Source organism: Capsicum annuum, chromosome 1 (assembly GCF_002878395.1).
Source record: "Capsicum annuum cultivar UCD-10X-F1 chromosome 1, UCD10Xv1.1, whole genome shotgun sequence".
In the NCBI taxonomy this organism is placed as follows: Eukaryota; Viridiplantae; Streptophyta; class Magnoliopsida; order Solanales; family Solanaceae; genus Capsicum; species Capsicum annuum.
In genome coordinates, this window is record NC_061111.1 from 13,557,277 (window position 1) to 13,629,365 (window position 72,089).

The 72,089-nt window shown below is 33.1% G+C and overlaps 3 protein-coding genes across 8 annotated transcripts; 2 read left to right on the plus strand and 1 right to left on the minus strand.

Annotated features, from left to right (window-relative positions):
* Positions 1 to 9,177: 9,177 nt before the first annotated feature.
* Positions 9,178 to 19,455, plus strand: LOC107868623 (NAD-capped RNA hydrolase DXO1). Of its 6 annotated transcripts, none has more exons than XR_001673766.2 (14): positions 9,179 to 9,631; positions 11,914 to 12,149; positions 12,629 to 12,694; positions 12,797 to 12,875; positions 13,000 to 13,079; positions 13,168 to 13,191; positions 13,469 to 13,593; positions 14,349 to 14,565; positions 14,652 to 14,705; positions 16,106 to 16,152; positions 16,962 to 17,046; positions 18,336 to 18,399; positions 18,537 to 18,709; positions 18,912 to 19,455. XR_001673766.2 is itself a non-coding variant. In XM_016715310.2 (13 exons), exons 1-13 carry the CDS (start codon positions 9,223 to 9,225, stop codon positions 18,638 to 18,640), a joined length of 1,590 nt encoding a protein of 529 aa, XP_016570796.1. In that variant the 5' UTR covers positions 9,179 to 9,222; the 3' UTR covers positions 18,641 to 19,396. The 6 variants fall into 6 exon arrangements, 3 of the variants coding, with proteins under 3 accessions (XP_047250135.1, XP_016570796.1, XP_016570803.1); XR_001673765.2 differs by having other exon boundaries at positions 18,999 to 19,455; XR_007043074.1 differs by lacking the exon at positions 14,652 to 14,705 and having other exon boundaries at positions 9,178 to 9,631; positions 18,999 to 19,455.
* An 832-nt stretch (positions 19,456 to 20,287) lies between these two features.
* LOC107866250 (receptor-like protein 33) lies at positions 20,288 to 27,576 on the plus strand. The gene is made up of 7 exons (XM_047409952.1): positions 20,288 to 20,392; positions 24,642 to 24,696; positions 24,882 to 25,174; positions 26,251 to 26,887; positions 26,967 to 27,130; positions 27,254 to 27,320; positions 27,452 to 27,576. The coding sequence occupies exons 1-7, from the start codon at positions 20,288 to 20,290 to the stop codon at positions 27,574 to 27,576; spliced, it is 1,446 nt and encodes a 481-aa protein (XP_047265908.1).
* Positions 27,577 to 30,719: 3,143 nt separating this feature from the next.
* On the minus strand, positions 30,720 to 34,293 carry LOC107868644 (receptor-like protein 43). Its single transcript, XM_016715323.2, has 2 exons — positions 31,077 to 34,293; positions 30,720 to 30,967 (listed from the first exon to the last, which is right to left on the minus strand). The coding sequence occupies exon 1, from the start codon at positions 34,142 to 34,144 to the stop codon at positions 31,088 to 31,090; it is 3,057 nt and encodes a 1,018-aa protein (XP_016570809.1). The 5' UTR covers positions 34,145 to 34,293; the 3' UTR covers positions 30,720 to 30,967; positions 31,077 to 31,087.
* Positions 34,294 to 72,089: the final 37,796 nt, after the last annotated feature.

A 72,089-nucleotide genomic window follows, 5' to 3' on the forward strand; every position in this document is an offset into this window, starting at 1 on the left:
TAGTCCAGTTGAGGTGTTTAAGTGAAAGATCGTGCCAAGTTTAGAGGGCTACCGATGAGTTTGGCCTTTTTACAATTATCTCATATTATGAAATGAAAGATTGTCTTATCATTATATGAAAAGGAACTTCAAGAAAATTTATGAGATATTAGTTCCATAATTTATTTACAAATCATATATATACCTTGGAATTAATAATTTCAATGTTCATTTTGTTGCATTCGGTGATATGATGAGAACCATTTCACATGACAAATCTTTGTTGAAGTTGCAAATAAAAAAAGGTTGCAATTTGTAATTATGTTTCACATCAACTACTTGAAACTTCTGGTGGTAAAATATATATGTGTTGATAGTAAAATATATATTTATATTTATATTATTACTAGGTTAGAGTACGTACATTGCATGTGAATTTTAATGGATCATCATCAAGATAATACTCTTAATATAATACAAAATAAATTCTAAATTTGAATATTTAGAAATTCTAACTAATCAAAGTGAAGCTAACACACTAAAAATATTCATAATCTAGAACGAAATAACACTATTATATATGGAGTAAAGGTGAAAAGATACTTATCTATGTTTTAAAGTGGCAAATGAAACCGAAGAAACTACTATGTTTGAAAAACCTAGGTAGGTGTATGATTTATGAAAATTTTTAGCAACAAACTATTCTTTGCTCTACGCCAAAACAACTAAAGACATAATGCTCTCAGACTCCTTTCAAATTTAAATCTACCGATAATTAAGTCAAAGTATAACTACTTACTAACCTTCTATTCTAATCCGTAGTTTAACCTTCTATATACTACAGGCATGAAACGATATTAGAATTAAGTTGCATATAAAAGTTACGGCAACAAAAACATGATTCATAAATTAAAAGGAATTTAACCTTCTACCCTAATCTGTGGCCTTCAAACCCTTCTATCAATTGCACCTATATAAAAAAATACAAATTTCTGAAAATCAATATATCACGAGCATGCAATAATCTTAAAATTAAATTACACATAAAATCTACTTTTGTACAAAATACATGATTAATAAATCAAAAAAATTAACCTTATACCCTAGCACCGAGTAGAGTCCATTCCGAAATAGTACTTTTTGTTGTGTTTTAAATTAATCATTCACGTTTTACATTATTCAAAGTTATATTCTACAACTTTTAATGAGGAAAACAAAAAGACTTAAGAAGGAGATAATGAAAAAGAAAAAAAATATTTTTTTCACAAATATTTGCAGCTGTTGAAACTACCAATTTTTTTTACGTTATGTCTTTTCTCTTAATTCTTAGAATTTATATGATTGTTTTTTTTTCTTTCTATAATTACATTGAACAGCCTGAGATAGAGCATAAACATAGATTTTTTTTTTTTCACCTGATGTTTGATATTTCGATTGAAGTTTCGACTAATTCGGATTGCGCACTGCAGGGTTCATTCTGGGGATGGCGCTCCCAATAAGATTTTCTCCATACTCAGGGCTCGACCTCGAGACCTTTGTTTAAGGGTGGAGCAGTCTCATCACTGCATTACGATCCATGTTCGTCACAAACATGGATTTAAGTAGGCGTACACTAATAATCACCGTTTAGTAGATAAAAAAATGATGGCAAAGTATGAAAGTATAAAAAAAATACATGAAAGAAATTAGGGTGGTTAAGAGACTTACCCCATTCAGTGCCGGATTCATATAGATGAGTTATTTCCTCATGAGATATAATTTTTTATAAGAAAAACTTTTCTGAAGTTGCAATAAAGATTAGCTGATAACTTTAAAAAATATAATAGGTTCAATTTTAAGATTTTTCGATCATAAAACAAAAATTTCACACATCAAAAATATAAAAAGACAAAAGAAAAATTTATATTAAGAACGATATAAAAATAAGATTACATTAATCTAGTGCATATATCAAAAGCATTAAATATCATAATTTAACTTGAAAAATTAAGCTGAGAATAAAACTCACAATTTATAGTTATAGTAAGTTATGTTCATTATTAGGTGTTTTTATAGATGTATTTTTTTCTAACCTAAATAGCTTTACTAACATAAGTACTGCTAACCAGTTAATTAAAGGAGTTACATCAATAAAAAGAATTGGTTAGCGTTACTTATTTAAAGGAGTTACTGCATTCGTTTCAAAATAGTTGACCCTTTTTGATTTGACACTCCCCTTAAGAAAACATTTATTACAAGTTTATTTTACCAAATTAGTATTATTAATTATGTTTTGAAAATATAAATTTGAGTAAATATATTTTATTTAGTCATTTAATGTTGAGGGTAGTATTGGAAGAACATAACAAAATGCTCTTGATTTCATCAAAAGGAACAACTAAATTGAAACAAATATTTTTAGAAAGAGGGCCAACTAAAACAAAACGGAAGAAATACATTAAAAAGTAGGGCTTATTTAGTTCGACAATAAAAGCAAGCATTCACACTAAAGTGCACTCGGAGGAACGAAAAGGTTATCTTTCATTACTCATTAAATAAGTTTATTAAATAAATTACTTCAATTGTGCTCAATAATCTATTTTTAAACTCTAACAAGGCTATAATGATACCAAAGATAAAGAGTCTGTTGGGATACAATTGTCAAGAAATAGTGTAAAGATTAGGAGTTTTGGACTTAACAATATAAATAAAATTAATATGAATGTGAAATAATATTAAAAAAAAAACATACCTTTAAAGTCACTTTTAAGTGATTCGAAGTCTCAATATCATGCTTCATATGAATCTTTTTTCTTCTGCGCGCTCAAAAATATTAATGAATCAATCGCTATTGACTTGTATAGATTCATTCATATATTGATTGAAGAAGACGATAACTTTACGAAAACAATAAACATATTCATATTCATATCAATAACTCAAATAGAAAAAAAATTCATAACCAATCAAAGTAAAAGCTAAAAGAAAAAAATTTAACTCCTTAACTAAAATTAATTTAACTATACTGCATCCAAGAACTCTGAATCATCAAAAACAAAATAGGAATGCAAAGAAAAAAATAAGAAAAGAAACTAAGCGGAATAAAACACAAAATTAGAAAAGAAACGTGCATGTGATTGATAAACCTAAAACAAATTATGAGCAAAAAATTAGTTAAATAAAATTGCAGGAAACTTTTATTAGAGGAAAAAATATAAGGACTTTTTATACTGTAGCTATACAAATAAAATTATACTACTATTTTTCTTTTTCCTCTTTTTATAATTTAAGTACTAAAAAAACTAAAATGCTTGAAAAACTTACGCCTAACCTACTTCAACTTGGAACCAATTTGTAGAATATGGTAAAATTTTAATTAATTATCAAATTCTAAATTTTAGGAATTGTGATATAGTCAAATAAGGAAAGATTTAATATCTTAAATCATAATAAATTTTAAATTACCAAATATAATGAAAAGGATAAAAAGATGATTTTGTCTAAAGGAAAGACTTTTAATGAAGGGCAAAAAGTTCAAATGTGATTTATAAGATTATAGAGATAGAGATAGAGTTAGAGATAGAGATATTAAAGTATGAAGAATCTTTAAAAAGAGATTTAAACATTTTACACTTTATTAAAAATCTACGTAATAAAAAAAATTATTTAATTTTAAATAATTAAATATTACACGGGCGAGGCACCTGCTGTTAAACTAGTAATTATTAAAAGTATTTAAGTAAATGGATACGTGTAAGATTACATAAATCCCTTCTCAACTTTGTTTATTACACAAAGTTAACAGTAAAAATTATAAAGTTCTATTGTGTAATTACAAAAACATTTTACTTCTTATGTACCTATTGTGTAAAATTTTGACAACTGAGTGGGTAATTATCTTTTCAAAGTTGTAGTTTACGTTTATTACTTAAAATTATAACTTTACATTCAATTATTACACAATATTTCATATTTCAAAACTAATTACAAACATTTTATTTTTATAATTTTCCTCCCTATAATTCATATACATAACTAGATCTTCTCATTTATATAATTTTTTACCTTAAAAAGTGCCTAAAATCAAGGAAATTCAATTTTTCAAATTTTAAATTTACTATTTTTCTTAAATCTCTATTTCTAATTCATAAAAACCCTACAAAACCACCTTAAACCCTACCTGAACCCCCCCTCCCCTCCCCCTTTTCCCCAATCCAATCAGACGCCATGACTGATTGGTACATATTCTAGATTATATACTATTTTAGTCAAACTATATACGAATTAATGCCAACTAGCTAGTGCCGCCATGATCGACGGGCTTTACTATCTGAATATTTGCCTTTGAAGTGTCTTCTTGTGGAGTATGTAACGTCCTACGTATTCTTGGTAATGGAAGTTGTGAAGCTATGTGTATTGATGGTACTAAACGTTTTTGTATTAGATGTAGTAAGATGCACAAGAAAGTTTGGATCGTTGCTGGCGATATCATTCTTGTTGGAAGAAAAGAAAAAAGAGGTAAAAAAAAAATATGTCTATGTATGAAATTTAACATTACCGAGAGTTTTTATGTCACACCATATACATATGTATGAAATTTGTTGTTACTTCATTGTATATGCATACCATTATTATATATATGAACCCATATACTTTAAATTTGTTATGTATATGTGGTAAAATAAACACTAGGAATTGTTTATTTCAAAACATATACATTAAAGAGCTATGCATATGTTATGCATAAATAGTGTTATACATTGTACAGTTATGTATATCAACCTATATACATTGAACTGTTGTATTTTCACAACATATATGTTATGGAGTTATGTATATGTTATGCATTAATAATATCATATATATAATACAGTTATGTATATAACTCTGTTAGACAAGTTGAGGTGTGTTTATTTCGGCCTATATATATAGCATTGTTATGTATAGAAATAATATTAAGCATTGTTTTATGTTTTCAAGTTTTAAAAAAGTTTGTTTAAGTTTTGTTGCATATTAAACTAATATTGGTTTGGAATGTATATTATTACAGGGGATGCAATTCAGAAATCAATTCGAGATTCCTCAATCTCTAATTCAGATCGTTGAAATTGTTTTGATGTTTCAAATTTTTGAAATTGGAAATCTATTACTGAATCAATTAGTTATATTGAGATTAATTATTTTGAAATAAGTTAATTTGATATATTTTTTTTTTTTAGTAATTGTTGATTTATGTTACTAAAAATGATAGGCATTGCATCTTTTTTAAGAATAGATAATTTGTTTACAAAAATACCCTTTACCTTATTTAGCTTAATATTTCATGTTCAATTACTTATTGTCATAAATTTTATAAAATGTTGATAATCCCATTTTTTTAAAAAAAGATTCATCATAAAAAAATGTGAAAAAGAATTACTTTCATCTTACATTAGTTAGTATCATTAATATTTGGAAAGCTGAATTGTATTTTTTAAAAAAATTAAAATTTTAAAACATGATTAGCTATATATAAAAAATATTTTTTTATTTAATAATTTAGCATGTACTAAGTTAGAAATAAAATATCAAGATACTTTAATTACTTGTCCAAGATAAATTTGTTAGGAAAAATAAAAATTTGAAGTAAGATTAATAACTACTAAATACAAAGACAATAAATCATTGAATCAATTTTGAATTTAATTGTATAAATAGTTAAGCCCATATAATTGTTCAAATTTATCAAAATGAACGAAAATTCATAAAGTAATTAAAATTTAAATTAGGGATATAATTATCAAAAAAATTTAATGTAAGGACTATCAAAATCTCAAATAGGACTATCAAAATCTCATATTCTCTCTTATATATAGTAAAAACGTAATATATAATAAATATAAAAAGGAATAATATTGTATTTTTACAAAGTTATCTTTTATCCCACCTTTTAAAAATATTAAAGAGGTCCATGACCCCACAATCCTACTCCATTTTTTTTCAAATTCTAACCCTAAAAAATAAACGAAAAAGGGCCTAAAATGTCCCCCACTTATTGAAAATGGCGCAAAAATGCTCTTCATTCACCTTTTGACTCTATATTGCCCTTCGCATCTATCTTTAGACTCCAAAATGCCCTTTCACATCTACATCCAGGCTCCAAAATACCCTTCACATCTACCTTTGACTCCAAAATGCTCTTTATTTAGCATTCTCAATATTAAATAAATATAGAATATGTCATTAATAAAGTGACACATTTTCATTGATCTCCATTTTATTATTTTAAGAAATTTAAAAGTTCTAACCCATCATTATAACCATGAGTATGTTGATGACATCTTCACCATGATAACCTTTTTCTATTCTCAGTTTAGAACCATACCAAATGGTAAGTACATAAGTAGATAAAAGAATGAGTGAGAATGTGCCAAGTCCAACTCCTGAAACAAAGCCTTGTTGGACAGTAAAAGCATAGGTGATTTTTAATGTGTTCTCATGCTTATTTATCGCCAGCTTCTCTCCATTGAATGGTGCAACCTAAAGTTAATTATGATATGGATTACAGTTAAAAAGTCTAATACAAAATTATCTAAAAGATTTGGCTGTGCTAATTAAGGCTTTACTATTCTGATTGCTCCTACAATTTGCTTAACTATATTTTCAACTTGTGCATAGGCAATTTGTGGGCGACTTGACCATTTGCACATGATCAATCCCATGGCTCCCCTTGAAATGAGAAGAACTGTCCGGTATGCAAGAAATCAAGACTAGTGAGAGAAGCCATCCTTTTGTGAAGGCGACTATGAAGCCTCCGACAAATGTTGTGAAAAGCTGAACGAACTTCACTATCTGCAATCATTCAGTATAAGATTATTTTCTGTTGGGTTCCTTTAAAAAAATAGACAAAGTTAAAAACATTAAAGATTAGGTTATCCAAACAATCTAGGTATAAGAAATATCCAAACATTGTAAGTTAGGATTTTTAAATTATTCTAATTAGAAAAATGCAGACCAATGAAAATATGCCACTTCATTCATGAAATGTTTTTTTATTTATTTAATATTGGAAATGTTAAATAAAGGGTATTTTAGAGGTCAAAGGTAGATGTGAAGGACATTTTGGAGTCCGAAGGTGGATGTGAAGGGCATTATAGAGCCAAAAGATGAATGAGGGATATTTTTGCACTATTTTCAATAGATGAAGAACATTTTAGGACCTTTTCCAAAAAATAAATGAAAAATAAATTTAATGGGTATATCTCAAATTAAATTTTCAAAAGGGGCTGTCATTGCAAATATTCTTGATTAAGTTACCCACAGTCCACACCGACTATAGGAGAGTCAAGTCCGAAATTGTTTTATCAAATGGGGCCTACGAAAAACATTATTCCTAATTACACTAACGTCCCAGTGGAAAAGTACCTTCATGCAGTAGTATGGTACAATATTATTAAAGCGATGAAACTTTTTAATACCAAAAATAGCCCTCCCAGCCTTCACCAATTAGGAATATAAAATTATTCTAAATCAACACTACTGGATAAAATTGGATATATTGACCTAATATACACTACTGGATAAAATTGGATATATTGACCTAATATACACTACTGGATAAAATTGGATATATTGACCTAATATATTTAACTATATTTATACTCTTTCCTCACTAAGCTTCGAGGAAAGATCGCGTACGTGATCTTAAAATGACTGTCTATAAATAAAATTAAAATGACACAACCAGCATACTATACCCAACCATATAATTTTAGGAAAAGATTCAACAGAATATAATATGGAGTTTGATCTAAGATACTTCATCTTAATTTTGGCTAACATGCTCAAATCAATATTATCCATTTCTAATAACTGGGATCCTTTCCATATAATTGGTAACCCCATTCCAAGTTTCATGACATTTATGAATAGGCTCTTCTTTCTTTTCATATTTTCCTTCATTTTCTCCATCACTCGTATGACACTTCATCATCCAATTATACGAATACGTGTAAGTATTACTTTCTCCAAGTCGTTTAATATCTTGTGCCTAGCTTCTCTTCTACTCCCACAAATGTTGTTCTGGTACTTTTTCTTCATTATCATTACACTTTCCTTATGTTCTTCTTGGATTGGCAATACATGGGCTAGTTTTCGACAACGGATTCTGCATATTTTCTCAACAATAATATTTCCAGCAGTTAGCATTTTCATCAATGTGGAGTTTGATAGAAATAATGTCATCAGCCAGCAGCATGAAACTCAAACAAATCACCTGCTCTCTCTCGTCTAGAATCTAGATGAATTCATCGATCAAGTATTTTATGTTCATCCAACGTCTTACATTTCATATATGTGTTTGTTTCCCTATGAAAATCTTGAAAATAAGGTACGTTTACGAACTATAACTGGTAAAAGATGTCATGATAGTGTGAAATTTATGGGTGTCTATTACTACTGTTTTATACTAATATATAGCTGTTTAGCGATGTGTATGCATAAATGGATACATCAGCTTTGTCACGTTGATAGATATTCATCATCTGCAGAAGCATTTTCCAAGTTAACTATTGTGCTGAATGCTGCTGATGCTGTTTAATTAGTCGGCACTTGTATGTCGAGTAAAGTTTTTCAATAATATTCTTGTTGTTATATAGTATTCTAAGTTTGAACTAATTTCATTTCTCTTTTCTTCTTCTTCCTTGTTTATTTTTAAAAGGATATGTGAATTCAGTCAGTACTTGTTACCGTTCAACAGTAAAAGGTTAAGTTGTTAGGACTCTACAAATATGTCACTGGGTATGTGACCCCCCCCCCCAAATAGTGTATTTTTGAAGGATCTGACACGAGTGCGACAATATTTGTGGAGAGTCTGAGCAACTTAGGTAAAAAATACTCCTATAAGCAACATAATTGGGTTCATTTGCACTTTGGAGCGTATATCTCATAAGTTATGTCCCGCGCACTTGAAGAAGTTACACCATGCTAAACATAAATTCATAAAGACTGATCCATCTGAAGAACCTATATAAACATACCACTAAGTGAAATAATTGAAATACGCAAGCAAAAATATCATACATCGCTAGTGAAACCCATCATATATTTCTAATTGGGCCCAGAAAACACAATTGGACTTGACACCTTAACGTTTTCAAAGCCCATCATAGTTATAACCGGGTCAAACTTTTCCACTATTTACACTATACCCCCAATACATTCAATAAATACCAAAAACTTTCACACAAAATTGAAATCGAAAACCCACTCACCCACACACCAACAATGGAGGCACACAATGGAGAGAATATGATGAACACTTTATTCGGAGAAGACGATGACGAAGAGCAAAGACAATCGTCACCATCATCATCGGCATCTGCGTCGTCATCTAATTCTTCCGGTGGCGGCGGCGCCGCAGCATCATCGTCGTCATCGGCGGCGTCATCATCGGGTTCATCTTCGCGTTCTTCATCAAGTAGAAGTAGTAGTGGCGGAGGCGGAAGTGGAAGTGAGAGGGAAGCTGATGAGGATGATACTGGAGAAGTGATTTCACATAGTAATAATAATAATTATAATTATCATAATGAAGAAGAAGAATATGGTTATAATGATGATGATGATAAGGACCTGTTTGGTGATGATAATGAAGATTATGTTAATACGCTTTCGAAAAGCCGTTTCCCTGTTCCTGGTAATTTGTTGATATTGTTGATTATGTGAGCTTTTTTGCCGTGATTTTATATTGGTTTGATTGATAATTTTGTATGCAATTGAGCTGAGGTTTTTTCGGAAACGGACTCTCTACCTCCATGAGGTAGTCGTAAGGTCTGCTTACACTCTATCCTCTGGTACCTTACTTTGTGGGGATTATACTGGGGTTTGTTGTTTTGTTGTTGTTGTCGTAGATGATTTTGTTTTTGGAAGTGTTTGAAGGGTTAAAAGTTTGGAAATTTGTAGGTTTTCTGATTACCGTGGTTTCCGGTTAGCTTGTCCTTGTCCGCACCTAAACTAATTCCACTGGATACCTTACCAGTAACAGGCACTAGTTAACTCTATTTAATAAGGCTAGGATACGTGGGAAGAGATCACCTAGTGTCTTTTGTTTTAGGATATTGGTTTTAGTTGTTTTTTTTCCTTTTTTTATAACCGTGGTGTCCGTCCAGCTTGCGTCCTCCTCGGCTAATTCTATGAGATACTTCCCACCAGCAACAAATACTAGTTAACTCTATCCACCAAGGTTAGGATAGATGGGAAGAAATCACCTAGTGTTTTTTGTCTCCGGTTGGGATGGGATTTGAATGTGAGATCTCATGGTTCTCACCGCTAGGCCACAACTTTAGGTGCCATTTGTTTTAGTTAGTTTTACAAATGAGTTTTTTTTTTAAGTGTTTTGAGGGTTAAAGTTTGGAACTTTATAGGTTCTTGACTCAGTTGGTCTTATTTCAATACTTTTTTTCCCTTCTCAAAAAAAGCCTCTTGCAGAAATGCACGGTTAGGAAGCGTACAATAGACCCTGGTAGTCTGTCCCTTCCCCGGATTCTCTGGCCCTTCCCCGGATTCTGCGTAAAACGGGAGCTTTAGTGCACGAGGCTGCTCTTTTGGAGAGATGAGTGTAATTTTGAAATGTTTGTGAGGGTTAAAGCTGGGAATTTTTCCTGTTTGATTTATTTGAACACTTCGCTTCTAGGATTACTACTGATTTTTGGACTAGTCAAACTTAGCTTGTATTTGCTCAGATTGATGGTTATATATTTTAGATGTTTCTAATGGTTTGATTTTTTGGAACTTTTGAGGATTTTGAATCTGCTAGTTTGATTTCTTCGACTTGTAGAATATATACAATGTTCTTTTCTTTTTCCCCCAAAATGCTATTCTCTTTCATTGTGTGATTTGGAGAATTTGTCTCGTTGTAGTTTTCCATTAAGTATGGGTTGGTGGTTGCTGAATAGCACCTGAATTGTTCTCTTTGCTTCCTGAACTTCCATAAAGAAACAGATAGTGGATCATGGAATTTGTTTCCTAAAATCTTTAAGCCTCCATTTTTCATTGAGGAGCAGAAAAATGAAGTTTTATCAGCCCATGCTTATCAATCCAAGAATAGATACTGTAGAAGAGAGAAGCCATAAGCTGATTCATTTGCATTTGGTATAATTTCGTTTTTGTTGATGTACCTGATTGTTCTTATTGCATAATGCTAATTGTCGAGCATAATAAATTCCCGCAGAATGTAGTTCATTGTGCTGCCGAGCATCTTTTGTTGCTGTTCTTCTGATTGTGATGTGGTAGTGAAGTAGCTTGGTAATGGTATTATTCTAGTGATAAGTATCATCTAGTGAGTTTTTTGGATTTGGTGACGTGCAGTTCATTGTCTAAGCATTGTCTTTAAATCTTCAGTTTGGTATGTCATAGAGAATGCAATCTTCTGTTTAAGAGAATTCGCATAGTGAAAAGTTATCAAAGATAGTAGATATTCATGATTCTAAGCTGAAACTGTCTTCTCATGTTCAAAACCCTAAATTACTCAAACTGCGACATGAGTCATGTGTGCTGGTTTTATGAGAGATCTAAAGCAGAAATATACGGGAATTTAAATGGCGTCTAGATAGCCTTGACTTTGCTGCTTCATGAAAAGCTTACTTGATGTCCATATATAAGTTAATGCTCATGGAGATATGACTATATTGGCACTCTGTTGTGTAAGCTAAGAACATCTGAATAATTAGTGATTGGTTTGCAACTGTGAAACAAGAGTGCCGAGCTTAACTCTGTTATGAGAGACGGTGTTGCAGCTTAATGAGAAGCTTCAAAGGAAAGGCCTAAGGTTTCATACTCATAGGAACTTTTATCTGCACAAAAGAAATTGCTCATGCATAATTAACATTAACATTAGTTTCAATTTCCACAATTTAGGTTAATATTCCATTAATCCGGTCAATTGTTGTTTAAGCTTTTCTTTCTCATTCTCTTTTGCAGTTTTGCCTCCTATACGTAACACTAACCACCCAACAAGAGGAGGCTTTGGCCGGGGTCGCTGGCAAAACGATAGAGGTGCTGGTATCCTTCCGCGACCAGGAACTTATCCCCCAAGGCAGAACTATGGTTATGGTTCCAAGTTTTTCAATGGCCCTCGTGATGAACGCTTTGTCTCTGAATTGAAGTTTGCAAAGAGTGAAGAAACGTTAGCAAGAAAATGTATAGCTTTTCAAGAGGTAGATTCTTTCCCTGGTTTTCTCCTTTGTGTTGCCAAACTACCCCCGCTGAGCTCATATACTTCTGCCTAGCCGTTTTTAAAGCTACCTGGACTGATAGAATGCATGTCTTTAACTTTAAATTTACGCCTTTACCTATTCCCGCTCCATTTGGACTCCATTCTGGTACTAAGTAGTTTGCCATTTAAGCAAATTAGGGCTTCTCTGTATACTATATCCTTTTCTTCAAATTATATGTATCTTTTATAATTTAATAATTCTCTGCTAATGGGGCTCAACTCGCCCTTTGCTGTCGAACACTACATTCTACTGAGTTGGACTGCTCCTGATTGGAGCAGAAAAGTTCCTTGACACTTTTAACACCCACTGTGAGAGACTGGTATTCTATTTTATTACTTTTGGGGACGGGGAGATATTGTGCCTCTTTTCTGCTTGCATATTTTCTTTTATTTATGGTAATTAATTTATGGGATAAATAGCCATGTGAACTCGCATGCTTCAGTCGCGTTGAAGGTGGAGATGTCTACTTCGATGACCGCAGTTTGGTAAGCCATTATGCCTTCTCTTTTATTTTTTCAAAATGACATTTCAATATTACAAACCCCAAAATGACCAATCATGATAGCACATTCCCTTTGTCTGGTCAGAGACTATTCAAGCGTCTAATTACTGAAGATGTTGGGGCAGACCTGAATGAAGGTTTTGACACTTTCACTGAGAAGAAAGGTACATGCTAGAAGGATGAAGTAGAGAATATGAAACATTTAGATGCTTGATGGTTAGGCTCAGAGTTCTTCTCTTTTCTATCTGCACCTGTGTGTATAATCTGACAGATATGTCTCTTTGGAAGATTTGGGTTCTCAAGGTTTTGGTGACTTATTGGCCAGTATCAGGAATAAAAATATACCACTTGATAGAATGCATTTTGTGGTAAGATTTTTTTTTTTCTTTTTGATTTGTTATCAGAACTCCATGTGTTTGGCAATAGATTTAACCTTGGTTTGCTTTTTTGTGCCAGACTTACCGCAACAACCTCAATAAGGTAACTTTGAATCTTCTCTGGCTGGTGCTTCCATATCTCAGCATGACCAATTTCAGAGTATCAAATATTGATTATGAAGAAGATCATTGATTTCTGAATTGATATATTAAAATAGTTTATTCTTCTCCCATAACTGTTTTCTTAACCGGCACAAATTAATATGCAATTATATACCTCGTCATCTGGTGTCCTTGATGGGCAGATCCGGATATAGTTTTCAGTTGACATGATACTTTAGTCTGATAACGCTCATCTTGGGTGTCCTGTTTTTCTGCAGATAATGGCTACTGCTTATCTTAGGAATGAACCTTGGGAAATGGGAGTTCACAAAAGAAAGGGGGTTGTGTATCTTGACGTACATAAACTGCCAGAAAGACCAAAGAGTGTGATGGACCGGAAAAGGTTCTTTAATGTTTCCCGAATCTTGCGTTTAAGAAAAATTGTGAATACTTTTTGTGGACAATGTGAACCGTCTCCGAAGGTTTATAACTTTTGGTTGGCTGAGTTTAGATTCTACAGTAACTCTCTAGCTAAAAACTTTGAGGGTTACTATAATAAAGAGTTACTGATTTCCATTTTCCTGGGTTAACGATGAGTTGGGATGTGATTTCTCTCCTTTTCTCCACCTTTCCATTTTGTTTTATCTTTTCCTGTATTAACAATGGAGTTGGGATCTCATGTGCATAAACTGTACATGTTTCACTTGCCTCTGTTATAATTAATATTTGTCTGGCATAGATTATTAATTATAAAGTTCTTTAGTGTATTCAGCACTATGGGTAATTTATAAAACATCTTCATAATTTTCACCGCAAAGATGTCTATTAGAATAAATTATTCTCTTTTTATTTGTTTAAAGAAATTTAGTACTTAGGGGAAATGAAAAGATGTCAAATAATTCTGTTTGGTCACAGACTATATTATGATCAAAATATCCGCACATAATTTAGAACTTTTTACAATATGCAAATGTAATCTGCCTTTTTAGTAAAATTCTTTTTTTATTAGAAAGTTTGTTCAAAAAGTATCTGTTATTATGTATTAGAAGTATTAATTTTCATACTAATGACAAAGTTGATTAGTGTAAATTCGTTACTCATTAGAGTTGATGCTTTTCTTGTTTGAGAAAGTCTTCTTTTAATGCCCCTTTAATCTAGGTGTTACTGGGGATATTGTTTCGAGAGTCTTGCCACTGAAGATCCTAGGCGATCTGATGGAGAAGGGATACATCATGTTGATGCCAATGTTGAATATTGTGCTGTAGTAAAGACAAAATTAGGAGCACATCGTATTTTAATGGGGGCTGAAATGGACTGCTGTGATTCAACTGATGAGGGGAGGAGGTTTTATGTGGAATTGAAAACTAGTCGCGAGGTATGCCACTGCCTGCTGGCATTTCTTTCCCCTCTTCATTCTTTTCTGATTTTTCAACTTTTACACCTTATTTCTGTTATCTACAGCTGGAATATCATACAGAGGAAAAATACGAGAGGGAGAAATTGCTTAAGTTTTGGGTATTGACGACAGCAACACATCTTTCATGCTCTTTAGCAGATTCGTGCATGCATCTTATGTGTATTTATTTGTACTTTAAATGCCATATCAATAACACATTAACACAAGGAATAGTTTTTCTATGTTGCAAACTATTTCAGAAAAACTAAATTATGTTTGAGATGTATGAGATAGGAGACAAATATCGCGCCCAGAACAAGAGATAGGAGTCAAACAAATAATTGAACAGGAAAGAAAGGGGGAAGTGAATGTATTGATAATATTATAGTAGTCACGAATTCTTTTGTTGACTGGGCTTTTCTTTTTGGATGAACTGGAGTCAAACCATCAGCACTATGAATTCTTTTTTTTTTTTTTTTTTTTAAATTATGAAAGTTAAAAAAAGAAGAAAAGGATATATAAGTTTGTGCTAGCAACTGAAACTATGGATAAATATGGTAAATATAGGCCTCCTTTGAGTTGTTGGCATCTCCAATTTTAAGTTTATGTGTATGGATTTAGGGAAGTTCTGTCTAGAAGGAAATATGTTGAACCTTTGCTTTCTGCCATCATGTAGTGGATTTCCATTTTATCCTGTTTCGTTGTGGATGTTATGAATCTCACTTTGTAGATTACTCACCTCTTTCCGTAAGAAATGCTTCCTCTGTCCCATTTTAACTATCGGTTTAGCGCTTTTCACGCCTATTAAGAAAATTATAACTAAAGGTATAATTTACCAAGTTACCCCTATTTATTACTCCCTGCGTTCATTTTTGCTTGTCACATTTCTTTTTTCAAAAGTCGAACTATATGGACTTTGACTAACATTTTAAGATATATTTTTTCGTCATATTAATATGAGCAGGATGGTAACTTATAATGTTTTTCATGTAGTTTTTGATTATTCAAATATTATGTTTAAAATATTGAGTTAATCTAATTCAATTTGGCTTTGAAAGAGAGTCAACTTGACTCACGTAAAGCGAAACGTGACAACTAGAAGTGAATGGAGGGAGTAGATGCCTTTTGAGAATTAAGCAGTATTAAAACAATAAAAAGAACTACTGGCTATTGTCTCTGTAGTTGAAATTGGGAAAGAGTAGAAATTAATTTTTTTTTCCCTAATTGCTAATGTCTTTACCTATGGAAAGGAGGATCTCCTATTATGGTTAATGTTTTTTGTGCGCCTCATATATTCCTAGCATTTCAGCCCTCAGGGCTTAGGACAAGTGGCAAAGTTTGAGGGACTTGTGATTTTGATTGCTGGTTCAAGCCCTGCGCCAAGCGTACTAAACCTAGTATTTCTTAAATTTCTATTTTTCCTTTTGACTTTGTTTATAAACTGTTTGTAGATTATTGTTTGTTTGAAGCATTTTAGCAGTCTGTTTACTTTGGCTTATATGTATTTTCTTTGTTGCAGATCCAGTCATTTCTTGCTGGTGTACCTTATATTGTTGTTGGTTTTAGGTAAATTTACGTGCTGTGATCTTCCATCTTTTCTTTTCCTTTTCCTTTGTAAAGGCTCGAGGGACAGATCTTGCTCTTTTCCTTTATCTGTTATGCAACTCAGGAGTAAGGTTTGCTTACATCCTACCCTCCCAAGACCCCCATTGTGGGATTACACTGGGCGCAGGCGTTTTTTTTTGTTGTTGTTTTTAGAATTGATGGTCAAAAGCACACTTACAGTTTCCACTTTCTTCGAGTTTCATACCTGAGGTGTGAGTTTTCTATCTGAACTATCACAAACTATTTATCAAAACACACCTCAACTATCAATTGTTTACGTTCCGACGTGAAATATCACCATCGTTCAAGCATGAAACTCGAAAAACCAAGATACTTTAGATGTGTTTTTGACCCTTCACTCTTGTTGTTATGCAACTTAGTGTCATGAGTTTCTTCTCCAGTGTCTCTGCATTAATATTCAACAATAATGAGAATGTTCCTTTTCTCAACAAAAAAATGAAATATTGTCGAGCACATTGAAAGATCTTTCGTTGTGTTTTTGGTATAACAAGAGAGTACAGTGGAAAATTTGACATATGCCAATATATGACTAGTTCGAGTCATATAGACATCTTGTTCTACCTTTGGCTCCGTCTTGGTAAAATTTTACTTATCAAATAAGATATGCTCAGTAATTTTTTTCACGATCTTCTATTGCTAGTGTATTCTTGTGGTGACTAGTTACAGCCCAAGATAAATTTGTTTTCAGTTATTTTTCGATCAGCGACACACGGTAACTTTATTAATCTGTTATTTGTGTTATACTGTAGGGATGATAATGGTCGTCTTGTTCGCACGGAAAGATTGAGGACTAAAGATATTACACACAGAGTAAAAATGAAAAATTACTGGCAGGTAATTACTCACTTTCTTTGGAGATGCATAAATGCCTATACTTCTGTTGTCTGAGTAATTTGGTCTGTTAGAGGGAGGGTGCTTGATCTTCTGGAGCTCCCGTATATCCCCTACTGTTAGCCACTTATTGGGCTTTTCTTTCTTGTTCTTAAGATTTATTTGAGTCTTTTTTCTGTGGGATAGTTTCTTTTCCCTTTCTTTTGGGGGTTGGGGGGGAGGGGGTGTTTGAACATCCAACTGAAAATCTTAAGTAATGGACACAGTAGGACATGACAAGGAAACCCTTGCACAAGTGAATGTGGGACAAATAAATATCACTGAAGTACTGGACTGCCTCCTGCACGTATAACATGATTTTGCTGATCATACTTCACTTTTTATGTGGATTTACAAGTGCGGGAATAAGCTTACCAAAGAGAATGAGTGGAGCAGCCTAGATCTTTATAAACTTCTTTGAAAGCTCCTACATAATCAACATGAGAAGCGGTATAACTCGATAGTGCAATTTAACAATGATTTTGTGCATAACATTACGCTTCAGTTGAGGATGTTGATCATCTTCTACTAAATTGCGACCTGACTTCGAGACTCTGGTGGGATATGTTTAGCTGGTTTGGTATGTCTTGGGTGATGCCTAGATCTGTGAAGGATAGGTTGTCTTGCTGGAATCTGGAAGAAGCAGGAGAAGGTGCAGAGCTTGGAATGTTGTCCCTTTAGCTTTGATGTGGATCGTTTGGGGAGAGAGAAATAGGAGGGCGTATGACGGGGTAGAAATGACTTTTGGGCAGTTGAGGAGTAGCATCCGGTTCCTTATTTATTTTTGGAGCACCCATGTAGTGCCGGGTTGTATAGAGGATTGGGTGTCTTTTATAGAGAACCATGTCGTGTTGTAGGTTCTTTACTTTTTGGTATACTACTTGTATACGGCCGATTTTGGCCCTGCAATTAATGAAACTTGTTTACCTGATCAAAAAAATAAATAAATTAAGCTTCAGTTAGTTGACAGTAGCTAATTATTGATATTGCATACTGTTGATTGAAAAAGAGATAAAGAGTTGTTAACAGTTCATACTTCTGTTATCAATTTGTGTTGGCTGGAATAGTGACAGTTCATACTTCTATTATCAATTTGCGTTGGGTGGAAGTGTGTCTCTTTGTCGATCATGAGGCTTGCACATGAAAGACGTGTGGGAATTCATATACTGCCGAGTTTTTTCTTAATTTATCTAGTGTTGACAAGTTGGTAATTAAGCTCCAGTTCTCATGTCTCTTGGATATTGCCGTGGTAGGGTGGAGTGTGCTTAGCATTCGCAGATGAAGTCTTGTGCTGGCTCTACGGGACAGTAAAAGAAAGTAAGAATACTAGTAGAACTTTTCAAGTGTCTCGTTATTCTCATCCCTTTTTCATGTTCGGGATGTGTGTATTTGAAAAGTTTCAGAACTCTGATGCCGGTTTGCTTTATTTGTGAACAATATTATAAAAAATTCAGATGAAGACTACATATTGCAGTTTGCACATCCTTTTATGCGTTTGGAGCTTCTTCAAGCTCAGTCCTGTCCCGATGCAATAACAGACCATGTTCAACAGTTATAATACCTATTTGGATGATCAAATTCTTAATAAAGGGTAGCAATTCCATAGCGTAGCGCTGTTCAATGAAGAGTAAGAATATTCCCCTTTTTCTTTTGCGGATTTTTTGTATTAACTGTAATCAGCTGTATATTTATTGATGATGCAAGAAACTACACCCCGTTACATCGAGTCTTATCAAAGTTAAGTTGTAAGGGGCAGTGTAAAAGTTTAACCGAAATGGTTGCAACAATTGGAATTCTCAATTTTGTTCTTTAAAACTGTGTTCTTGAAGGAAGTTGTCGTCCTTTCTGGGGGCCTATTGGGAACGCCTCTTGCACGGTCTTCCAAATCGACTGAAAGAGTTGGTTTTTTTTCCCAGGACTGATGCTAGCAGTTGGATTCAATATTAAAAAATCCTTGTACGCTAATCGGCTATTATACGTACTGAAAGTTTCAAGTACAATATCGGGTGTAACCATCTCATATGATTTGTAACTAGATCGTCATACTCTTCCGTGCTATATCTGGGGGATTCACAAGGACAAAAGTTGTTAGTATTACAGTTTCACAGACATCTGAAGGTCTCTACTCCTTCATGAGGAAGAATGTCTTTGAAATTCTATTATTTGTTCCTCCAATGGGACTTTAATGGTGAATTAGATCATTGTCAATTTTGCAGCTTTAGTATTCTCTAGGAGATTAGTTTTTATGTACCCTACAATATGATGAAATTATGATTATCAACTTTTATGTAGGCAACATATTCAGTGTGCCAAATATTGGTGGGTCCTCACTTTGTGCGACTACATATAAACAACTCTTTTTTTTGGGGTAAATACATATTTATTTTATCATAACAAAATGTTTACAGGAGAGAAGGCTGTGACAGCCACAATATTACAAACGTCCGATTAGTTGCCATCTTAGCGAGCCTATTTGCTGCTACTACTTCATTTTGCTCCCCTTAGACATGTCGAATTGAAAGGCTGCTCAGCAATTTGGTCATGTACCTGCAATAAGCAACAATAGGGCTTCAAATCGTTACAACCCAAGTTATTTTTACTAAAAATTACACAAATACACAACTTATGTTTTCATAATTATAAAAAATCTCAACTCCCCAAACATATTACAAAAATCTCATTTTTTATGTTTCTCTCTCCAAAAGCACATATACATAAGGAGTTGGGTTTCTTTCACAATTTTTTTTTTCCTAAAAACAAGGTTTCAATCAAACACCAGTTAATCTCCATTATTCCAACTGATAGAATTCAATTTTTTACTTAATCTCCTTTTATCATTCTGATTTTTAAGATTTGAGGTTATTGATTTTTCTTCATCATTAACTTAATCGAAATTTAGGAATTTTCGAATGAACAAATTGTTACATATTCTTGTTAAGTTTTTTGGGGGGTTTCTACGTTACCAAAATTTTGTTGTTATATCATTATTGTCACTTTTTTGTTTCAAAATCGTATATTTGAAGTACTAAATTAACATTTTAGTACTTAGTAAATCGATGATTCTCCATATTTTAGTTTAGGATTAATTCAATTAGAGCATAATGAACCAACGAATTCGGTTGTTGGGTTCGTTCCCGAAATTTTTAATTATGAAGAATCTAACTTTGATGAAAACAGATCTAAATATCGTAACAACTCCAACAAGATGAAGAAGATTAAAAAAATTGCTGCGGAAAAGTCGAAAAAAGCAATTGGAGAATCACCAAAAAAAGTCAAAAAAGATGATACTGCACGTCCACGTCTTCCTAAGGTATATATAATTTTTTTATTTTTGATTTTTTTAAAAAATTTGTTCATGTATCTTTTTTTTTTTTTTTTCAATAATCTAAGGTTTTAAAACTATAAACTAATATGGGATGGTTGTTAGTTGTTCGATAGATTATGAATTTTTTCATTAGTTTTAATTTCTATCGCAATTTGTTTGTGGATGAATAAACAAATCTTTGAATATGTTGGGTATATACATTTGTGGTGACATTTTTGTTTGAACTGCAATGATCTATATAGTTCATATACATAACTGACTAAAGGGTGTTTGTACATTAGTAAGTATGTATGTGTTGCACATACATTATTCAGCACATATACATAAGTTAGGTTTGCTATTGTCTTTTGTTATGTTAGTTTGATGCACTGAACATGTCATGTGTATATGAATAACATATACATAACTTCAATATGTTGTTAAACTGCTAGTGAGATGTCTACTTCATATACATCATTTTTTACTTTGTATATGTTTTAACTTTTTATATGGATATTTGAGGCAATGGACATCATCTATGTATATGTTAACATATACATCACCTGTGATATGTTGTTAGCTGTGTTATTGAATCAATAGTTCACACACTTCAATTTTTGTGTATCTGTTGTTAATATACATAAGTTTTATATATGTATTGACAACATATGCTCACATATGATGTGTTGTTTCATTTTTCAATAGGGTATGAAATACAGGATAAAAAAAGTTCCTGAACATCCGTTGCATTTCGGTAGTTATATGTCTACATGTTCTTATTTGTTTCTTTGCTTGTAAGTACTATGGAATAACATGTAAGATTTTATATGCGTGTCAGGGATTGTGGCGTCGTTGTTGCAACGAATTGAACATACCTTCTATTGATTTTGAAGTAGAATATCATCGAATGCGTTACGCATCACTCCTTTAGAAATATGGTATTCAAAAAGCAAAGAAAGATTATGTTAGTGAAAATGATGACCCTCCAAGATCAAGGACAAGAACTATACCAATTCCTGATGAAAGTGGAATAGTTAGCATTGAGTAGTCGTAGTGAAGAATATTGTGAAGACTTTTTTTTGTATTGTTGAAATTTGTTTGGAATATTCAACGTTAAAGTACTTTAAATTTTTTGTATGGCAGAATATGATTTTATTTGATGAATATGGTGAAGATTTTTTTTCCTATGTATTTGTTAGAAATGATGAATGTTGAATTTGATGCCTCAAACAAATGCATGTTTGAATGACGAGGATGAAAAATTATCTTCATTATTGTGTTGTACATTACCTATTGAATTTTGCGTATGACAATATATACACAGTATGTACTTTTCAAGTGTATATGGAAAACAACTAACCTGTATTATTTTTATGTGTGTATATGTTTACACATACATAGCACATTCTAAAACTTAATAATATATGTTGAAAAATATACTTAAATGAGTCAAAGTTTATATCCACAGGTTATGTATGTTAGTTAATATACATAGCTAAAGTTTACATCGATATAGATATAAAATTTTTAAGTGTATAGGAAAAACGAATAAACTGAATTTTTTTAATAGTGTATATATGTTTACATATACATAGCACATCATAACGTAATAATATACGTTGGAGAATATACATGAATGTACATGTAATCTTAACTAATAAACACAGGTGAGTCAAAGTTTACATATACAGGTTATGTATATTAGCTAATATACATAGCAAAATTTTGTAAACAAATAAAAAAAATAAAATAAATCAACCTGGAGTTTTAAACTGAAGTAAACTCAAACTTATTTCAACGCATTAATAAGAAACTATAAGATATCAAGAAAGTAATTTATAAATAATTAATAACACAAAATCAATTATTAATATTCAAGAGTATAGAAAAACAATAAGTTAGTTCAAGAGTATATGGAAAATCAATAACATGCGTTTTTTTTTATTTTACTATGACAATATGTTTACATATACAAATCACAGATTATATTGTAGCTATGTATGTTAAATGATATATATTAATGTATATTTAATTTACATAATACATATAATTGATTTGAAGGCTATATAACAGGTTATGTATGTTAGCTAACATACATAACTGTGTGACATACTAATTACAAGCATTACTCAAAATGACCCATCGTTCACATAAACAACACAAACAAAAAAAAAGTTACACTGAAATTTCAAAACGGAAGTAAACTAAAATTTATTTCAACGAAAAAATATGAAACTGAAACATATCAATCAAGTAATTCTTAAAAAAAAATGACAATAAAAATCAGTGATTACTCTTCACGAGTACAGCAAAACAAAAAATTAGTTCTTCTTTGAGAAAAAATTACATGAACGCCTATTGTGCCCTTCAGGTCCATATCGTCCACAACGGTTTGTGCTTGAGGAAAGTGTTTCGTTGGATTTCTTCTTCCGCGCCTTCTTCGGTCTTCCTGAAAGTCTTTTGTATATCGGTGGCAATACTTCTTCCTCATCTACACTTTTTGGGATATCCCAATCTTTCTTATCTGGCATCGGAATGATTGGAACTTCGTATGTCTTCACCAATGTGTTTGGCTTGTAGTAGTCCGAACAATATGGTCTAAAATCTTTTACATGTTTAGACTTCAACACAAATATTGCGTGAGCACAAGGTATTTGGTCTATTTGAAACCTCGCACAGTTGCATGAGCCACTTTCAAAATCAACAATATATCTTCTCCCAGATTCATACCATATATATATATATATATGTTGAAGAAGCCTTCACCTGAACAATTAAATACAAAATTCAACCACAGATTTTTTTCTGAAAAAATAAATTTAATTCGTACATCAATAAAGAAGCCTTTTGGCAAGTTGCTAGACATAACGTACATCAATATTTTTCTGCACTTCATCAATCTTTAATTTTTTAGCGATTGAAGAAATCAACCTCAAGTAACTTATCGATTCAGCAGCAACGATCCCTTCACTTTTATAATTTACATATTCTGTATCGGTTCTTCATTGACCAGAGTGCTTCAAAAGAATAGCAATATTCATCTTACAAAATTTCAATTGAAGTTTTTTTCTTCAGAGTTATAATGAAATCAGTACTTTGATTTGTTTTTGGGTGTTTAATTTTCGTATGTTTTGATTTTAATGTATTTGATTAATTCAAAATTTGAAATTCAGAAGTTGTTACACAAATTAAGGAAGCATTAATCCACTTAATTAATTAGTTGACTTAACAACATTCTTAAATCAAGGGAATACGTTAATTCCTTTTTAACTGCATTAAAACTTTCAAATATACATAACAAGCTATGTATATGTATTTTTTTTTATGTATGTTAAAAGGGAGAGAGAATAAATTAATTAATAAAAGTGGGGTAGGGTGTAATTAATTCTAAAAGATTGAAATTTGTGTTATTTACACTAATTTTTAAGCGCATCAAAGATTCGTTCATTTATTAACTCATTCCATTGTACCATCCTCAAAATCAGCCCAACCCACCCGATAGACACGTCTTACGATGAATTGGTCATGACATTGGAATATTGTGATTTGTGAGCCCCCACCCTCCACCCACCCACCCACACACACACGACACACGCAATGAGGTTCCATAACAGGTTCAAAGTCATGAAAAATATTTCACATTTATGTGTTGAAGGATACATTTCAACCAAAAAATTTAAAATTTTTTTAAAGGAAATTCCATGTCTTGCAAAGTATATATGTGCAATTTTTTTTTCTCAAAATTAATTTCACCACCTGCATTCATTTCTGAATTCGGAAAAAAATTGAGTTGCACTCACCCTATAGTCTTAACAACGATGTTTTTTTTTTTACAACATGGCGACTATGGTAGGTAAACTTGTGTCATGGATACATGCAATTAATTATTCGCGTTAACACATACACTTAAACTATGGTAGCAATAGCACCCATAGTTTAAGTATTAAACTAACAAAATGTGGATAATTTAGGTAAGTTTTGTAGTAGTATTGACTCGATTAAATATAGAAGCTGTGAGAGAATAGATTTAGTGAAAAATTGACTCAGTCAGTGATATTTCACTGGTACGTAAGTAAGGTTCTGTGACTTTTGTTTTGTGGAAATTGGCTTGGGTCAACAATCGATAATGCATTGATCACAGTTTATAGATAAACTAAAAAATAACTAGTTGGTTAGATATCTCCAAGATATGGGGTGCCAACAATTGCTAATAGCTTTCTGCTTCTATTCACTTATTATACTTTTTGTTCAGCAGTCTCAGCTTACTTGCTTTTCATTTGCTGGGCAACATCTTTGTGCCTGCGATGAAGGTTTGTATTTGCTTCAATTTAAGCAAGGACTCACAGTTGATCGAAATATTCATGACTGTGATGCCCGAGCCAAGACTTTATCCTGGAATGTCACAGGAGACTGTTGTGAATGGGATGGCATTACTTGTGTGATGGATTTACGGGTCGTGTGATAGGCCTTGATCTTTCTTGGAGCTGTATTACAGGAACCATCAATGCTAACAGCAGCCTCACAAAGCTTGGTCATCTCCAAAGACTCAACCTTGCCTTCAACTACTTGGATTACTTTCCACTTGGGAATAATATTGGTGAACACAGTAGTTTGACACATCTGAATCTTTCGCATTTGGGATTTAATGTAGGGGAGATGATCCCTCCAGGATTACTCAAAGTTGTCTATAAGTTGATTTCACTTGACATCTCCAATAATTACTATACTCTCCAAGTTAGCAAAACAAACTTCAGAAGTTTGGTTCAAAACTTAACCAATTACTTACAGGTACTGTTGTTTGACTCGGGGCACGTACAATTTGAGTTACCTAAGAATTTTTCTTCTTCCTTTAGGAAATTAAGTCTTCAAGACACAGGCATGTTTGGGGACATTAGTGACTCCCAGCTTTTTCACCTACCAAACTTGCAAGTGCTGAGATTGGGATGGAATCCTTTAATAATAGGCACTTTGCCAAATTTTAATTGGAGTTTCAGTGGAAGTATTTTAGAGTTGGACTTCTCCCAGACTGGTATTTTTGGGAAGGTACCTGATTCAATTGGCAATCTCCATTCTCTTTGGTACTTGAACCTCGAGAATTGCCATCTATCAGGCTTGGTTCCTTAAATCAATCGGCAACCTCACAGAGTTGAGAGTTTCACTGGTAATGTTCCCTCAACTATCAAAAAAGTTGAACAAACTTAGCTTCTTAGATCTCTCTCTCAATAATTTTGAAGGCTCGATTCCGGACATCTTTGCCAACTTTTCGGAGCTATCTTATTTAGGTTTTGACACTTAACAATTTCAGTGGCTCATTCCCCTATTCAATGACTCCCCTTGAAAGCTTAACGTTGCTAAACAATTCACTAACTGGTCAACTTCCCTCTAATATAATCGAACTTTCAGGAGCTACAATATCTTGATTTGTCCTTCAATCATTTCACTGGCGCAGCACCTCCTTGGTTATTCCATCTTCCACTCTTGGTTTATTTATCCCTTAAAAACAATCAATTTACTGGGAATCTGCCAAATGAGCGCAAGAGCAACTACTCAAGTTTCGCTGAATTAACTTGGATCTTTCGTACAACAAGCTGCATGGTGAAATCCCTGATTGGACGTTATCCATGAACTTGGACCAACTTGATCTTTCTCATAACTTGTTCACATGCGTATGGCGCTCAGAGAACTTATTCTACCTTAATTTGGAGAACAACCCTCTTCAAAGGCCTTTACATCTATCCATTTGTGACATGATAATTGACCTTCATTTCCTCATTTTGTCTCAGAACAATTTCAGGGGTTCAATCCCAGGATGTTTGGGTAACTCTAGCAGCCACATTTCTATTTTAGACTTGCGAATGAACTAGTTTCATGGGGAGATACCAAGTTTCTTACCTACAAGGCTACAATATCTTGGTTTATATGGCAATCAATTCGGGGGACAAGTCCCACGATCATTGGCAAACTGTACAAGGTTGAAAGCACTTGATTTGGGCACGTTCCCCATATGGCTGGAGAAACTTCCAAACCTACAAGTTATGATTCTGAAATCAAATCTCTTTCATGGTCCAATTGGTGGTTTGGAGTCCAAGTTTCCATTTCCTGAGTTACGGATCTTTGACCTTTCCTTCAATGGGTTCACTGGAACTTTGCCATCTAATCTTTTCAAAAGTTTCAGCGGTTTGATGGATTGGGAAGAAGAAAAAACTGGAATTCCTCGAGAAAGTAATATCAGTCCCACGGATTACCTTTACCGTGTTAGTTTGGTGATAAAAGGTAATGAGTTTGATATGAGAATGATCACGTCAATTATGACGAGTATTGATTTATCAAGCAACAGGTTTGAAGGAGATATTCCAAATTCCATTGGAAGTCTGAGCTCACTTGTGTTACTCAACGTACCTCACAACAACTTTCACGGTTATATTCCTGAAGAAATCGCAAAGCTGCATGCACTCGAAGCATTAGATCTCTCATGGAACAAACTCATTGGAGAAATTCCTGGTCAGTTGTCGAGTTTGACATTTCTTGAGGTCTTAAACCTTTCGTACAATAATCTGGCTGGGCGCATTCCTCGATTTAGGGAAACAGTTCAATACATTTTCAAATGATTCGTATCGTGGAAATCCTGATTTATGTGGTTGTCCACTATCAAAGGAATGTGGAAACAATAATGTGTCAGATGAGCCACCACTTGATCAAAATGATGATTCAATTTTTGCCAGCAGGTTCACATGGCAATCTGTGGTAATAGGGTATGGCTGTGGTATGATATTTGGATTGTTCATAGGGGGCCTCATGTGTCTACTGGATAAACCAAAAGTGGTTTGTGAACTTTGCTGAAGATATTTCACAACAAATTGTTGACAGGAAGCGAACAAGGCAAAAGAAGAGACGTCAAAGACATGGCTTAAGAATGAATTTAGCAATATACCAGGTATGCATCGATCAGAACCTTTTTGTTTTGAATAAGGAACAACACTACTTTTTGGTTTGTTGGATAACACCAAGTAACTACTATGTCATTTAATTTTAATATCCTCTCTATTCTGAATTTGGTCTCTGCAGAGGTTGCTGGAGGGTTTGACAAGTTTATTAGCAAGCTAGTGTTGATGTTTTGGCAAATAGCAATGGATGCATCTGTTTCTTCACTTAATGCCCATGCTGGTGTCATATACATATGTTACAGTTGATTTATATAGTTTTGTGGCAAATAATAAACAAGTACTGTTTGAATTGAAATGGTTGTTACTTATTGTTTCACAATGTATCGTCTTATATTATGTATTGTGTTTGTATCGTTAGTTTGGCAACATGAATCCTCTATTATCTATATCCATCTTGCTTTATTTGGATTAAATGACCGCAAATAAGGAAAATAGTCATAATAGTCGAAATTGGGTTTTAATTTTAATTAGGAAACATGTACAAATTTCGTCCTATGGCCTATACTAATCCCAAATTTTAGAGGATAAGTACAATCAAGTCACATTATAATGTTAGCGTTTGTCTAAAAATTTTATGGCTGCAAAAGTAAGGTTTGTTATATATGTATATTGTGTTTGCCTTTATATCTCATTTAATTGTTATAAATAAAAGTACTACAAAAAAATAGTTTAAGAATTTTGCTTTCTAATTAAGAAGGTGGAGTGTTTTGTTAACCAGTTCGACCAAAAAATAACCAAAGAATATGAATGTAAAAAAGTAAATATTAGTAGTTTTTTTCTCGCGGAGTAATGAGATGGATACCATTTGAATATATTCATAATTGAAATTTACCATGTGCATGATATTAATGATTGTTAATATAAATATTTTAATTTTTTATTTTAGACGTAATACTCTCTCTATTTCGTTTTAGTTGGTCCTCTTGCTAAAAATATTTGTTTCAATTTAATTATCTCATTTATAAAATCAAGAAAGTTTATTATTATCTTCCAATACTACCTCTAGCGTTAAATAACTACATAAAATGTATACACTCAAATTTATATTTTCAAAGTATAATTAATAAGGTTAGTTTAGTTTAATAAAATAAACTCCTAATAAATATTTTCTTGAGAACAATATCGAGTCAACTATTTTGATAGAGACGTACATTTCTAACAAAATATTATTACATGATATTTGAGGCGGTAATAGAGGAGTATATATTAATCTTAGTTTTAGTTCGATGGCTGATGATTTTTGCCAATATACAATGGTGCGCTATGGAAAAATTCATATAATCTTGAAATAACATGTATATTGATAGCCGCATTTACAGCAAAATAATTTCCTCCTAACAACATCTATAAAACAGTTCATTAGTTATGAATTCGTCTGAACCCATTACATTTGGTTCAATTCTATATATGTTAAGAAATTTTATAAGTTAGTATGAAATGAATTTTGAACCCAGTAAATCAACTGAATTATGATAGATCTTAAATTCTGATACGGTTGTTTGACAAAATCTGATTGACGATTTATAAACTATTGTCCTGAAATAACTTACAAACAAAAGTACCAAAGAAGACGCAAGGACTTTAAAATCAAGTTTCACATGCGGTTGTCTGACTTCTTGTCCAAAACGGATGAACTTGCCAAAAAAAATATATATATATCCATAATATATTATATTAATATTAATATATGAAAAGTGTGAAGAACCTCAAAAAAGTGATTTGAACTTTTTATCCTTCATTAAAAATCTTTATTTTACACAAAATCATCTTTTTGCTAATTTTCTAAATTTAATAATTTGAAATTAACTAAGAATATAATGTAAGAAAAAGAAAAACTCGAGTAACAAAAGAATGAAAATTAAACAAATAAAAGGAAAGAAAGAATAATTAAATCAGGAGAAAAAAAATGATACAAGAAAGAAATAAAAAAGAACACATGAAAGGTAAACAATATAAAATTTTGCAGATTTTCCTTATTTAAACCATAAAATTTTATTTTAAAAATTAAGGAATTTTAAAATATATGATAAGAGAAAAATATAGGGTAAAAATATTAGGAAATAATAATTAAGGAATCCTCAAATATATGGTAAAAAAATTAAATAAGAATTACCATAAAAGATACTATGTACACTTGGAAAAAAATAAAAAGTTGATTAAAAAATTCATGCATTTAATATTTTTCGATTTTATTTCATCTAGAATTCTTAGTTCATGTATATTTATTACGTGTTTTAACATGCTTTCTTTTGGGTTTTAGGTTGTTCTTGTTATTTGATTTAGAAATTTTTTCTTTCGAAAATCATATTATAATATTTAATTTATTTTGTATCGATTTTGTAGGTATTTAAAGATGGGTGATGATGATAATATCAACATGATTGATGAACAAAATTTTTTAAAGATAAATTAATTTTTGATGCCTTATTTTGTTCAATCAATGTCGTGTATAAAAAACTCTTTTGTTTGAGTGAAGATAAAGAATTTTCGACACATGGTTAAGAGTGGAAGGACTTCAATCATTCCACCACCATTTATATTGATTTGAGACTTATGAATTTATCAACATGATTCGAAGACTCAATTTCAAATTTGACAAACGTTTTGAAGTTCTACATAATTTTCTCTTTCTATAGATTAGTATTTTGATAAACTTCAGAAGTAATATTGTTCAACATATTTACGTTTATATTTTTGTCTTTATATCTAACAACTTTTATTCTATTTTCAACAATCAAGCTATGATGAATAAGTTTCATGAGGAAGTGGTAGTAGTTATAATTGGTAGCTAGGTTTATCATAACTGGAGACACAAAAGGACTTATGTATAGATTAGTATTTTGATAAACTTTAGAAGTAATATTGTTTCACTAAAACTGACAATAGATTGAAAAATATTATATTTTATATTAACACTAGGCAATAGGTTGAAAAATATTAAATTAAGAATTTGCTAATTTTTGTTAGTCACAAGAAATTTGAGGTGCAAATGTAAGTCGATCAAGAAAGATAACATCATTAATCATTTTAAGTTCCATAATGTAACAATACCGAAAGACTAAAATTTCATTACTTAATTTCAGCACCAATTACATCACATATTATTAGTTATACATGCTACAAATAACTAATAATAGTGAAAATACTCCTATTTAATTACTTTTATTTGTCATGCTTCGTTTTATTAGAATAAATTTAATTAATTTTCGAAACTAAATTTAACACGTGCAATAATGCACGTACGGTTAACTAGTATATATATATATATATATATATGAAGCAGGTATTAGTTAAATAACGATATTAAAAGCTTGTATATATGCACTTCTTCCCTTGTTTTCTTTTTGGGATATTTGCCGGCATTTTACCCAAATAAAGCAAGATGGATATAGACAATAGAGGATACATATTACCAAACTAACAATACAGCAAAATCAATATAACAGGATACATTCTGAGACTATGTAACAACCATTCCAAACAGTGTAGAAATCAACTGTAACATAGGTAGTTGGCAACCATGGGCATAAAGTAAAGAAACAGATACATCCATTGTTATTTGCCAGAACATCTATTGCCACTAACTTGCTAATAGGAAAAATAGTGTGTAAAAATTTGTCCAATTCTCCAGCATTATCTGCAGAAACAAAAATGAGAATAGAGAAGATATTAGTATTAAATGGCTTAGGAAAAATAAACAATTGACATATTGTTATCCAGCAAACCAAAAAGGTTCTGATGCATACCTGGTATATTGCTATGTCATTCTTAAGCCGTGTCTTTGGCATCTCTCCTTTTGCCTTGTTCGCTTCCTGTAAACAATTTGCTGTGCAATATCTTCAGCAAAGTTCACAAACCATTTTGGTTTATCCAGTAGGCACATGAGGCCCCCTATGAACAATCCAAAAATCATACCACAACCATACCCTATGACCACAGATTGCCATGAGAACCCACTGGCAAAAAATGATTCATCGTTATCGTCGTCATCTGACTCATCCGATACATTATTGTTTCCACATTCCATTGATAGCGGAAATCCACATAAATCAGGATTTCCACAGTACGAATCATTTGAAAATGTGTTGAACTGCTTCCCAAGAGGAATGCGCCCGGCAAGATGATTGTACGAAAGGTTTAAGACCGCGAGAAATGTCAGACTCGAAAACTGACCAGGAATTTCTCCAGTGAGTTTGTTCCATGAGAGATCTAATGCCTCGAGGTCATGCAACTTTGCGATTTCTTCAGGAATATAACCGCGAAAGTTGTTGTGAGATACGTTGAGTAACACAAGTGAGCTCAGACTTCCAATGGAATTTGGAATATCTCCTTCAAATCTGTTGCTTGATAAATCAATACTCGTCATAATTGGCGTGATTCTCATGTCAAATTCATTACCTTTTATCACCAAACTAACATGGTAAGGGTAATCCCAGCTAATCCTATCTCGAGTGGTTCCTGCTTTTTCTTCATCCACGTCCAGCATACCTTTAAAACTTTTGAAAAGATTAGATGGCAAAGTTCCAGTGAACCCATTGAAAGAAAGATCAAAGATTCGTAACTCAGGAAATGGAAACTCGGATTCCAAATCACCAATTGGACCGTGAAAGAGATTTGATTTTAGGATCATAACTTGTAGGTTTGGAAGTTTCTCCAGCCATATGGGAAATGTGTCGTTTATCTTGTTATTCCCTAAATCAAGAGCTTGCAAGCTTGTACAATTCACCAAGGATTGCGGGACTTGTCCCCCGAATTGATTGCCATATAAACCAAGATATTGTAACCCTGTAGGTAAGAATCTCGGTATCTCTCCATGAAACTTGTTCATTCGCAAGTCTAGAATAGAAATGCGGCTACTGGAGTTACCTAAACATCCTGGAATTGAACCACTGAAATTGTTCTGAGCCAAAATCAGGAGTTGAAGGTTAATCATGTCGCAAATGGATTGATGCAAAGGCCCTCGAAGAAAATTGTTCTCCAAGTTAAGGTAGAACAAGTACTCTGAGCGCCATACTTGGTTTTCAAAGCCTGTGAGAAAGTTATGAGAGAGATCCAGGTAGGCTACTCCAACGCTCATGGACAATATCCAATCAGGGATTTCACCGTACAACTTGTTGTATGAAAGATCTAGTTTAACGGAACTTGAGTAGTTGCTCTTGCGCTCATTCGGCAATTTTCCAGTAAATTGATTGTGTTGAAGGTATAAATACCATACACGGTGGAATAGCCAAGAGGGTGTTGCACCAGTGAAATGATTGAAGGACAAATCAAGTTGCTGTAACTTTTGAAGTCCGCTTATATTAGAGGGAAGTGGACCGGTTAGTGAATTGTTTTGCAACTCTACAATTACAAGGCTAGTCAAGGATGCAATTGAATAGGGGAATGATCCAGTGAAATTGTTAGTACCAAGACCTAATTCAGTTAGCTCTGAAAAGTTGGCAAAGATGTCCGGAATCGAGCCTTCAAAATTATTGAAAGAGAGAGATAAGAGCTGAAGTTTGTTCAGCTTTCCGAGAGTCGAGGGAACATAACCAGTGAAGTTGTTGGATGAAAGTGTCAACGTTCTGATTGAAGTGAGGTTACCAATGGATTCTGGAATGTAGCCGCGGAAATGGTTGGAAGAGAGATCTAACTCAACGAGTTTGTTTAGCTTTGAGAATGTTGAGGGAACTACGCCCGTGAAGTTGTTGAATGGAAGCCTCAACTTTTTGAGTGCAGTCAGGTTGCCAATAGACTCTGGAAACGAGCCTTGAAAGTGGTTGTCAGTGAGGTCTAAATGAACAAGTTTGTTTAATTTTGAGATACTCGAGAGAACATTACCCGTTAAGCTGTTATATGAAAGCGTCAACTCTCTCATTGCAGTGAGGTTGCCGAAGGATTCTGGTATCGAGCCAGATAGAGTACAATACTTGAGGTTCAAATACCAAAGAGAACGATGGTTGCCAATTGAATCAGGTAACTTCCCAACAATTCGAGTATTGGTAAAGTCCAACTCTAAAATACTTCCACTGAAACTCCAGTTGAAATTTGGCAAAGTGCCTGTTATTGAAGGATTCCTTGCCAAATTGAGCACTTGCAAGTTTGGTAGATGAAAAAGTTGTGAATCACTTATGTCCCCAAACATGTTGGTGCCTGGAAGACTTAAGTACCTAAGGGAAGAAGAAAAATTCGTAGGTAACTCAGCTGGTTCACCGTCTACATTGTCAATCAACAGTACCTCTAAGTTGGTTAAGTTTCGAAGCAAACTTTGTAAAGTTGTTCGACCAACTTGGAGATCGTTGTAATGCCTGGATAGGTCAAGTGAAACCAACTTAGACAACTCGGATAATCCTGGTGGGATCATCGTCCCTCCATTAAATCCAGAAGCTGAAAGATTGAGATGCGTCAAGCTACTGAGTTCACTAATGCTATTTCCAAGTGGAAAGTCATCCAACTGGTTGAAAGCTAGGTTGAGTCTTTCGAGATGACCAAGTTTTGCGAGGCTATTGTTAGCATCGATTGCTCCAAAAAGTAAGCTGCATGAGATATCAAGGCCTATGACATGACCCGAAAATACATCACAAGTAACACCATCCCATTCACAACAGTCTCCTGTAACATTCCAGGACAAAGTCTTGTCTCGGGCGTCACAGTCATTAAAATTTGAACCAACAGCTGTGAAGCCTTGCTTAAACTGAAGCAAATACAAAGCGTCATCGCGGGCACAGAGATGTTTCCCAGCAAATGCGAAGACAGTAAGCTGCGATTGCTGAACAAGAAGTATAATAATAAGTGAATAGAAGCAGAAAGGTGTTAGCAATTGTTGGTATACCATATCTTGTTGAGTTATTTCTTTGTGATGTGTAACTAACTAGGAACTTCTAGTCCATCTATACAGTGTTATCAATGCATTATTGTTGTAGACAAGTCAACTTGCAAACATAAAGGTGAAATACTTCATGACTTCCTGGTGTGGAAATTTCATCAAGTGGAGGAACAGGACCACATTATTCAGCGTCAATTAAGAGTGTGTACTTTTCTACGTCAACGATTTTGGTTACAATTTACCATTTCAAAAAGTCTATGCATTTATGTTTCTGAAAAGAAAATTGACAACTCGAGATATTTCAAGATTTGACAACAAGATAATTAATTGCAACCAACCCCAAAAGCCAAATCATAGCCACTAGTTGACAACCATAGAAAAAGTTTCTTCCAATGACATTACATGGTAGTTGCAAAGAATAGGTGCAATTAGGGGTGTCAACTGAGTGGACATTTGAGAATGTTATTATAATGGGCGGCATTTATGAATGAGCAAGTTGTTGACACGCTTAAAAGTTACTTAGACTGAAATGAACTAAACAAATGAACTAAACAAGTCATAACTCAACTTGCCCAATTCGACAAGTCTTAAATTCAAAGTCTCTCCCTGGTACTTAATCTCCTATGTGTAGTAATATTCACTATATAAATAGCCATTTAGGTGCTCCTTGATTGTACCTAAAATAATTCAATTACCAGTTCGTACCAAAAATGGTCAGTCGACACTTTGAATTGCAAGCGAAGTGCAATTCGCTGCTTTCTTCATCTCTTCATTCATCAAAATTGTTTTCTCCCATTCTCCTCTCTCTTCATCTTTTGCCATGTATACACATTGTATATGGATGTGTATATATATTGTATAAACAACATACATGGAAGTATATACATCTCTAATACATTATTATACATTATATATATATGGTTATACACTATTTATATAATATCCATACATTATGTAACTATAGAGATAATACATTGAAACACTTCTGAACTTGTGGCCAAAACTTACTTTAAACCCTAAACTAATCGGGCAATTATATACCCCCTTAATAACATTAAAGTGAATTTTTAACCCCCTTAAAAAATTATACCACTCTCACTGCGGAAAGTGAAGTACACACGCCCTAATTTGAGCCACGTCAGTGCCATGTCATTGCCACATCAGTGTCATGTCATTGCCACGTAAGAAATTATAATTTAAAAAAAAAAAAGTAATTCCACACACATACTATTTTTATATATTTTTTTAAAAAAGAAAAATATATATATATATATATATATATACTATTTTCTATATATATAAAATATATTTAAAATGTATATGTATATATATATATATATATATATATATATAAATCCCCCTCCCTTTCCTCCTTCTTCTTCAGCCCCCCGCCCCCCAACTCCATCCCACGATTTCTCCTTCTTCTTCTTCTTCTTCTTCTTCAAATAGCCCCCCTTACCCCCACCCCCGCCCATTCCTCCTCCTTCTTCTTCCTCCTCCCATGAACAACAACTAACCTCCGCTCCACAAACCCCATTCCTCTTTCTTCTTCTTCCTCCTCCCATGAACAACTGACCTCCGTCGCCGGAACAACGACGACGACGGTGGACTGCTGCGACTGATTTTGATCGCTGGTTTCAGCGTTTTCTGGCGAAGAATTTCGTCATCGGTGCTCCGAGGAAGTTCGTCGATAAGATTTTTTGGTTAAATTGAATAAGGTTAAAAATTTGTAGAATTTGTTTTCCTACTCAATTCCATGGTTATAATTAGCTTGTAAACTTGGTTGAAGGAATAAGGTTGATAAATATAGTTTCAATATCTTGATTTGTGAAGAAACTATAGTTTCACTATGATAAAGCAATAAACATTTGAACAAGTTAGTCGTGATGCTATTGATCTCTTCTTTCTCATGTTGTTTAAGTGTAGTGATTTCTGAGATTTGAAAATTTTGAAGGAAAAAAAAATAATGGTTAAAAATTTAAATGAGTTTTTTTTTCCTGTGATTTGATGCTCTTTGAATTTTTTGGGTGTTGAAATTTAGCAAATTCTTGGAGAACGATACCTTAAAAAATTTGATTTTTATGTATTTTTGAGATTTAATTTGTTGATTCTTGATCTTTATAGGAAAGGTTTTTTGTTGTATAATTTATGTATTTTATTATTATGTATTTGATTGAAGATTTTGGTGAATAGAAGTAAAAATAAAGGAAGAAGAAGAAATGGGGGTGGTGGGGTGTGAGGAAGAAGGGAAAAAAATAATGTTTAAAAATATTAAAGTGGGACCCACTAAAAAAAATTTATATTTTTTTTCCACTAAAATGCGCCTTTATTTTTTTTTTTTTGCCACGTCAGCTGTTAAGGGGGCAAAACAATACACTTTAAAGTTCATAAGGGGGTAAATAATTGCTCGATTAGTTTAGGGTCCAAAGTAGATTTTGCTAACAAGTTTAGGGGTTTTTTGATGTATTTTCTCGTAAATATACAACTATTTTGTTAAAAAAGATTTTGTCACGTATACAGTTACTTGAGAAAATTGAAGAATAGGTGTCTTTTAAGTCTTGAATGAAAGATTGGTGACATTGACCAACAGATAGGGTCAAACATTATTAGGAAACTTGATCAAGTAATTGTGGACTTGATTAATATTTTTAAAACTTTCTAATCTTTTCAAAAATACAAATCAACCCAACACACACCCTCTTCAATCCAAATCGACCACTCTCCCCTCTCTCTCGACAGCTTCTCTCAACTCTCTCCCAACCAACAGTTCTACAAAATTTCTCCCTTCAACCCCCGATGACAAATAGTTGGGCTTCGAGTTCCCCTCTTCAATTCAATCAACCTGTCTCTCATCCCTCTCTCAACAACTTCTCTCAACTCTCTCCCAACCAACTGTTCTGTAAATTTCTTATTTCAATCCTCGGTGACTTCAACATCTGACTATAAATAGTTGGGATTTCAGTTCCTTTTCGACTTCAATCGACGTGAAAGCCTTGCTCTCCGGCCACAACAACTTTGAATTCTTCATCGGTCTTTTTTTTCTTTCACAGGTAAAAATTTATGGCCTTTTTAGTTTTGAAGAAAACGGAACTTGAGCCAACTTTTCTTATAGTATTGGTTAACAATTTCAATATTTGTTGCACTAATTTGAAATGCGGTCTGAATAAAATCCTAATTTCTGATATTTCTTCTCTTCTCTTCTCTTTTCGAAGTGAATTATGATATTTTGTTGTTTGTTGCATTTTTTTGAAGTTTGATTTTTATTGTTTGTGTTTATAAAAACAAAAGGACAATTTGGTTTGATTTGTTCTGTTCTTGTTCTTGGTAAAAATGGTGAAATTGCTATTTTTTGTTTAACAAAATCATGCTACTGTTTCCTCCGATAGATTACCTATCTGGTGCAACATATTAACTATCTGATGCAACAGATTCATCATATGATGCAACAGATCAATCATCTGATGCACCAGAAGAACCATCAAATTACAATTCTGATGCAACAGATTAATAATCTGATGCAACAGCTTTACCATATGTTGCAATAAATTAAGCTTCGGATAAAAAATCTGATGCAACTAATTAACCATCTGGTGCAATGGAAGATTCATCAGATTAATGATCTGATGCAATAGATGAACCTCCTGTTGGATAAAATCCTACCAACTCTTCCTATAGGAAAAGTCCAAGGACTTGATTTTTCCAACTGATCATTCATCTGCCGCGATAGACGACCTTATGTTGGAATAAATCTAAACAATATTGACCGTTAATAATTGTTCCAACAGATCGCTCATGTGTTGCAACAGGTGTGTGACCTGTTGCACAGACCATTCATCTTTCTCAGCAGATAAGTGATATGTTTTGTATTATCGCAACAGATTACTCAACCATTGCTACGAATTATTTAACTGTTCTAACAGATCACTCATATGTTGCAACAGAGGATGTCACAACAGTTGTGTGATCTATTGAACAGGCCATTCATCTGTCTTAAAAGATGAGTGGTATGTTTTATATTGTTGCAACAGATTACTCATCCGCTGTAACATTTTAGTTATATGCTGCAACAGATATACTACCTGGTGCAACAGATCGGTGATCTGTTGCAACTATTATTTTACTATTTTACTTGTTTGATTTACTGTTATCCTTTTTTAACGATGCATTAATCAACAATAATATATTATTTTATGTTCCTGTTAATTTTAAATAATATGGTCCCCAAAAGAACAGAAACCGAATCAAGTCCAAGTAAAGGAACAAGTGAAGCAGCTAGGCTACATCCACCACTCTATGAGCTTGCTTTACAAGCGTTATCTCAATCAGGAGCAGAATATGATGAACACAGGAAGGAGGAATATTTCAAAAGAGATGATGCAGATGCTAATAGCCTTTCCACCGAAGAGCTGGTCAAAGCCTTCAGCATTGATCGTTATCCTGTGAGAATGTAGTGCGATGGTGCCGCAAATTTAACGGGTGATTTCATGGTTAAGTCAGCCATGGGAAAATCTTTCGACGCCTTCAGAAAAATACTTTGAGAATAAAAATTGGATGGTTATTTCAGGGACAGCTGCTTTGGGAAATATCTTAATTTGCCAGAGGACAACAATGCTTGTTTCCAAATGAAAATGGTATAGGAACTTCTCAAGCGTAGGTTTATGTATGAAAACAAAGATAAGATGGATGAGGTGTGGATAAATTACTGTGGCATGCCTGTTTGTTTTGGTTGGAAGGAGTTTGCCATAGTTACTGGACTAAAATGTTATCCTCCTTCTCAAGTTATACATATTCTAACCCAAAAAAAAGCACCCCGCACACCCAAAAAAAGCAAAGGCAAGTCGTGCAATCATGATGACCTGGTGTCCATTATTGGTCCAAGCTTCAAAAACAAAAATTTGATAGAAGCATTGAAAGGTAAAGGACTTTCAAAGAAACACAAGCAGTCATTGTGCTTGGTTTGGTTTGTACATAATATTCTTTGAGTGAGAGACATTAACAACAACATATGACTCGGTTTAATAAAGCTCTCCGAGGCTCTTGAGGCGTTTAACAGCTACCCATGGGGGTATGAAAGCTTTAAAATGACTGTCAAATATTTGTTGACTCCGTTAGCACCAAGGAAAGTCAACTTATATGGCTTCCCATGGGCTTTCATGGTAAATGTTTCTTTCTTCTATTATGATATCATTTATTTTTTCGCTAATAATGGTTTTGATTTATTGGCATTATTTTATAGTCTTGGGTGTTTGAAGCCATTCCTTATTTGAGACAACAAGTGAACTACCAGGAAGAGTTTTCTGTCCAAGAATCTTGAGATGGTTGTCGGCCAAAACTCATAAAAATGTGAAATTTCTTGATCTCTTCAACCCCCCGAAGGATGCAGTAAGTATAATTATAATTTTTTTCTTTTAATTAATATTTTTTTTTGAATGATCTAATCATCATTCTAATATATGTAATGATTTATGTTAGAATATGCATCGGTCGCTAATTCTGACCAATCGAGAGTTGAAGATGTCATTTTTTCTTTCTTACGGTCTGTGCAAACTTTATTGGACCCTAAGGTCATCGACAGAATAAAAATGGAATTGTTTGGAGCAACAACCATTACAAGAAAAATAATTTTGGAGGGTAGACTTGTTGTTGTTGATGGAGCTGTTGGTGATGGTAGTGGTGCTGCTGTTGGTGCTAATGATGCTCTTCTTACAGTATTTAAAGCAAACCATTATGAGTATGATCATACTGATTATACAGATTTTGCCTCTCCCAGCGAATGTTCTACATGCAAACGTCAAGACTGCAGGCAAAACATGATGTAGTGATTAATGCTATTAATGCATTAACTGCTTCTGTAAAGGAATTGACATCTAAGAGGGGTCTCATTCCATCAAAGAGGATTTTATTTCCATCCGCTCCATTAGAGATTAGCGCTAAGAGGAGAAAGAGAGTGATTTCCAGGGCATTATCAGGCATCCAAAAAAGTGAAATTGCAACTCCTCTATCTGTGTGTTGCACAGAGCAACGTACAATGTCCAAAAAAGAGCAGCACGAGCTGATTAAGGTGAATATATTATGTCTTCCAACTGACAAAACAAACACACACATATCTATTTCAACAGATGACACATCTGCTGAAAATTATCTAACAAATATATACATCTGTTGCAGCAGTTGACTAACCTGTTGCACCAGATACTTTATCTGGTGCAACATATGTCTCGTCTATTTTAGCAAATCAAATAGCTCTTCGTACAGCTTTTATTTGTACCAACAGACAACCTATCTGCTGCAACAGATGATTCATATATTGCAACGGATGGTTCATCCGTTGAAAACTATCACACAGGGTCTTCCTCATGTAAAAATTTGTCCCAACAGTTAATTCATTGTTGCAACAGAAATATAATATGTTTGGGATAATTTAAAATGGGAGGAAGACCTGTTTGATTTGCTAGAAGATATGAGTTATCCTTTTTCGTTTTGTTATATCTTTGTGATTAGCGTTGACCAATTCTGGCTATCCAGGTGGATGTAGAAGAAGCTACTGCTGAACAACATTGACAATATGCTACTCTTTTTATGGAAATATGGAGAACAGAAAGAGCAAAAATCGTACGCAAGCGACAATGAAGATCCACGACGAGCAAAGCCGAATTCCATAGCACCGGATGAAGAACAACTTGTCCATACTGAGTAGATATTTATAGCTTGAGCCTGTCAAAGCAATCCTTGGCAGTATACTTAAATTGTTGTTGATGTATTTGTTGAGATCTGTACCCATAATAATTTTTTTACATTTCATTTATTCGTTGACTTATTTCAGCTAATTTATGAAGGCTTCGATTTATTTGATTTTGTCTATGAATTTTATTTATTCCTTAGATTTGAACTTATTAATTGAAAAGGAATACTAGATTCAAATATTGCAACAGATAATGTATCTGTTGCAACAGACGACACATCTATTAGAAAATTCGAACAGATTTAGACATATGTTGCAATAAATGGACTTTATCTGTTGCAAAAGACGACACATCTATTGGAATAATCGAACTGATTTATACATATATTACAACAAGTAGGTTATCTGTTGGAATTTATCAAATAGGTCTTCCCACTATTGCAGCAGATGGATTTAGATAAAAACATCGAGATAATGCAACAGATGACCAACCTATTGCAACAGATAAACTATATGTCAAAACAGGTAGGATAACTGTTACAACGGATGGAGAATCTGTTGCATTATAAAAATTCAACTTTCATTGGACATAAAAAATTTCCACTACGTGTAAAAAGGTTAAAGTGAATTGAAATAAAAAAGGCACAACCCATCGATGGTGTTCAGTTCAAACACCTAAAATAAAATAGGCATCAAGTAGACATGTCCATTTTAAACACGTAAAATAAAATAGGCATCAAATGTGTTAGTGTCAGTCCTGACCCATTTCGCTGACTTGCCGTCACTTGGCCCCCAACGGTCATTTTTTTCTCCCCATTGTCTTATATATTCATCTTCCTCCTAAAATTTAATCCTAAATTCCCAAATCTTCTTCTTCATCGTCATCTTCTTTTATCTATCCAAATTCTTCAAATTATTACTTTCATTTTTTCCAACTGACCTTGACAATGTCGAGCATATCTTCCACTATTTTTTGTGATAAAGATTTTCGATATTGTAAGTGCGGTCATGAAGCTCTGTTAAAGACTTCTTGGACTCAACAAAATCTGGGTCGTAGGTTTTTTACTTGTAAGATTTCAAAGGTAATATTTTATTTATTTATTTAATTAATTAATTATTGACTTTCAATTATTTTGTAATTGTGTTCTCTTTTTTATAGAAATTGGGTGGATGCGATTACTTTGATTGGTATGAAGAACAACACCCTTCACAAGAAAATCGTGTAATTTGGGGTTTGTTGAACAAAGTCAAGGCTTATGATGAGAAACAAAATCGAGCAAGAAGATACTACATTGTTGCCGTTATTGCTACTGGTTTGGTGTTGTTGGGCACATAGATATTGAAGCCTAATTGCTGAAATTTTTATAGTGGTGTGTGTATTTGCCACTGGTTTGTTGTCGACGAGCACATGAATATTCAAGCGTAACTGTTGGAAAATATCAAAAAGATTTAGGCATATGTTGTAAAATTTAGGTCATCTGTGGAAATTATCAAACAGGTCTTCCCACTGTTGCAACAGATTAGACTTGGATTATTAGATTATTCATAGAAATAACATCGGCGTAATATAACAGATGACCAACCTATTGCAACAGATAAACTATCTGCCAGAACGGATTAAAGATATTTTACAATAGATTGACAATCTAATCTATTGCATTATAAAAACTCAACTTTCGTCGAAAAAAATTATTGCCACTACATGTACATGTAATAAAGTGAAGGGTGACTTGAAATTAAAATTTTTTATTTCACAGGGTCTTCTATATACACAGGCTTCAAGCATCCAGTTAGTACCCCATAAGCCCAGACCTCTTGCAGGTTTTCCACAGCGTTGTCGCACATAAAAGTCATTGTGTGCAAGAGCGTGCGAGCCACTCGCTTTAGCGGTATCATCTTTTGGAAGGATCATTCCCCTATTTCGACCTTCAAAATCCCATGATTTCATCATCAATACTTCCTTTCTCAAATGATTCATCAGTTTACTCTCCCTCAACAAGATGGGCAACAACATCATCAGTGGCTCTACAAGGAGAAAAAGATCGAAATCGTCGACGAGAGGTACGTTGGAGTCATAAACATTGATATTTCCCTCCTCAAGTAGTATATCAATAGCTCGATAATGAATGCCATTCACGCTAATGACTGCAAGAATCCTTTTTGCCTCGGTCCAGCTCTTGCCATATGGATTTGGCCTGTCCCCTCTAACATATCTTAACGTTTCTTCTTCATCCAAGACCAATGTAGGAACAAGAAAATCAAGTCCCAGGACAAGGGTTGATGCCTCTCCATTGAGTTGATCGTACCTATCCTTGATTTTCTTGCAGAAGTCGAGGTCCATTATCCTATCGGCAGTGTCATAAGCTTCCCGGTACATTAATTATCTTTTCCTTATGAGGCAGAGAATTATTTAAACATGATGTGAGATAAGAAGTCAATTTTTAAATAGGTTAGTAATTGTAAAGATGCAACAGATGGTCCATCTGTTGTATATGGTTCTCTGAATCAATAATCCAACACAACTTATGCAACAGATGGATAATAAGTTGCAATAGAACCACAACCAGTTGCACCAGTATACCCAGCTGTTGCAACAGATGTGAAATCTGTTGTGTAGCTTCTTCTTCATGGGCAAGATTAGATGGGATAGGTTAGAAAAAGTAAACTTGCCTTGTCCTCATACGGCATACGCATATCAGTCATAGTCTGGAAGTCTTGGGGGAAAAGGGAGGCCTGGGGTAATCTGGTGCGCCTAGCTTGGCATTCTTGGCCTGTCGCAGATCTCTCTTCTCTTTGGCTCCAATTTTTGCATATTTTTCCACCTTCTTGACTGGCCCTAATACTTTAACAGCTTTTGGAAAGGAAGGAATTGCAATTTCTTTTATTTTCGAGTGAAGAGTACGTCTCTAATTGCTCTTTTCTTTCTCCTAACCAACGTTGTAGGAGTGTGTGGCTCCCTCACCTTCTTGGATGGTATAACACACCTCTTGGATTTGAATTCCTTTATAGCTTTAGAGATAGCCTCTACTTTTTCAAAGAGTTTATCCTATCTGTCCTTGCATTGATCACATTCGCAATGAGAACACGGGGGTGAAGAGGGGTGAGAAGGACCTATGTAAGGGCAAAAAGGGGTGTTTTCAAACATATTTATTCTTTATTAAGAATCAACATGCTCATCATCATGAGTGGTAGCAGCATCAGCATGCCTGCCACCAACACCAACAACTCCACTAGAAGAAGCACCCGGATCTGCCTTAGTAAAAGGTTGGTCATGAAGAACCTCAACATTAAGCTGACCTTGCCTAACTGTTCTTCTTATGGCTATTGCTCCAGCCAATTCCTTCTTTATTAACTCCACCGTTGGGTCTGCAATAGTATCAACATAACCTAGAGTAATATAAGAAGTCATCACCGACTCCTCCTCAGTAGGCACGATCCATGGATGCACAACCTATAAAAAAGGAAAAAAAGGACAGATGCATTTAAGTCATATAATACAATAATTTTCACAGTTGGGCTACATTTAAAAAAAAAACCATTTGTTGCATAGTTTACAGTATATGGTTAAAATTCGTTTGAGTCTGGTTCAGAGAAACAGAGCAACACATGGATAATCTGATGCAAAATATCAACTATCTGTTGTAACAGCTGCACAAGACGGATAATCTATTATGCAATAGATGATCTGTACGTCACAATAGATGAACAATATATTATCAGATTAAACATCTGTTGCATAATTTACAGTAGATGGTTAATCTTTTAGGAGTTGGGTTCAGAGAACCAAAGCCACAGATGGGTAATCTGATGCAAGATATACCCCATCACAACAGATGTCCTATCTGGTGCATCAGATATAACATCTCACACACCAGATATAACATCTGTTCAATATCTTTCTTATCTTTGAGTAGAATTATTTTACTTGAAGAAGACGTACTGCATCATCCGGAGGGTTAAAGAGATTAGCCTCCTTAATATTAGTGTTGCTCTTTGCAGCCAACCACCTAAATATCCTTGGATGAGAAACCTCATCCGGGTAATTCATTAACTGCTTTCGGAGGGGAGGAATGACTTCAAATGCCCAAGCCTAAAAAGTGTAAATAGGAAGCAAGCAATAAAAATCATAATAACTATATTCAATATAAATTAATGGATGAGTAAAATTAATGATTAATTTTACCATGAAAGCCCAAGAAAAACCATATAATGTGGTCGTCCCTGAGGATAGCTTTGTCAATAAATATTGGATAGTCAAGTAGAAGCTGTATATCCCCAGGGATAATTGTTGAATTTATCAAAATCCTCAGCACACGCCAACAAATCATCTTCTATGACCTTGTTGACGTCTCTTGCCAATATAACCGAATGGGCAAACCAAACTAAGCATAATTTCTCACTGTACTGCTCTGGTATGGTTTTATCCTTGAGATCTGTCAACAAATCCGAAGCTTTGTAGCCACGTCGAGCAATGTCAAACAACCCATCTATTTTTCCCTTGCATTTTTTTGCCTTGGATCTTTTGCAGGGTGGTCGTCCTTCTGTACGATAGCATCTCAGGCCCGTCACTATGGCAAACTCTTGCAAGCCAAAACAAACAGGCATGCCACAGTAGTTGATCCAGATTTCATCCATCTTCTTTTTGTCCCCCACCTCCGAATCTTTATCATCCCCCGTGTACTTGATCCTGCGCTTGAGAAGACCATATACCATCGTCATAGGGAAACGGATACGGGCAGAGGGGTCCTCAGGCAGCTCAATAAAGCATCCAAAGCAGCTCTTCTTAAAAAGTCTGCCTATGTTTTCGTTCTTCATAATTTTCATAAATTGTTCAAAAATTTTCCCCATCTGACATTTAAGTACAATTTGACCAGTTAATTGTTTTCATTCTGGGTCATTTATCTGCATCGCAACTTCAAACCTGTCAATACAAAAAGTTTTGACATGATCATGCTGGGATGTCGATACTAACTCACACCCCGTCGGTGATCCATTATCATCATGTTGATGATCTTCCTCTTTCTCTTTCTGACTCTCCAATTCCTCCTCTTTCTCACTTTTATTTTCTTCATCACCATCTACGGACGCTTGTCCACCTCCCTCAATATTGTTTTCACATCTCAGGAAGCTCCTCTGAATTCCTCTATACTGTAGCTTTTTTTTTAGTGGTCAAACATTGATCCACTTTCACTGTCTTTTCTTTTAGGAGACATGTTTTACCTACAGACAAAGAAAAATAAAAATTACATTACAGTTCATGTATGGATAGATTTTAAAAAATATATTACAAATACCACGAATACCGATACACCAACAGCCACCGCCAGAACACCACCAACCAATGCCAATAAATAAACAAACACCACGAATACCGTCACCACCACAAACACCACCAGCCAATGCCACCACCGGTGCCACCACGACGACCACAAACACCACCATCACCACCACCACCAACACCATCCAACTATACCACGACAGTCAATGAAACACTGCAACGGAAACAAGAATTTCTCGAGTTCTTCCTACAATTTTACCATCAAAACTCAAAATTGTAAACCCATTCTCGAAGATAATACAACTAAAAGTTTTATTTTTCATCATTAACTTAAAAGCCCTTAGTTTTTAGAAAAAAAAAAACAAATATAGAGCTCTTCTCAAACTCTGTTGCCTACGAAGATAAAGAAAATGACCGATACAAGGAAGAATGATGTCGAAAATAACACCTATGTGGTTGGAAATGAGAAGAAAAGTAATCTGTTGTAGAGGGTTGAGCAAATTTGTTGAGTAGTTATTGTCTATATTGTATTGTTGAGTGGGAATGAGAGAGAAAGAGCCAGACCTCGAGATTTGAAATGATAAAATGTTTTGTATGGGTTGATTTTTAATTTGGAAAAGAATGACAAGTAGTTTTGAAAATGTTAATTTGGTCCGAAATGATCTTAATTATTTTTAAAATCATAAAATATATGCGTAATTTTTAAAATCATATAAAAACAATTGAAGTTGTAGTTGATCAAGTACTCTAGGGGGTGGCCCTGTGAAAACTCACCCCTGGTTTTAGATTAATCAATTTAGGAGTCTAACATATGAACTCAATTAAAATTATAAAAAACAAATGTTCAACATATTGCATTAGATTTCTCATCTGTTGTAAATTATCAATCAGATTAGGTAACAACAGATTACGAATCTGATGTAAATTATCAAACAGATTAAGTATCTGTTGTGATAGATTACCCATCTGTTGTAAATTATCAAATGGATTGTCATACGTCGCAACAGATTACCTATATGTTGTAAATTATCAAATAGGCACTGCCATCTGTTGTGGCTGACCCTATGAGAACTCACCCATAGTCCTAGATTAATTGATACTTTACCCTATGAGAATTCATCCCTTGTCCAAGACTATTCAATCAAGGTATTAGTACCCTAGTCCTAGATTAATCAATTAAGGTATTAGTCTAATATATGAGGTAGTAAGAATCGGTTCGGCTTTGAGTGATCGATCGCCGACTCTGGTCTAGAGAAACGCAGCACTATTTCATCATGCAATTGACAAAAGACTCAATTGAAGTTGTAGCTGACCCTATGAGAACTCCCATTCAATTAAGGTATTAGTCTAACATATAAACTCAATTGAATTATATATAAACAAATGTTCAACCTGTTATAACAGATGTCTTTTCTGTTGGATCAAACAGATTATGTAATCTTTTGCAATATTACATATCTGTTGTAAACTAGCATACAGATTAAGCCATTTGTTGCAACAGATCACGAATCTGTTGTAAACTATCAAACAGATTAAGTTATCTGTTGCAATAGATTATCCATCTGTTGTAAATTATCAAATGGATTGAGTCATATGTTGCAATAGATTACCCATCTGTTGTAAATTATCAAATAGGCGATGTCATCTATTATAGTTGACATTATGAGAACTCACCCCTAGTCCTAGATCAATTAATTAAGGTATTAGTCTAATATATGAGGTAGTAAGAATCGGTTCGGCTCAGAGTAGGTACTATCCATAGGTACTATCACTATCCTAACATTGAGTTGATGAGAACTCATTTCAACTCAAAGTGATCGATCGGCGACTCAGATCGGGATAAACGTAATACCAACGCCATGTAATTGCAAAGACTCGATTGGATTTGTAGTTGAACCTGCGAGCTCATTCATTCATCCCTAGTTTCACCTAAATCAACTTAGGTACTATCACTATCCTAACATTGAGTTGATGAGAACTTATCTCAACTCAGAGTGATCGATCGATGACTTGGGTTGGGATGAACGCAATACCAACATTATGCAATTGCAAAGACTCAATTGGATTTGTAGTTGATCCTGTGAGCTCACTCATTCATCCCTAGTTCCACCTAAATCAACTTAGTTACTATCACTATCCTAACATTGAGTTGAAGAGAACTCATTTCAACTCAGAGTGATCGATCGATAACTCAGGTCAGGATGAACGCAATACCAATGCCATGCAATTGCAAAGACTCGATTGGATTTGTAGTTGACCCTGCGAGCTCACTCATTCATCCCTAGTTCCACCTAAATCAACTTAGGTACATTACTATCCAAACATTGAGTTGATGAGAACTTATTTCAACTCAGAGTGATCGATCGACGACTCGGATCGGTATGAACGCAATACCAATGCCATGCAATTGCAAAGACTCGATTGGATTTGTAGTTGACCCTGCGAGCTTATTCATTCATCCCTAGTTCCACCTAAATTAATTGCTATGAAATTTGTTGCAACAAATGACTAAACTATTGAAAATTTTCAAACAGGTACATATATGTTGCAACAGAAGACATATCTGATTTAATTATCAAATGGATATTTGCATTTGTTATGACATATGACTGAGCTGTTGGAAATTTTCAAAAAAATATTTATATCTATTGTAACAGATGACATATCTGATTTTATTAATTATCAAATGAACATTTTCATCTGTTGTCACAGATGACTGAGCTTTTGGGATTTTTAAACAGATATTTATATCTGTTGTAACAGATGACTGAGCTGTTCGGATTTCTAAATAGATATTTATATATGTTGCAACAAATGACATATCTGTTTGAAAATCTTTTTATCTCTTTTAATTTTAAAGCAAGAAACTTCTGGTCTGAGTAGATAATATCAAGTAGTAGTAATTACTACTAAAGGCTATAAAAAATATTTCTTGGATATCCCAAAAGTGAGTTCATTGAGTAGTCTTGTCTTGTCTTTTCAATATCAGTAGTCTTAGTCTACCTCGTGCCACTCAAATTATTAATGAAATTAATGAATATTAATTAATGAATGTTGAAAACCACCACGTCTACGTACACAATACATCTATAGAAATTATCTCATCTCTTCCTTCAGCTGCAGTTTATTTTATTCAACTCTCATCTTTTTCTCTCTCCTCTTTAGAGTTACAGCCTTTTTTTCTCTCTTTTCTCTTCTCTTCTCATAAAGATCTTTTTGGATCTAAACCCATTCATATCTTTCCTCGACTTAAATTTCTATTTTGATCCGCTTTTTGATATTAAGGTATGGTTCATTATTGCTCTTTCATTCTTGTCTTCTTCTTTGCATGTTATTTACATCTGTTTTTTTATTTAATTACTATTTACCATATCATATTTATTAAAAAAAATTTAAGAAACTTGTAAGTGTTGAATAAATAATTTGAGAATTTTTATTACAATATAAGAAAAAAGTCATCTGTTGGGAGAAGTTTAAAAGTCTTGTTGGCAGTATCATTTTTTTGTATGTATTTTATTTGTGTGGTATCTCGTGCCTTGAGCCGGGGGTCTATCGAAAACAGCCTTTCTACTTCATCAGAGGTAGAGGTATGGACTGCGTACATCTTACCCCCCCCCCCAGACCCCACTAGGTGGGAATACACTGGGTTTGTTGTTGTTGTTGTATTATTGATGCAGTAATTGATGTTGTTGATGGGGTTGGCGTTGTTGGAACTTGTGGTGTTGTTGATTGTTCTGGCACAAAGGATGTTGCTTCTTTGTTGTTGATCATATTTTTGGAACAGATGTTGTTTCTTTTTTGTTGATGTTTATGCTGTTGTTGATGTTGCAACAGATGGAGAAACTATTGGAACAAATAAAACCACCAGAAAGGTTGGTTTGATGTATTCCATCAGACTCCATATCTGTTGCAACAAACTCCACATCTGTTGCAACAGACTCCACATCTGATGCAACAGATGGACAATGTTCTTTTTGTGACATCAATTTTTTTCCTCTTCTTTGTAGATATAAGGAACTGAAAGTTGATCAACTTTTGACGGACTATCTCAAGAGGCTACAGTAAAGATGGGATCGGAGGAATAAGCTACTTGTAAATGGAACCACTTTATATGTTGGAGGCATGTATTACTGATAATGTTATCATGAAAATACACATAGAGTGCACTGATTTTGTGAATGATATTTTTACTGATTATTCATAGATCGTTCAGATAAGATGTCTGCAATTTTACAGTTAAGTTTGATAGGTTCGAACTGATAAGGCTGAGGGACCATGAATATGATTCTGATAGCCTGTTAAGATTTAATGTCGGTTGTTGCTCATGTTTATTTGTCAAGCATTGTGAAGAGATCTAATTTTTGTGTCATTGTAAAGAGATTCAATAGCGATTGGATTAACTTTTAGGGTGCATTAGACCCTTAGAGGGCCTTCGAAGCTTAGCACTGCATCTAACAAGAACAGAAAAGCAATATATTTATTGTCCTGACCAAAATTTATATGGCTGGGTTGCTCGCTCGGGGTGATGATTTTATGCTAGAATGTGTGGTAGGAGAATGCTTTTGAAGGAAACTGGGTGGTTGATGGAAGACTATATCATCTGAGAGCTAATTGAAGAAGAGACATAGGGTAGAAAGTAACTTCTAACGAATCTGGTCGGTGGAATTATCTTAACAGATGTGAGATCTGAATCAAGTGCAAATATGAAACTGTATTCGGTAATGTAATTTCATCTGTTGTGTCTCTGAAAGAAAAATAATACAGATGGACACTTTGCTAGGGAGCTACGTGGTCGGGATTATCACCTAGATAGAAAATAGGAGAAGACCAACAAAGAAGCCTCACGGGCATCGAGGATAGAAATGATGTACAACAAGTCTAGAAAACTTATGCCAACAACAACTGCAGTTAAAATAAGAAATCTAAGCGAAGGAGGTAACTTTCTGAATTTTAAATTTTATCTCATGCTTTTTATTTGTGTTTTCGATCAGGTCTACTGTCGTTGACCTGATCAGAACCACAAACGAGATTAAAATGCGAATAGAGTATCATTGCTTCCTTAGCAATATGGTTATAATTGATTGTGTTTTCTTGCCTTGACATGCTTTCAACATTCCTTGGAGAAGATCAGATGCATGCTGTAGTATGTGAATCCCGATAATTTTCAAGCTTGCCTTCAGCTTGTTGATTTTGTATTCAAGCTGGTCGTTTCCCTCTTCGAAGTTGGTAAAGAGTTCCTCGTCTCTTGTGAGCTCGATCAGGAACACTACCTTCAAAGTTGTGGCATTTTAGAATCCCTTCAGAACACTTTATTCAGAAGCCTTAAATGATACATGGAGGGTCTCTGTGTTTGTTTTAGGTCAAAATGTGTTGATGCACGTTGAAGATGTGGTCCCAAAATTTGAACAACACACTTTTATCTAGCGTTGCTCCATGCATCTTGCTCAACCAATTTGATAAATTAGTAAGTATAGAGTTACGTAGCGTGTGATCTAAACCGTCTCTACCAAGCCTATCAAACATTACGTAACTCTAAGCTCATTACTTTATCAAAAAAATATGAACGAGTTAGTGCACAAATCGAACGAGCTCAATCTCTCAGCCTTTCTGTTGATTGCTCTTCTCCAATATGAGCTTAATCTCTCAGCCTTTCTATTGATTGCTCTTCTCCAATATGAGCTTAATCTCTCAGCCTTTCTGTTGATTGCTCTTCTCCAAAATAGATAACAAGATATCTGCTATGCAAAAGTTTATACCGTCGCCAGACATATTCCCAGGCAATCATGTCTGGCGATGGTGTAGACTTTTGAATAACAGATATCTTGTCATCTATATTGGAGAAGAGTGATCAGCAGAAAGGCTGATAGATTGGGCTTTTTTTCTATGTGCACTAACTCAGGCATATTGTTTTGATAGGGTAATGAGTTTGGAGTTACGTAACGTTAGATAAGCTTGGTAGAGCCGGTTTAAATCACATGCTATGTAACTCCATGCTTACTAATTTATCAAATTGGTTGAGCAAGATGCATGGAGCAACGCTCGATAAAAGTGTGTTGTTCAACTGTTGGGACCACATCTTCAACGTGCATCAACACATTTTGACCTAAAACAAACACAGCGACCATCCATGTATCCTTTAAAGCTTCTGAAGAGAAAGTGTTCTAAAGGGTTTCTAGAATGCCACAACTTTAAAGGTAGTGTTCCTGATCGAGCTCACAAGATACGAGAAACTCCTTACTGACTTTGAAGGCGGTAACGACCAGATTGAATACAGAATCAACAAGCTGGAGGCAAGCTTGAAAATTATCGGGATTCATATGCTACAGCAAGTATCTGATCTTCTCCAAGGAATGTTGAAAGCATGTCAAGGCAAGAAAACCCAATCAATTATAACCATATTGCTAAGGAAGTAATGATACTCTATTTGCCTTTCAATCTCGTTTGTGGTTTCGATTAGGTCAACAGCAGTGGACCTGATCGAAAATACAAACAAGAAGATGGGATAAAATTTAAAATTCAAAAATTGCCGTCTTCGCTTAGTTTCCTTATTTTCATTGCAGTTGTTGTTGGCGTAAGTTTTCTAGACTTGCTGAACATTATTTCTAGCCTCGATGCCCGTGAGGCTGCTTTGTTGGTCTTCTCTTATTTTCTACCTAGGTGATAATCCCGACCATGTAGCTCCCTAGAAAAGTGTCCATCTGTATTGTTTTTCTTTCAGAGACACAACAAACGAAATTATATTACTGGATACACTTTCATATTTGCACTTGATTCAGATTTCACATCTGTTAAGATAATTCCATCAGCCAGATTCATTAGAAATTACTTTCTACCCTGTGTCTCTTCTTCAATTAGCTCTCAGATGATATAGTCTTCCATCAACAACCCATTTTCCCTCGAAAGCATTCTCCTACCGCACTATCTGGCATATAATCATCAACCCGAGCGAGCAACCCAACCATATAAATTTTGGCCAGGGCAATAACTATATTGGTTTTCCATTCTTATTTGATGCAGTGCGAGGCTTCGAGGGTACTCTAAGGGTCAAATGCACACTTAAAGTTAAGTCCAATCTCTATTGGTTCTCTGTAGTGACGACAAATATTGATCCCTTCTCAAAACTTGACACGCATAAACACGAGCACCAACCGTCAATAATTCGTAATAGGGTATCTGCACCATCTTCATGAGGTCCTCAGCCTTATCAATTTTGAACCCATCAAACTTAACGGTACAATGCAGGATCTTGTTTGAATGATCAATGCCTAATCGGTTAAAAACTGCATTCACAAAAACATTGTACTTTGTGTTTGTTGTCCCGGTAACCTTATCAGTAATACATACTTAACTCCCACACATATGATAGTGGATCCATCTGCACGCACCTTATTCTTCCTAGCCCATCTATGTCTTAAATTGAATAAACAGATGACTAGCTTGTTGCAACAGATGACACATCTGTTTATATTGTCAATCAATTGGAGACATCTATTACGACAGTGATCAACCTGTTGCAGAAATCAAATAGATATATACATCTGTTGCAAAAAGATTGCCAGTATGTTGTAAGTTATCTAACAGAAAGAATATATTTTGTAACAGCTTACCCATCTGTTAGATTTATTTTAAAGAAATTTTCTTTTCTTTTCGAGATACAATAATTTATAAATAGGTCCCTCCTTACAAATATGGATGATCCAGATTCGTATAAGAATATTCATATCAAGTCCTTGCGTGAACTTCAAAGGCAGTTTGATTGATGAACTCCAGAGAGATATTTGGCTGACTTCGGAGCAAGGCTGTCGGATGAATGAAAGATGTCTGATTGACAATAATAATAATAGTAGTAATAATAATTAGGTAATGTTTTTTATTTTAGAGATTATTTTCCTCCTTTTGTATATCAAATCTACCCAAGGAATTCAAAAATCTATGAACATTCATTTCATTTTGTTGTCGACTTTGAATTTTTAATTCTTATTTAGTATTTAATAATAATCATTCTGTTTATTCCTTGTTCTCAACATGTCGACGGTTGGTGGTAGGGATTAATAAGCAATTTGTGTCAACAGTTAGAGGTTAATCTGCTACGACAGATAGATCATATGTTGCACCTGGCGGTTATTAATAAAAAAAGGCTATTGTTGTTATTGAGAGGGTGAAAAGAAAGACATAACTCGAAGTTCTGATTATTCAATATGAAAAATGTTTCGTAAATAAATAATAAGGAAATAATTAATAAACACAATTTATAACCACAATTTTAATAACTGATCGTGACTTTTCATCATTTTTGTTTTTTAAATTATTTATTATATAATAAAATGATTATTATTTTATTAAGGAATTTGAAAAGATATTTTTTTTTATTTATAAAATAAAAAAGTAAGCAAATTTGGATTAATGATATGATGATATAGTTATTTTTTAAAAAAAAAAGTAGATTATATGTTGCAACAATTAAACTATCTGATACAATAGGTTCACTATGGTTGCAACAAATGATATATCTATTGTCACAGATGATTTATCTGATGCAACCTATATTGAGTCACAACTCAATAAAAGTAATTCTTGCAAAGAACTAATTAATAATAATAATCTGAAAAGTCATGACTTATCACAATATTTCTTAATTTAATTAATTCATTACTTTTCACATTAATAAAAAATGTAATTAATAAATGGAGGTGAACAGTTAGATTATATGTTGCAACAGATAAGTTATCTGATGCAACATTTTTATATTTGTTGCAACAGATAATATATCTGTTGTCACAGATGTGTTATCTGGTGCAACATATTTTACATTTGTTGCAACAGATAATATATCTGTTGTCACAGATGTGTTATCTCATGCAACAGATATAAAATCTGTTGCCACAACTCAATAAAAACGGTTCTTCGAAAGACTAATTAATAATAATAATCTGAAAAGTCATGACTTATATCACAATATTCATTTTCTTAATTTCATCAAAAATTTAATTAATGTATGGAGGTGAATAGTCGCGCCTGTTTGCCTCTCATTTAAAGTCAATCCTCTATAAATAGGTCCGTCCTTACTCAATCGTTCATTCAAATACACACTCTATTTATTTATTGCATCTCGTCTTTCATATTACACTCTAGATATAAAATTATGGCTGACCCAGTGTGGAATGTTGCTTTTCTGCAAGACGCCGTAAATGAACTTCGAAATCAAGTTCGTGATCTGCAATGGGAATTGGGAGGAGTTAGATCAAGAATGCTCCACGAGATACGCAGGCTGAGGAGGGCCTTGTTGCTACTTCCGGTTGAAGATTGGCCAGCTGGCAATGATAATGCTGATAATAATAATAATAATTAGACTATTATTTTTCTTTTAGTCTATTATATGTATTTTTATTTGTTTAATAAATAAATTATGTTTGATCTTTGACGTTTTAATCCATATTTAATTTTTATTCTGTTTATTATCTTCTCAACAAATATTTTGATGATTCAACGTAAAAAGGAATAATTTAGAATCCAGTAGAAATAGCAAGATTTATCTGTAGGGTTTGTGGCAGGGGTTGATTTGTGTTGTTTCAAACAAATTAATCATTCGTTGCAACAAATAATTAGTCTGGTGCAACAGATAAACATTCTGATGCAATAGATAATTAGTCTGGTGCAACAGATAAACATCCTGATACAACAGATAATACGTATGATGCAACCGATAATACGATGATGCAATAGATAAATAGTCTGATGCAACAGATTACTCATCTGATGCACCAGATGATTGATCTGTTTAAATTGTGGGCACTTGTGCTGGATTCATAATCGGGATTCTATCCATTGTTGGAAAAACAGAAGTGTACCCAGATGACAAATACGAATAAAAATCATAATTTTAACCAAAGTAACCTATGAAGTAATGCCAAAGTGGAAAGTGATGTAGTAAATAAAATTTGACCTAAGAAATTGGTCAGATAGCAGCAGTAGCGCTGTACCAACAACAACAACAAATGATCGACAAGAAGAAGATGAAGTAGAAGATGATGAATAAAGCAGCAGAAACAGAAACAATTAACAACAAAAATCGCTAAGAGAGAGAAAACAACAATGGATGAGAAGAGAGAGAAAGACGCCTTTTTTTCCCTCTGTTTCCCGTTATTAGATATACATTGGATCAAAGTGTAAATTTAAAAACTTGTGGGTTATTTTAAAATTTCCCCAACTTTTTTAATACATAATAAAGTAATTGTCACCTCCAACTAATAATTAAAACTTGTGTCACCTACACCTCATTTTAAAAGTCTTTTATCACCTGTAGCCCAAACCCCCACTAAAGCCCGTATACTAATATATTGTATGTATTTCAATATACAATGATAGTCAATTGGAAGTGCTTGTTACTAATAAGCCCATATTATGCGAACACCTGACGGCCCAAAATCCAGGCCCAGCCCAATTTGTAAATATGAAGATGTCACGAAATGAGTCATTCGCACGAATGCTCCTATTTTCAATTTGTGTTTAATTTTTGCCTCTTAAATTTAAAATTTAAATTTCGTATTTTTCCACACTTTAAGTAATAAAGAAGTGATCGAAAATATTTCTGACATTGAAAAAAAGTAAACAAAGTTCACAAGGCACAAGTTATGTTTTACCGGACAAAATAAAATTCTCAAGGCATAATTTGATTTCTAGAAAACTTATGTTGATAGAGTCATAAATTCAGTTGAAAATCTAAGATATTATACCTTAGGAGACATAATGTATTCCTATTGGATTTTAGCCTAAACTTATGTCGAACAAAATTAGTGTTCTCAAAACTTATGTCTTGTGAATTAGATACTAAACAATTTATATTGATCAATGCAATCAACTCATATATTGAGAAAATATTTTTTTTTATCGTGATTAAATAATATCTCCTTAACTTTTATTTGCAATTTTTAATATTAAATTATTTAATTGGACGTAAGCACCAAAACCGTGCAGGTATTTTTCAAGTGGAACAAGTTGAGTTTATTTGTCTTGTAACTATAGGCTTTATTCGAATATAATCTATCATAGAAACAATAAATAAATAAAAAGGTGTAGTGCTAAAATTATTTATTAAAAAGTCCCACATGTTTCCTTTTTTATAGTGTATTTTGGGGGGGGTTTTCTGGTGGTATCCTCGTTTCTTGTTGAGTACGTATTATTTTATTAGTTTTTCACTTTTTATTTTGACCATTTTTGTATTAAAAATGTGCATAACATATGAATTTGTCATACTTTTTCCATACATATAACTGGCTTTTACAGAGGAGAATTTAAATTTAGAACCTAATTTTTTTTATTTGATAACTATTTAATGATATAATAATTTTTATTTTATCCTTAGTATGTTTTTTTAACAAGAAAAGTTAATTAAAAAGTAGCAATAAAGAGACTTTAATAAACGTATATTAATAAACATAATAAAGTTTTCTCTTATTTATTTAAACTCTATGTCCGATCAAATTATATTGCATAAATTAGGACAGAGAGAATAACTTATATGAAAATTGTAGTTCAGTAGTAAAGTACTTAGTAATATTCGGACCGGGGCGAAGCTACCCATGTATGAGAGGTGTCAAGCAATATTCTTTCATCAAAAAACTATGATATATCTATAGGTCAACATTCGATCATCGGGTTCGTATTAATACTTTTGATTAGGGGTGTACATAGGTCGGGTTGGTTCGGTTTTTATTAAAAAAAAATCAAATCAATCATGTCGGTTTATTAAAACTATAAACCAAATCAAACCAACATAAAATTGATTTTTTTGGTTTAGATTTTAATCGGTTTTATCGGGTTTTTTGGTGTTTTTTTTATAATATTTAGTTTTTACAATTATATTGTGATCGAAGACTAGATCAAATATGTTTTCACTCATGTGCTAATAAAAAATCATAATTATGAAAAAATGAGGAGCGGAAAACTCTCTTGAAACTAAAAAGTGAGATGAAGAGTGAAAAATTTAGGTTTTAAGTTTATATTGGGTTTTGGATCATTTAATTAGCAATTAATGGACAAATATTACAACTTAAAGGCCCAAATCTAAATATATATCTACATCTACTTTCAAATTATTGAAAATTAGTAAAACTAGTTGAAAAAATATTTAAAAAGTAGGTTATAATTAATATTTTATGTATAAAAAAGTTTAAATATTATATATATATATATATATATAATAAATATATATCTATATATATTAATTATATATGTTTATAATTACGTATAATTCTAGGGTCTACTATGTAAACATATTATATGTGATATATATGTTTAATATATAGACGGAATACATATACAGACCCCTAAACTATTTTACTTTTTCCGTATAGGCACCTTAATTAAGTCATGTATCTATTGAACCCTGTGCTCTTTCACAAATGATTTCAATTAAACACAATGAAGCTGATGTGGCATAATGCATGCATTGCACTCAATTTTAGAGCATGAGATATTAAATTTTGACTTTTATTTATTATTTTTTTCTTAATTCTCTCCTTTCTCATGATTTTTTATTTTAAAAATACGATTTCTCCCCTTTTCCTTCTTTATAAACTGTTTACTGTTCTTCTTCTTCATTTTCATTTTTCATCTTACTCTCCCTTTTTCTTCTTGCCATCAATTACCACCATTTTCCATTTTTTTTTACATACAAAAAATACATACACAATTACACACACAACATAACCCGGCGGAACATCCTGCAATGACGTCATTTCCTTCTTCCACTGCCAATCTCCCCAATCAATCAAACAGAAAAAACACACACAACATAAATTTCGAAAAAAAAAAAAGTAATCACACATTTTGTTAACAACATACAAGAGCGCCTTTAGATTGGTAAATAGCGACTTCATCTTGAGGGACATAACCAGCCCTAATTCGAATAGGTTTACGTAGGGTTCCGTCAGGGCGTCGTGTTGGTGCTAGTATTCTTTCCCCTTCTTTTAGGGTTTGGGTGTGGGGATGGGGACGGGCTGGGGTGGGGGTGGAGAAGGGCTAGAGGAATGTTGGGGTGGGGTGGGGGGCTGTGGGTTGGGTGGGATGGGGCTGGGTGGATTGTGGGGGTGGGGACGGGCTAGGGTGGGGAGGGAAAAAAATATTTTTATTTTTTAAAATTTTTAAAAATATTTTTAAATTAAAAAAGATGGAGGGAAAAAAGGACCCTTTTTTATTTTTTTAAAATTTTAAAAATATTTTTAAATTATTTTTAAAATTTTAAAAATATTTTAAAATTATTTTTACATTTTAAAAATTATTTTTAAATTATTTTTAAATTTTTAAATTATTTTTAAATTTAAAAAGATGGAGGGAAAAAAAAGGACCCTTTTTAATTTTTTTAAAATTTTAATATTTTTTTATTTTTTAATTATTTTAATGTAAAATTAGCCAAAAATTGACCCCCACTCGCACACCAGGCGAGTCGCTACACTCTCTTTGGCCTAGTCACTATGACCTTGCCACATAGGTAAGGTCAACGGTCAAAGGGTGCAAAATGTTGCTTTTTGATAGGTTCAAGGGTCCAGATGACAAACATGTAAGTAGAAGTGTCCAACTTACAAAATCGATATTGTACAGGGATCCAGAAGGTCATTTTGCCATTATAGTTTAAAGGAATAACTTAAAAATTTATATTGTAGACACGTAATTTTTGACCCTCTCGAATTTAATATATATTTTTTTGGTTATTAAATATTTATATTTGGTCCAATATTATTTTAACTCTTATTTCATTTTTAATAAGTTTTAGTTGGAAATAAATAAATAAAGTTACATTTTGGAATATTTTTATTATTTTATTTTTATTTTTATTTTTTAAATTAATGAAAAAATAATTCAAAAATATATTTTCTTTTTAATTTTAATAAATAAGCTAGTAGTTTTAATATTATCTTAATTAGGCTAGTTATAAATTTTTCTTATATTATCTTAAATATAAAAATTAATTAGTTAATATTTTATTTATTTTTTTATTTTAAGTTTTATTATTATTAATTTTTATACTTATTTTAATTTCAAAAAAAAAAAAAAGAGAAATTTTATCCTAAATCTACCCATTACCCTAAAACCACCCTTAGTAACCATCTTCCCACTAACCTAAAATCACCCACTCCCTTCCTTACGTCCCTCTTTAAATACACGGACAGAAACCAAAAAAGAAAGAAAATGGAAAACCAAAAAAATGAGAAACAAAAGAAGATTGAAGAGAAAGGAATTAAGGAGACAAAAAGAAACCACATTGGAGAAAAGACCAAAAAAAAACTTAGAAGAAAAAAGAAAAGAGGAAAAAGGAGAGAAGACTTAGAAAAACAAAGAGGAAAAGAAAAGTTTGAGAGAAAACAAGAAAGGAAAAACGAAGAGAAAGAAAGGAAAAAGAAGCAACGAGTTTAGTTTGGGTTCCGTTCGAGTTTTCGGTGACGACGTCTATGCTTTCCTTTAGTTAATTCATCACACGGGTTTTATTCGATTCTGTACTCTTTGTTTTATAAGTTTTTATGATAAACCAAATCATGAATAAAGTTGATTTAAATGATTTCATGTGTTATTTAGCATGTATGTTTGATTAATTATGTGAATCATTATTATTGATATGAATCGTACGTTTAAGGTATCAAATACTTATACTTATGCATATACATTTAAGAGTTAATAAGTAGTCAGAAGAATTAGATCATATTCAAATTGATTTTCTTCTAACAAATAAAAGAATAAAAAAGGCATGACGAAATTAATTAATTGTTAAAGAAATATTAATACTTTATTGTTTAAGCAAACAAATGATATAATCAAAACAAAGTTGGATTGTTTTATCATACTCCAATATACTATTCATGATGTATAAAATAGTTGGATAAAATTACAGTATGGATGCTCAAGCACTTTTACTTTATTCTTAGTCCGTTAAAAAAAATATATTTTTTTTTTATTTTAAAACTTTATATGACATGTTTAACTAAGGCTATGAAATTAATAAAATGTTTTGACACTTTCATTAAGGATATTGTTTCCTTCAATGAGTGAGTTAAAGTACTCGTAAATATTTACGGGAGTTAATCAAAAAAAAAAAAACATTCATGGGTAAATTCCATGCACAACACTTTTCAGTATTTGACTTGAAATTTGTTCATGTTTATCATTTTTCTTTACCATACAATAATCTATTTAATTCTTAATTTGGATCCATATCTCTTTCAATTATTTTTATTTGTAATTTTCATTCTTTGTCAAATCATTTTCTGTATTTTACGATTGAGTGTTTGCTTATTTGACTTTGTATTTTTCTAGTTTAGGTTGAATTGTTGATATATACTAATATTATCGTGGCTTAGAATTAGTACGTATGATTAATTAATTTATTATTTATTATTATGAAAAAGAGTAAAAAATAATAAAAATAGATAAGAAAAAAATATTTCAAGCTTATAAGAGATGAAATAAATTCCTTTTAACGCAAGGCAAATTTTAGGCATAATTAAATTTTGTCTCGATTAAGAATGCGGCATACGCATCTTTCTGAGATATTTAAAATTCAAGGATGTAAAAAAAATACACCTTGACAAATACTTTTCTAAAATTAACTTGACAAATATTTTTAAACTTTCATCGATTTATTTAATATGAAATAATAGACGAGTTTTAGTATAATAAAATGAGGGATTTTAGGGCCTACTAACATAATTATCAAAATAGTTTAAGTCAAGATAAGTTAATAAAGCGACCGTGTTTGAACCGCGGGACTCGAGGGGTGCCTTACACCTTCTCCTCGGTCAATAGAATTCCTTACCCGGTCTTCTGTTTTCGCAGACCAATATAAAGAGTCATTTCCTTTTGATTAGGGATTAAAAAAGGTGACTTGGAACACCATAATTCAATTCCAAGTGGCGACTATGTAAATAAAATAATCCCTATTCAAAACTATCACTTTAATTGGAAAAACCCTTTGACCCCGATCGTTCGAGCGAAAAAGGGGTGTGACATCTCTGGCAACTCTGCTGGGGATTAATAAGAATTTGAACTTTTTATATTGACTTATACTTGCTTTAATTATTGCTGATATTGTGTTTGTTGGCCTTATGTGCTACTTGTCGCTTATTTGCAGCTTTGATATTGATTGAACTGTATTACATACTGTCTTCTCATGCGCACCCCCTCTGAGTCTCTGAAATAGGATAGAACGAATGCAGTGTATGCATCCTACTTTTTTTTTGAGATAGCCGGAGTGTCAAGGCACCTGGTGAAGAATTATAGTCACACATATTAGGCGGGGTTCGGATCGGCAAAGAAGGCGGTGTTGCCCTACTACCGACTAAGTTGTCCCTCCCCGGCTCGAGTGTCCACTCGGGTAAGTCAGTCTAGACACCTATCCCTATTAGGCTTAAACTTAGAAGAACTAAAAACTAAGAATCTGGTTATCCCTATTAGGTGTCGCTTTATTTACATCATATGCATTTGATTTAGCGGGACTCGACACAGGGGCCGAGTCTGTTTAGCACAGGTGACCTACTTTATAAAGACCAACATATGCATCCTACGTGCTCTTTGACATTTGTTTGGAATGCTATTTGTTTGTTGACCGACTTTAGGCGACTTTAAAATGCAAGAGATTAATTTATCCCCACATTTAGTGAATCATTTTACAAAGAAAAATTTTATTTTATTTAAAAGAAAGGAAAAATTTTAGTAACATAGTTTTACAGTCTTGATGAACTACAAGGGTCTGATTCTCATCTTAGTAAGATACGTAGGTAGTCCTTCCTAGGATACGACCCTATCTTTTGAACAATTATTCATAGATTTATTGGGAAATATTTTGAAAATATGATTATTTTCATAATTATTTTGCTTATCCTCAAGTCCAAATTTTATATATCTTAATAGCCCTGAATCTTTAGGGATCATGAGGCTAAGTTTTTACAAAATAAAAAATATATATAAATCTTAACAGCCCTGAAGCTTTAGGGGGTCTTGAAGCTGAGTTTTGTACGACATATATTTCAAGAACTACGCACACCTGATTCTCATCTTAATGATATACGTAAGCAGTCCTTCATGGATTCGGTGATCTTAAAAAAAAACTTTTTACATTAGTTTTTACCATAATTAAAATAGTGTTAAGGTGGTTGGTTTATGGCTAAGTTGGCTTCTCATCCATACAACTCCAAGTCCAAAAAAAAGGCAAGATAACCCATAGAAAATGATATATGGTCTGAGATGAGGTGGTGTGGAATGTTAGAAATGAGGAATAAGAAGAAATGGCTAGGAAGGTAAAAGTTTGAAGCAAAATGTGAGAAACATGTAAGTACTTGGAGAAAAGAAAAAGAGAGTTTTTTAACGAGAATTTATACATGTTTCATAATGTTCACTTGACTCTAGAGTCCGAAACATCAAAGTTGGACATGTAAGAGGGTCATGGTGATCCTTTGACTTATCTAAAAAGGTTATGAAATCAATTAAGATGAGTAGAGAAAAAGAGAAAATGCTGACGACTTATTTTGGAGAGAGTTTGAGGTGATAAAGTCAAAATAATTGAGTTAAAAAAATGATGCATTAATGATTGTAGAGACTCCATTAAGGTTGACGTGCAATTTAATGGCTAAAATATTAAGTTCGGCAATTTAGAAGTCAATCTGCTCCTCGCGAGGAAGGATTTTTGGTAGTCTGTTTTGTTTTCTTTCTGCTACCCAAATTATTTTAGGGTTGGGTTGGGATCTATCTTATTTTATTATGATTTCCATTCAAATCCTTCTATCTTTCTGTCAACAAATGTGTGTCCTTTTTATTTTTTATTATATATTGTTTGGTTGTCTTTCTTTTTTTTAGAGAGCTCTTTCTATGGTGATTCTAGTGATGTGATATGCATGTTGAATTCACAGACTGATCTTTAAATATAATCTAATCCTGAAACATTTGACCAAGAAGACAAGATTGAAAGAAAAAGCATATGAGAAAATAAGTAAGTGTTCAGGTATTTGGAGACATAGTTACAGCCTCACTTGAATGTATTGAGGCAGTCACTTTGTGAATCAGAAAATAACTTGATCATCGATTAGAAGATTCAATTCAAGAATTTTGAATGGGGTCGATCAGAGGATTTATAATATCCACTATCAAGAAAAGAAAAAGGAAGTTAGTTTCAAAAGGGCATGAGTCATCCATCGAGAGAAAAATACAATATAAGTGGACATGTATATTTTATAAGCTTAAAAGAAGTGACGCAAGTGCATGAGCTTAGTTACGATCAATGTTGAAAAAGATGCATATGATCTTCATGTTATGTACTTGTGTTTTTAAGGATTGATATGACGAAGGCATTTCATTTTGCTACCCAAATGTTGTGTCATCCTTTGTTACCCCTTTTGAGCTTTAGTGTTATTTTCTTTCGTACCCCTCTTTTGGAATCAAAATAGAATTTGAAAAAAGTCAAAAAAAAATGGCAAGAAAAAGAATAGAGTCAGAAAAGTGTCAAGAAAAATGGAGTTGAAAAAAATATCTCTCTCTCTCTAAAAAAAAGAAAGAGAAAAGTCAAAAAAAAATCAAGCAAAAGAACAAGATGTCTGAATTACGTTTGACCTGATTCTTGCTATGACAAGATACTTAGGCAGCCCTACTCTGGGGTTCGGTCCAACCAAGTAAAGAAAAAAATTCAAATTACCCAGAATGAAATGAAACTGGGGCAAAAGTTTATTTTCTTAAAAAATTCAATTCCAAAAGTTATATGTTTCACCCAATATTATGTAAATATTTTAGCCTCATGCTCCCTTTCTTTCTAACCTTTTTCAAAATCTAAGTTACAACCAAAGGAAGACCTTCAGATCGATCTTTAAGAATGTCAAGGCTAAACATGTTATGGGTGCACGATGTTTCGTATGTTGGGCATTATTTAAAAAAATGAATGAAAAAAAAATGAATGAGTAAAAATGAGAGAGTCTTATTGGTGAAAACTCTTTTGGGCACCATAAGGCGACAGTGAGCTGAAAAAGAAATGAAAATGAGATAGGCATTGACAAAAACTCATTGAGGTGCCACTAGCCGAAGAAGGATTGTGATCTAGAGGGAGCATATTCAAGATTGATTCCATTTCAAACTCAATAAGTGGACAAGAGTTGTAATAATTAGTATGGGTAGATCAAGTTATTTAGTTCAAAATGCATGTCATGATTGCTGGAATCAGCTACCACACCTAAATAAGTTTTTTTTTTCTGTCGTTTTCAAAAAAAATAAGGATGCCTATTGTTTTTTTTTCCTTTTTTTTTTATTTTTCTATTTTTGATTTTTTGGTATCTTTATCATCAAACAAAAATTATTGTCATTTTTCTTGTGTCTCTGAGTCGAGTCCGGGTCATAACAAGTGAGAAAATATTTTAAAACTGGCTACCAGCTTCTTCAATTGCACAAAACAAGACAAAAAGCCAACACATGAAAGAGACATGATTGTGAGCCGAAATAAGGCATGCAGAAAAGTTTTGTCAACAGACGAGTCTGGGAACTTATGGAAATACCAAGGTTCAGAGGGTTTATTTGAGGAGCATGGCAAAGCAGAGATACTGTGTTTGTTTCAAAGTCACTTCCGATAATATGAGTTTGGGTCAATGATGCAGCAAGTCGGTGATGGATGCTAATGGTTGGAAGCAAGGTTAAATATGACAAGGGCAAGAGTAATTGCCACGAAAGCTAAAGCCACAAACCTGCCACCATGTTTTTGAATTCACAAGTTTTTTTTTATGAAACAGGAAACATGTTATTTTCAAATCAAGAACTTCAGAGTATAAATATCAAGGGTTGCAATGCCTCATTTTCACAAATGCAGGAAGCAATGTTGTTGCACAGGTTTGATAATCAAATTATGATAAAAATTTATCATCATATATTCCTCAAAGGCATACTTCTTTGTCCAGGTATTTCAGTTTTAATTGTTAGATGATATACTTCTTAAATTGAACCTTGATTCTTAGAAGACGTACCTTTTAGTCGAGTCATCCCCTTGATTTCTATAAGACGTACCTTTTAGTCGAGTCATCCCCTTGATTCCTATAAGATGTACCGTTTAGTCGAGTCATCCCCTTGATTCCTATAAGACATACGTTTTAGTCGATTCATCCCCTTGATTCCTATAAGACGTACCTTTTAGACGAGTCATTCCCTTGATTCCTATAAGACGTACCTTTTAGTCGAGCCATCCCCTTGATTCCTATAAGACGTACCTTTTAGTCAAGTCATCCCCTTGATTTCTATAAGGCGTACCTTTTAGTCGAGTCATCCCATTGATTCCTATAAGACGTACCTTTTAGTCGAGTCATTCCCTTGATTCCTATAAGACGTACCTTTTGGTCGAGTCATTCCCCTTGATTCCTATAAGACGTACCTTTTAGTCGAGTCATCCCCCTGATTCCTATAAGACATACCTTTTAGTCGTGTCATATTCTTGATTCCTATAAAACGTACCTTTTAGTCGAGTCATCCCCCTGATTCCTAAAAGACATACCTTTTAGTCGAGTCATCCCCCTTGATTCCTATAAGACGTACCTTTTAGTTGAGTCATTCCCCTGATTCCTATAAGACGTACCTTTTAGTCGAGTCATTTCCTTGATTCCTATAAGACGTATCTTTTAGTCGAGTCATTCCACTTGATTCCTATAAAACTTACCTTTTAGTATAGTCATCCCCCTTGATTCCTATAAGACGTACCTTTTACTCGAGTTATTTCCCTTGATTCCTATAAGACGTACCTTATAGTCGAGTCAATCTTCTTGATTCCTATAAGACGTACCTTTTAGTCGAGTCATTTTATAAGTATAAACTAGGCAAAAATGTTGTTCGTGTTCATTAAATTTTATTTTCTGCTCAGGGCCCTCTTGAAGAATGGGAATTTATTTATACTAAGGACCCTCCTGAAGAATGAGATATTATTTTTCTGTTTTACTGTTTATTTTGACTCCAGGAGCCTGCCTGAAGAATAAGGTGAAGAAAAATAAAGTCCAGGAGCCTGCCTAAAGAACATGGTGAAGGAATTGTAAGTCCAGGAGCCAGCCTGAAGAACAGGGTGAAGAAAAAAGGAAGTCCAGGAGCCCACCTGAAGAACAGGGTGAAGAAATTGTAAGTTCAGAAGACCACCTGAAGAACAGGGTGAAGAAAAAAGGAAGTCCAAGAGCCCACCTGAAGAGCAGGGTAAAGAAATTGTAAGCCCAGGAGCCCGCCTAAAGAATAGGGTGAAGAAATTATAAGTCCAAGAACCCGCCTGAAGAATAGGGTGAAGAAAAAAGAAAGTCCAGGAACCCGCCTGAAGAATAGGGTGAATAAAAAATGAAGTCTAAGAGCCCACCTAAAGAACAGGATAAAGAAAAAAGAAAGTCTAAGAGCCCGCCTGAAAAAAAAGGTGAAGAAATTGTAAGTCCAGGAGCCCACCTGAAGAACAAGGTGAAGGAAAATGGAAGTCAAGGAGCCCGCGTAAAGAACAGGGTGAAGAAAAAAAGAAAGTCTAGGAGCCCTCCTGAAGAACAACGTAAAGAAATTGTAAGTCCAGGAGTCTGCCTGAAGAACAGGGTGAAGAAAAAAGGAAGTCCAGGAGCCCACCTGAAGAACAGGGTGAAGAAATTGTAAGTCCAGGAGTCCGCCTAAAGAACAGGGTGAAGAAATTATAAGTCCAGGAACCCGCCTGAAGAATAGGGTGAAGAAAAAAGGAAGTCCAGAAACTCACCTAAAGAATAGGCTGAAGAAAAAAGAAAGTCTAGGAGCCCGCCTAAAGAACAGGGTGAAGAAAAAAGAAAGTCTAGGAGACCGCTTGAAGAACAAGATAAAGAAATTGTAAGTCCAGGAGCCCGCCTGAAGAACAAGGTGAAGAAAAATGGAAGTTCAGGAGCCCGCGTAACGAACCGGGTGAAGACGAAGTAACAAGTCAAGAGTCCACCCAAAGAACAGGGTGAAGGAATAACAAGTCAGGAACCCTCCTAAAGAATAGGGTGAAAATTGTCAAGTTCAAGTCAGAGAAGAGTTTGAAGAATAAATCAACTATCAAGTTCCTCTCTAATGCCAAAAGCCAACGAGAAGGAACATTTCGTGTTTTAAGTTCAACTCAGAATAACGACTATCTCACCATTTGAGAAGTCATGAAGATTCAAGACAAGATTTCAGAAAAGCAGCATAGATAGAATCTTTCTCTTGTATCTTCACTTAATTTTTTGTTATTCATTTCAATGTAAAAGCAGAAAGTCATAAATTGGAAACTCGATGGAACCTCACTTGGCTTTTAACTCGATCTCTAACTCACTGTCACACCATTTTACCTTTGAACTACACGTGACCTGATTCTCTTATAACCCAGGATATGTAGGCGGTCCAAAACCAGGACTCGGTCACATTTTTTATTTTATTTTATTTTAGTTTATCTTTATTTTTTGAATAATTGGAGGATCAAAAATCGCCTCTTTGTCTACTTCTTTGTATGAAAACTCTTCGATATTTCATACAAAGAGGGGCAAAATATAGACACATAATTTTTGACCCTCTCTAACTTAATATATATATTTTTGGGCATTAAATATTTATATTTGGTCCGATATTATTTAACTCTTATTTCATTTTTAATAAGTTTTAATTGAAAATAAATAAATAAAGTTACATTTTGGAATATTTTTATTATTTTATTTTATTTTATTTTTATTTTTATTTTTTAAATTAATGAAAACAAATTCAAAAATATATTTCCTTTTTAATTTTAATAAATAAGCTAGTAGTTTTAGTATTATCTTAATAGGCTAGTTATAAATTTTTCTTATATTATCTTAAATATAAAAATTAATTAGTTAATATTTTATTTATTCATTTTAAGTTTTATTATTATTTAGTTTTATACTTATTTTAATTTTATCCTAAATCTACCCATTACCCTAAAACCACCCTTAGTAACCATCTTCCCACTAACCTAAAACCACCCCTATATTTTCTCAACTTCCCCAACTCCCTCCCTTAAGTCCCTCTTTAAATACACGGACAGAAACCAAAAAATAAAAAAATGGAAAACCAAAAAAAAAAAAGAAACAAAAGAAGATTAAAGAGAAAGGAATTAGGGAGACAAAAAGAAACCACATTGGAGAAAACACCAAAGAAAAAACTCAAAAGAAAAAAGAAAAGAGGAAAAAGGAGAGAAGACTTAGAAAAACAAAGTGGAAAAGAAAAGTTTGAGAGAAAACAAGAAAGGAAAACGAAGAGAAAGAAAGGAAAAAGAAGCAACGAGTTTAGTTTGGGTTCCGTTCGAATTTTTGGTGATGACGTCTATGCTTTCCTTTAGTTAATTCATCACACGGGTTTTATTCAATTCTGTACTCTTTATTTTGTAAGTTTTTATGATAAACCAAATCATGAATAAAGTTGATTTAAATGATTTCATGTGTTATTTAGCATGTGTGTTTGATTAATTATGTGAGTCATCATTATTGATATGAATCGTACGTTTAAGGTATCAAATATTTATACTTATGCATATACATTTAAGAGTTAATAAGTAGTCAGAAGAATTAGATCATATTCAAATTGATTTTCTTCTAACAAACAAAAGAATAAAAAAGGCATGACGAAATTAATTGATTGTTAAAGAAATATCAATACTTTATTGTTTAAGCAAACAAATAATATAATCGAAACAAAGTTGGATTGTTTTATCATACTCCAATATACTATTCATGATGTATAAAATAGTTGGATAAAATTACAGTATGGATGCTCAAGCACTTTTACTTTATTCTTAGTCCGTTAAAAAAAATATATATTTTTTTTATTTTAAAACTTTATATGACATGTTTAACTAAGGCTAGGAAATTAATAAAATGTTTTGACACTTTCATTAAGGATATTGTTTCCTTCAATGAGTGAGTTAAAGTACTCGTAAATATTTACGGGAGTTAATCAAAAAAAAAAAAACATTCATGGGTAAATTCCATGCACAACACTTTTCAGTATTTGACTTGAAATTTGTTCATGTTTACCATTTTTCTTTACCATACAATAATCTATTTAATTCTTAATTTGGATCCATAACTCTTTCAATTATTTTTACTTGTAATTTTCATTCTTTGTCAAATCATTTTCTGTATTTTACGATTGAGTGTTTGCTTGTTTGACTTTGTATTTTTCTAGTTTAGGTTGAATTGTTGATATATACTAATATTATCGTGGCTTAGAATTAGTACGTATGATTAATTAATTTATTATTTATTATTATGAAAAAGAGCAAAAAATAATAAAAATAGATAAGAAAAAAATATTTCAAGCTTATAAGAGATGAAATAAATTCCTTTTAACGCAAGGCAAATTTTAGGAATAATTAAATTTTGTCTCGATTAAGAATGCGGCGTACGCATCTTTCTGAGATATTTAAAATTCAAGGATGTAAAAAAAATACGCCTTGAAAAATACTTTTCTAAAATTAACTTGACAAATATTTTTAAACTTTCATCGATTTATTTAATATGAAATAATAGACGAGTTTTAGTATAATAAAATGAGGGATTTTAGGGCCTACTAACATAATTATCAAAATAGTTTAAGTCAAGATAAGTTAATAAAGCGACCGTGTTTGAACCGCGGGACTCGAGGGGTGCCTTACACCTTCTCCTCGGTCAATAGAATTCCTTACCCGGTCTTCTGTTTTCGCAGACCAATATAAAGAGTCATTTCCTTTTGATTAGGGATTAAAAAAGGTGACTTGGAACACCATAATTCAATTCCAAGTGGCGACTATGTAAATAAAATAATCCCTATTCAAAACTATCACTTTAATTGGAAAAACCCTTTGACCCCGATCGTTCGAGCGAAAAAGGGGTGTGACATCTCTGGCAACTCTGCTGGGGATTAATAAGAATTTGAACTTTTTATATTGACTTATACTTGCTTTAATTATTGTTGATATTGACATGGCATTTTAAAAAAAATAAAAATAAATAAATAAATGACACATCAGCTTAAGGGGGGAAATTAATTCACTTTAAAGATTTTAAGGGGGTAAATAAACGGAAGCTAAGTTTAAGTGCTAAAGTAAGTTGTGGAGACAAGTTCAGGGGGGTTTTGATGCATTATCTCTTTATTAAAACATCTTAAGACTAGAAATAATAATAAATGAAAAGACATCCTTTTGCTAATAATATTTCGACATAGATATTGGTTTTTAAACGAAGAAATAAAACAAAGGGCTGAGAAAGAAGAACTAGAAATATTTTTAAGTATTTATCTAGATTTATTAACATATATAGACACTTAACAATCAGAATTATTCAAAGAATATTTAAGTGAAATAAGTTGGGAATTACAGGGAATTAGAACTGACATATCTAATCATAATAAAAGAATAAGTTATTATAAGAGACGTTGTGGCAAAGAAATTATTCCTTTAGGGTAAAAATACATGAAAATGCATCCTTTTGCGAGACAAATACAAAGAGAATACAATCAATTATATAAAGAAATAAGACAAAGAAATGACATTTTAAGAATAGAACAAAAAATAATAGAAACCACAGAATTATCAGAAGAAATCATTATTTCAGACTTTATAAATTTAGCGAATTGCATAAATCATATAAGTTTGTTAAAGTGTAGATTGGAAAGTATTAGATATTGTATAGACTATAGAAATTATAGAATACAAACAGCTTGAAAACAGTGTAGTAACAATACACCCTCGTTAGGATAAAGAATAGTAGTGTAAAAATAGATAATTTAAAGAAGCTAGAAGATTTAGATCTAACAATCCCAGCTGAAAAGAAATACAGACGTTTTAAAGATAATTCTCTTATTAGATGTAATTTTAACAACGGAGAACATACATTACATAGAGAAAATTCACAATTAAATACTATACAGATTTTATAATAAACCTAGGAGAAAAGACTCAGCAAGAAAATACAAAAATATTAAAAACTCTAGAAATATTGGAAGATCTGCAAAACAAACAAAAGAAATTGTTAGATAAAATAGAATTAAAT

Coding starts and splice junctions, on each gene's coding strand:
- LOC107866250 (XM_047409952.1), top strand. CDS start 20,288: ATGAAGAAGATTAAAAAAATTGCTGCGGAAAAGTCGAAAAAAGCAATT. Junction 24,697..24,881: donor TCTTTGTGCCTGCGATGAAG/GTTTGTATTTGC, acceptor GCTGTATTACAG/GAACCATCAATGCTAACAGC. Junction 27,321..27,451: donor TGAATTTAGCAATATACCAG/GTATGCATCGAT, acceptor TGGTCTCTGCAG/AGGTTGCTGGAGGGTTTGAC.
- LOC107868623 (XM_016715310.2), top strand. CDS start 9,223: ATGGAGGCACACAATGGAGAGAATATGATGAACACTTTATTCGGAGAA. Junction 13,080..13,167: donor TTGATAGAATGCATTTTGTG/GTAAGATTTTTT, acceptor TTTTTGTGCCAG/ACTTACCGCAACAACCTCAA. Junction 14,566..14,651: donor AATTGAAAACTAGTCGCGAG/GTATGCCACTGC, acceptor TGTTATCTACAG/CTGGAATATCATACAGAGGA.
- LOC107868644 (XM_016715323.2), bottom strand. CDS start 34,144: ATGGTATACCAACAATTGCTAACACCTTTCTGCTTCTATTCACTTATT.